Raw genomic sequence first — 72,089 nt, 5'->3', positions numbered from 1 at the left:
GTAGCTGGGAAATCCTTTATGTTGCGGAGGAAGTTCGGAGATCCACGGTATGCCCCTCTGGATCAGCTGTGGAGTTCGGAGGATGTGTATATGGATTTGGCAGCGAGCGTTGCCGATGCGGTCAAGTACTTCCAGGGTCAGACGGACCGTGAAGTGGACCAGCTATTTTGGACACAATTCCGTTCTCCCGAGCATCCGCTTTCATTGACTGACCAATTAGCCGAATGGGCCGAACTGAATAGGTTGTCCGGACGCGCCATGAGGTCTGTTGTGGATCAGCTATGGCCGGAAAGGCCAAAACCGAACAGCTATTTCAGCTTGGTGCAGCAGTTCCTTGACGTGGTGCCGTGCATTAATGCGATGAAGAGGTCGGCGTGCATAGAGGGCTCATGGATGGCCTTTGCCCGTGTTAAAGCATACTGGGCGGAGATGGATGCTACCACTATTGCAGCGCGGGATTCGGCCATAGGCCGAATGGCTGTTGAGCACTACTTTGAAGAAGTTCTTGAGGGTACTCATTTGATAGAGACCCAGTGCTCAAAAAATATTATGTTTGAGTGATATGTAATCTCATTGTAAGCGAAATGCTTTTATAGATTTTTATAAGGCTATTTTTATACTTTTGCCTAAAAGTAATATGATGCCTCCTAGGCGGCCGTTTATGTATACATGTGTATAACCTAAAAGATTGCAGCCGTCGGCTTCAACCCCCACGCATATAATGCGGAGGTGCTCGCAAAAACACGCGTTCACACTTAACCCAACGTCTTGGTCCTATTAAGGAGGTGATAGCGGAGCGAGCGAGGCAACCAGACTATAATGCTTTAGCACTTTCACTTAGCCATAGGAGTTTTACAGTGGGGCTACTAGATAGCCCCTGGTGGCTCCACACACTCTCGATTCCGAGGTGCGTACATGCCTGGCCGGAAAACGGCCCTTCGTTAAGGCAGAGGAATTCTAACATTCCAACAGGTCATCAAGTGGTTGACCAGTCTCACGCTATATCATGACAGTCAGTTTTCGGCTTTCTCTACTGAGGTGCTCATCCGGATGAACCAGGGCACAATCGCTGTAGTTCTCCTGGTGCTACCTTAGCCGGTAAAGCGAAACGTAAGGCACCAAAACACAGGAGCCGGGCAAACCCAACATTTGACCAAAGACAATGATTCGGAGTTGATGCATATAGGGCCAAACTCGTGACGCCGAACACTCCCTAAGGTATTCGATCTTTGTGGTATAAACCGGGCCTAAATAATGGTCTTTGTAAGAAGCCCCTTGTGTCCAGGTATGTGCATCGTTGTCACATCCCTAGTTCTGGCCTGACCTATGCTAGCTAGTCATGTGTGCATCATGTTTAAATTCCATTTAAATTTGAAATGGGGATTTGTGAAACCCTCAGAATCATTTTTGGAAATGACCCAAATAAAAATTGCTCCAAAAAGGTCCAAGAAAATGCTCATGTTGCTCTCTGAAAATATTGGACAGAGATAAAAATCAAACCAATATTTTTAGGAGCCCATAAGTATTTATTTTGGGCATTTGGAATTAATGCATAAATACTTTCATTGGAAATATATTAGTTATATATATTAATATATGTCCAAAAATTATGCCACTTGTTGGGGAGCTCTGGAATAATGTCATTAGTTCCTACAAAAATTGGCATAAGGTAACAAATTGATTTAGTATTAAAACTAAATCAAAACAAACTACAGAAAATAGAAAACAATAAAAATAAGAGAGAGAGAGAGAGAGAGAAGTAAGTTACCTGGCGCCTACCAAGCCCACCTGGGCCTCACCTGGCCGGCCCAGCTAGCAGCCCGGCCACCTGGCCAGCCCACCTCCCCCTGTCGTCTTCCTCCCCTCGCCCCGAAGCAGCTCGGTGGCGAGCGCTGGCGACGCCGTGGCCTCCTCCCTGCCTGCCTCACGCCCTCGAGGCCCTTCCAGCGCCACGGAGACGGCCACGCAACCCCTCGGACCCCTCTCATTCTTTCCCCGAGCTCCTCTCCTCCTCTGGCTCCCTCGCGCGCAACCACCGAATGCAGCCGTCGCCGCCGACTAGAACCACCGCGGCCACAGGCCCTCCCCCGCCTCGCCGACGTGTCCATGGCCTCCGTTTCGACCTCCTCGTCCTCCCCGTCGACTCACTCGACGCCGGATGCCTCAAAACACCGTCACCGGCCTCTTCTTCATCGCCGGCCGCCGCGGATCCCCATCATCGACTCGTCGCCGTCCGGCCTTCCCCGAGCCTGCTTCGACGTCCGCTGCAACCGCCGTGAGCCACCGAACCTTTTCCCCCTCTCCGTTCCCTCTCTGGCACGCCGTAGCCGCCTCGCCCCTTTCGCCCGACTGCGTCGCCGCCTGCACTCACCGCCGACACGACTCCGGCGACCATTTGGTCCGGGCGTCGTGTCCAACATGCTCGCTGCCTCGCGTAGCTACTGTAGGTGCCACGAACGCGATACCACGGCCGCAGCAGCCCCGTAGCCAGAAACAACCGAACGCCGGCGCCGCCTCGAGCTCGTTTCCGGCGAGCTCCGGCCGTCCCCGCTGCTGCCGCAAGCCTCCCTGGATGCGGGCGAGCCCCAGCTCCCCGCGCGTGCACTCGGCCGGCCGTTTGGTCGCCGGAGACGCAAACCCGAGGCTCGCCACCGCGGCTGGTCTCGCCGGCGTCAAGCCGCCGGTGGGTTTGACCCACTTTGACCACGGCGGGACCCCCCCCCTGTGTCCATGACATGTGGGGCCGGCCTGTTAATTAGGCTAGGATTAGTGTTAACTAAATATTAGTTAGTTTAATAGACACTGACAATGGGCCCCAGGCCGCTAACTAAATTAGATTAGTTAGGTTAGTCACTGACGGATGGGACCCACAGGTCAGGATTGACCTGGACCAGCCCGTTGACCTGCTGACGTCATCATGACGTCAATGCTGACGCAATAAGTATTTTCTGGATTTATTATAATTCAGGAAATTCCAGAAAATAGCTAAAACTTCAATAAATCATAGAAATTCAACCGTAACTCCAAATTAAATAATTTATATATGAAAAATTATCAGAAAAATTCAAGGAATCCATCTGTACCATTTTCATGCATGTTAGAACAACTTATAGCTGCTGTTTAGCACAAATCAATTAAATGGCATTTGAATAATCACATATGGAGTTTGAATTTGAATCTTGTATTCAAACCAACTTCATTTAATCTGTTGCTAGTTGCATTAGCCCAAAACACATTCATTTTGCCATGTCATGATCATGCATCATATTGTGCATTGCATTGATTGTGTTCCCTTCTGTGTTGCCGGTATTTGTCCCCTCTCGATAGACGTGATACCGATGATGTGATCGTTGACACTGATGAAGACTCAATGTTATCTTCAGAAGTGCCAGGCAAGCAAAACCCCCTTGTTCATTCCGATAAAATCCCACTCTCTCGCTCCTGCTCTCTTTTACTGCATTAGGACAACATCGATTCATCTGTTACTTGCTGCGGTAGCTGAACCTCTTTATCCTTTGCATGACCTGTCATTGCCACAGTAAATAGATGAAACCCACTAGCATGAGTAGGAGTTGTTTGAGCCCTGTTGTGCCTACTCATTCATGTTTGTTTGTCATGCCTGCTACTGCTTAGAGTTGAGTCAGGTCTGATTCATCGGGGATGAATCAGAGGCGTGTGAACATGTCCTACTGTGTGTGAGCTAAGTGTGTGAACACGATTTGGTAAAGGTAGCGGTGAGAGGCCATGTAGGAGTACATGGTGGGTTGTCTCATTGAAGCCGTCCTCAGGAACTGAGTTCTGTGTTTGTGATCCATGATTCAGTTACTACCATACATTGGGCCCTGAAATATGACCCCGCTCGACTTCTTATTCACCCTAGTCCTCTGTCCAGGAGTTGCAAGTAGTTTCTGGTGTTTGTAGCTTACTGGAGGCCGTGGACAGCGCTGACCGTAGGGGTGGGCTGTGATGCGGTAGGTACGTGGCACGGTGTACCGGATGCCCGTTTGGTATCTCGGGAACCCTGTTCACATCGTTTGGGGCTGTGAGCGAAACTCCGGCCGGATCTCCTCATGGATGGAACCCGAATAGGCGATAAACCTGGACTAGAGACTTGAGTGTTTAGGTAGGTCGTGGTCTACACCCACGTCGGCTTTCGCTTGAAGTCTGCCGAGCACATGTCGTGTGCAGACGCTAAGTGGTGGAAACATGTATGAAGAAGTACACCCCTGCAGGGTTAACATCATCTATTCGAATAGCCGTGTCCGCGGAAAAGGACTTCTGGGTTGCTTATATCAGTTCATAGACAAGTGAAAGTGGATACTCTAAAATACGCAAGATAAGTGTGAGTGCTATGGATGGCGTTCTCGTAGGGAGACGGGAGCGGATCCATAGTGGTGTATTGATATGGTGAATATGTGGACTCGTGTGCGCCACCTCAAAAGAGTTACTTGCAGTCGTAGTTTAGGATAGCCACCGAGTCAAAGCTGGCTTGCTGCAGTTAAACCCCACCATCCCCTTTGTTGATAATGATGCATATGTAGTTAGTTCTGATGTAAGTCTTGCTGGGTACATTTGTACTCACGTTTGCCTATTTTATGTTTTTGCAGAGAGACTTCAGTCTCACTAGTAGTTCCGCGTGGACTTCGACGTTTAGCTTGATACCTCAGCTACGATCTTGTGCCCTCGGCAGGATCTGATAGATAGTCAGGCTTCTCAGCCTTTTTCATTTATAGATGTCTGTACTCAGACATGATAGCTTCCGCTTGTGCTTTGACTTGTATGCTCTGAGTGTTGGGTCATGAGACCCATGTTTGTAATATCTCGCTCCTCGGAGCCTATTGAATAAACTACTTGAGTCGTAGAGTCATTTTGTGATGCCATGTTGTATTGCACATATCGAGCATATTGTGTGTATGTTATTGAAATGCTTGGTATGTGTGGGATCTGACTATCTAGTTGTTTATCTTTAGTAGCCTCTCTTACCGGGAAATGTCTCCTAGTGTTTCCACCGAGCCATGGTAGCTTGCTACTGCTCCGGAACACTTAGGCTGGCCGGCATGTGTCCTTCTTCGTTCCTGTGTCTGTCCCTTCGGGGAAATGTCACGCGATGAATACCGGAGTCCTGTTAGCCCGCTACAGCCCGGTTCACCGGAGTCCTGCTAGCCCAGTGCTACAGCCTGGATTCACTCGCTGATGACCGACACGTTCGATGCTGGGTCATGGATGCCTGTCCCTGTAAGTTTGTGCCACTTTGGGTTTACGACTAGCCATGTCAGCCCGGGCTCCTTATCATATGGATGCTAGCGACACTGTCATATACGTGTGCCAAAAGGCGCAAACGGTCCCGGGCAAAGGTAAGGCGACACCCGTGGGAATACCGTGCGTGAGGCCGCAAAGTAATATGAAGTGTTACATGCTAGATCTATGTGGCATTGAGTCGGGGTCCTGACAGCGTTGGTATCAGAGCTTGACTGCCTGTAGGATTACCAAGCCAAACTGGTCGAAGTTGAGTCTAGAAATTCTTTAGTTATATAAGGGAATTGATTGTGGGATGGAACGTAAGGCTCTTTTTACTCCTTATACCTCATGGCCTTCTGATCTGAGTCATCATCTTCTCTTCTACGGGGATTAAGAACTAGGCTATCTCTTCTTTCCATCAGGATCACGTGTTACTAATCCGTAGACTTATAAGATTGTTGGATTAAGCTTCAGTTCAGTTTCTACCTCTGTATGTTAACTGTTGATCTCGAAACCTTGATATTGTGCTTCTGAGTGGTTATGCCACCATTTTTGTGAATGTCTCAAATCTTTTTGAGCATTTATAGCCGTTATGCTGTCCGAGTCACCCCAGGTTTCTGAATAGTCTGAAGCATTTGCAAAATCCCTTCCTCCCGTTCCGATGTTCCTTGGGACAGATTAACCACACTAATCGGTGAGTTGAGGTAAATTACTGCCTTGACATATATGTTGGAGCTATTATTAGGACCCTAGGTGTTTTAGGGAGTCACCTAGTAACCTAGCAATGTTTTGTGTTCCCAGTGTGAAGATTCTGGCCATCATTCTCGAAAGCATCCCGTGGTGCTACTTAGTAGTAGGCATTCTACTCCTGGGTTCTGAACCCGAGATTCACTCTAATTACTTCATGTTGATAGGGTTTGCTAGTTCCTTTAGGATATTAGTAACTTTTGCATTAGTCCTCGAGGTCCATGGTATTTTTCCTTCTTCCAAATACTATGAACCGTTTATGGCAGAAGTTCTTTGAACCAAAAGATCACAACCAGAGCTCTTGATGAGTTCTCGATTCTATGTTATGACTCTGCCAGTTCTACCTTTCCGCATGGATTATCCGGAAGAAACCTGTTGAACCTGATTCGACATACTAATCTATGCATCCACAACTCAGAAAGTTATATGTTCCTTTGAGTTGTCCCGCTTTAGTTGTCTACTGACCTTCGTCGAGTATGCGTGCATTCGTGTATCGAGGCCTATTACTCTTGTGGTCCGTCAAGCCATTCTGTCCTGAATGACTTGGAGAAACAAACTCCAGTACCTCATCCATATCTAGGATTGGGTCAAAGTAGTTGTACTCTGCAGATCAAGTTGCTAACCCAACTTTTGTTCTGTTCTACCTTGGAGTATTACCATCTTTACATCAAGAATTTCATGAGAACTGCACCACCTTTTGTGAATTCTTGACATAGTGATACTTCTCGCCATCCTTTTTCATTCCTCGGTTCCGTGTTGTTGCAGCCGGAGTGCCGACCAGTGAATCATGATGTGTGAACTCAATACTCCTAGCAACCCCATTGCTTGGTAGTTAATGGACAACAATCTTATTCTTAGTATGTTGGTTATTGAATCACCATTCTAAGATTGATCGTGCTACCTAGTCCTTATTTTGGTGCACCCTTCGATTGATGAGTTAGGATCTTGTCAAGTCCTCACTCATTTGATCATATCGTCTTGCCCTGAAAGGCAAGATTGTTCTCGAGCTTAGTAACATACCGGTGGTTCGTGATTTTCCGAATATCTTCTCGGAAGTATTACCAGGTTGTTCCCTGACTGTTATGTTGAGCTCGTGATCAATTTGGTTTCTTGTGAACCACCCTTTCTCCAAAAATCTGTGTTGAATATCCCGGAGCTAGTTGGTTAAGCTAGACAACAACTTGGAGAGTTGGAGGATAAAAGCTTGCCTGACTTAGTTCGTTCCAAAGGGATAATCTTGTGTAGTGTGTGTTGAAGAAAGATGATATCTTCATCGATTGGTCCCTGTGATCAGTTGCGGGACCTATTGTCTTATCAATCCTTTGATTTGAGTGTGGGCTATCGTCAAATCAAATTAGTACCAATGATGCTCGTAATGTTGTCTTATTCGTGGTTGATCCCTCGAGCATACCCCATTACATCTTTGGCCTGACCAATGCTATTACTTGTTCACTTAACTATGGAATTCCTTTTAAAAGGAAACCTAGATGAATTGTTGTTGAGCCCATTGACAACATCCTTATCTCCTCCATGGTCTTGTTGGACAACAAGTTAGTGTTGGAAACTTTTGAAGCATTTTCCTCATGCTAGCTCATGAAGTATTTGTTTGACGAAAGGAGTGACTTCCTCTTATACACGTGCATTTGGTGAAAGTTGCCGCCGTGAATTTGAGAAAGTTAGTTTTGCTTCCTCTGGAATCATCCCAAGTCAGTCATGCATATGCGCGAAGTATTCTATGGTTTGGAGACTTGCAACCTTCATTCCATATGTGTTCCGAGCACACCAAGCCACTGATTGATTTGTTCAAGGAGAAGAAGTTTCTTCTTAAGAGCATGCCTTATGCAAGGACCACAATATCCTCGATTATGGTTCCCCACCTGAACTAGGTAGTGTTTTGTTGTAAGACTACCATGTGATAATGCTTTGTCTAGGACAACATGTTCACGTGTTTGTAGCAGAACCAACTCATGTTTTGGAGCTTGCTATCGTAGTTCATCTCCCGAGAATCCCGCAACGTCATCTCGTCGATTTGTGTTGCAAACTTTCATTTTTCTTCCTAGACTCGATGAGTCTGGAATATCCTGACACCAACCAGATCTGAATCTTAGGCAGATATGATGGTTGGAACATTTCCCAAGAACTATAATATTGGTCCCTCGATAACCGGTAAGGTGGATGTCGTGGCCAACACACCCAGCCGAAAGACCTATTATTGTAGTATCTTGATTGAAGAAGTTGGCCACCTCCCCATAAGGATTTCATAGGAATTACCTCCGTAACTGTTCCTTATGGATTCTATTGCTCCCGAAGTCCGACCTTTTACTTGATGTCTAGTTACCAAACCATTTCAATGATTGGATTACACTAGCACATCAAGGAGAACATTAGAAGCGGAGTGCTAAATGTCTCTCGGTCGATCATCCAGATTTTATTTCCTTGGCCTCGCTAAGATGAAATCTGAGAAGTGTTATCTTCCTTTGCATCTGCATTATCCATCATCATTCATCATGGTAGCAAGTTGTGTTGCCAGGATCCTTGACACGGATGTTGGTAAAACCTTGATGAATATGGAAATGCTCAAGTTCTTGAGAGCACGCACAAGCGTTACGTGTTATCATCGGCTCTAACTGGGATTACTCTCAGTTTCCTCGGCAATGTTATGACCTCTTCAAACAGTGAATTCACTCTCTATTGTTGGGTTCTTCCCCAGTTACCAGAATCATTCCCAGCATTTGCATTTTGTTCCCAGCTTGCACTGCCAATGTGTCATTCTACCATGGGTCTCTTCCATTTCCGGTGATAAGCAAACTCATCCATTACGTAGTCTTCAACAAGGTAATCCACATCATCCAAGCTTGAGTATGCCATTCTACCGAACCCCTCTAAATGATCGATTATGATTGCCTTAAGCTGGTATAAAGAGTCTCAGTGATCTCTATATCAAAGGTAATTCTTTTTGCCACTTAAGATATTTCTACGAGTCACCATTCCTAAGATGTCTCGATGTGGTTTCATGGCAACTCAACTCCTCGCTACGTTGACAATCGTTTACCACCTTTTTAAGTGTGGAATTGTTCTCCACCTAGTGAACCTTTGTCATCCGTTTCTTTCCACCCCTCTTGATGTGTATCTCGTGTCTCAACCCGAGAGATGGTTCTATGTCTCATTCCGTGAGTTATCCTGAGTTGTTCGATCTTCGAAAGATCAGTCCTTCTAGAGTCCCCTTCCCCTCTCGTTGTCATGTTAGTTGGAGTTCTCAGAGGAAGACGTCGAGACAAAGATGGTGATCGAAACAACATTCCTATGAAGTGCAATCTGGATCGTGAAGATTGTGCTAGTTTGCGTTCCCCCTTCACCTTACCCCTAAGCTTGAATCTCGGGACGAGATTTTTGTTTAGTGGGGGTGAGCTGTCACATCCCTAGTTCTGGCCTGACCTATGCTAGCTAGTCATGTGTGCATCATGTTTAAATTCCATTTAAATTTGAAATGGGGATTTGTGAAACCCTCAGAATCATTTTTGGAAATGACCCAAATAAAAATTGCTCCAAAAAGGTCCAAGAAAATGCTCATGTTGCTCTCTGAAAATATTGGACAGAGATAGAAATCAAACCAATATTTTTAGGAGCCCATAAGTATTTATTTTGGGCATTTGGAATTAATGCATAAATACTTGCATTGGAAATATATTAGTTATATATATTAATATATGTCCAAAAATTATGCCACTTGTTGGGGAGCTCTGGAATAATGTCATTAGTTCCTACAAAAATTGGCATAAGGTAACAAATTGATTTAGTATTAAAACTAAATCAAAACAAACTACAGAAAATAGAAAACAATAAAAATAAGAGAGAGAGAGAGAGAGAAGTAAGTTACCTGGCGCCTACCAAGCCCACCTGGGCCTCACCTGGCCGGCCCAGCTAGCAGCCCGGCCACCTGGCCAGCCCACCTCCCCCTGTCGTCTTCCTCCCCTCGCCCCGAAGCAGCTCGGTGGCGAGCGCTGGCGACGCCGTGGCCTCCTCCCTGCCTGCCTCACGCCCTCGAGGCCCTTCCAGCGCCACGGAGACGGCCACGCAACCCCTCGGACCCCTCTCATTCTTTCCCCGAGCTCCTCTCCTCCTCTGGCTCCCTCGCGCGCAACCACCGAATGCAGCCGTCGCCACCGACTAGAACCACCGCGGCCACAGGCCCTCCCCCGCCTCGCCGACGTGTCCATGGCCTCCGTTTCGACCTCCTCGTCCTCCCCGTCGACTCACTCGACGCCGGATGCCTCAAAACACCGTCACCGGCCTCTTCTTCATCGCCGGCCGCCGCGGATCCCCATCATCGACTCGTCGCCGTCCGGCCTTCCCCGAGCCTGCTTCGACGTCCGCTGCAACCGCCGTGAGCCACCGAACCTTTTCCCCCTCTCCGTTCCCTCTCTGGCACGCCGTAGCCGCCTCGCCCCTTTCGCCCGACTGCGTCGCCGCCTGCACTCACCGCCGACACGACTCCGGCGACCATTTGGTCCGGGCGTCGTGTCCAACATGCTCGCTGCCTCGCGTAGCTGCTGTAGGTGCCACGAACGCGATACCACGGCCGCAGCAGCCCCGTAGCCAGAAACAACCGAACGCCGGCGCCGCCTCGAGCTCGTTTCCGGCGAGCTCCGGCCGTCCCCGCTGCTGCCGCAAGCCTCCCTGGATGCGGGCGAGCCCCAGCTCCCCGCGCGTGCACTCGGCCGGCCGTTTGGTCGCAGGAGACGCAAACCCGAGGCTCGCCACCGCGGCTGGCCTCGCCGGTGTCAAGCCGCCGGTGGGTTTGACCCACTTTGACCACGGCGGGACCCCCCCTGTGTCCATGACATGTGGGGCCGGCCTGTTAATTAGGCTAGGATTAGTGTTAACTAAATATTAGTTAGTTTAAAAGACACTGACAATGGGCCCCAGGCCGCTAACTAAATTAGATTAGTTAGGTTAGTCACTGACGGATGGGACCCACAGGTCAGGATTGACCTGGACCAGCCCGTTGACCCACTGACGTCATAGTGACGCAATGCTGACGCAATAAGTATTTTCTGGATTTATTATAATTCAGGAAATTCCAGAAAATAGCTAAAACTTCAATAAATCATAGAAATTCAACCGTAACTCCAAATTAAATAATTTATATATGAAAAATTATCAGAAAAATTCAAGGAATCCATCTGTACCATTTTCATGCATGTTAGAACAACTTATAGCTGCTGTTTAGCACAAATCAATTAAATGGCATTTGAATAATCACATATGGAGTTTGAATTTGAATCTTGTATTCAAACCAACTTCATTTAATCTGTTGCTAGTTGCATTAGCCCAAAACACATTCATTTTGCCATGTCATGATCATGCATCATATTGTGCATTGCATTGATTGTGTTCCCTTCTGTGTTGCCGGTATTTGTCCCCTCTCGATAGACGTGATACCGATGATGCGATCGTTGACACCGATGAAGACTCAATGCTATCTTCAGAAGTGCCAGGCAAGCAAAACCCCCTTGTTCATTCCGATAAAATCCCACTCTCTCGCTCCTGCTCTCTTTTACTGCATTAGGACAACATCGATTCATCTGTTACTTGCTGCGGTAGCTGAACCTCTTATCCTTTGCATGACCTGTCATTGCCACAGTAAATAGATGAAACCCACTAGCATGAGTAGGAGTTGTTTGAGCCCTGTTGTGCCTACTCATTCATGTTTGTTTGTCATGCCTGCTACTGCTTAGAGTTGAGTCAGGTCTGATTCATCTGGGATGAATCAGAGGCGTGTGAACATGTCCTACTGTGTGTGAGCTAAGTGTGTGAACACGATTTGGTAAAGGTAGCGGTGAGAGGCCATGTAGGAGTACATGGTGGGTTGTCTCATTGAAGCCGTCCTCAGGAACTGAGTTCTGTGTTTGTGATCCATGATTCAGTTACTACCATACATTGGGCCCTGAAATATGACCCCGCTCGACTTCTTATTCACCCTAGTCCTCTGTCCAGGAGTTGCAAGTAGTTTCTGGTGTTTGTAGCTTACTGGAGGCCGTGGACAGCGCTGACCGTAGGGGTGGGCTGTGATGCGGTAGGTACGTGGCACGGTGTACCGGATGCCCGTTTGGTATCTCGGGAACCCTGTTCACATCGTTTGGGGCTGTGAGCGAAACTCCGGCCGGATCTCCTCATGGATGGAAGGCGATAAACCTGGACTAGAGACTTGAGTGTTTAGGTAGGTCGTGGTCTACACCCACGTCGGCTTTCGCTTGAAGTCTGCCGAGCACATGTCGTGTGCAGACGCTAAGTGGTGGAAACATGTATGAAGAAGTACACCCCTGCAGGGTTAACATCATCTATTCGAATAGCCGTGTCCGCGGAAAAGGACTTCTGGGTTGCTTATATCAGTTCATAGACAAGTGAAAGTGGATACTCTAAAATACGCAAGATAAGCGTGAGTGCTATGGATGGCGTTCTCGTAGGGAGACGGGAGCGGATCCATAGTGGTGTATTGATATGGTGAATATGTGGACTCGTGTGCGCCACCTCAAAAGAGTCGCTTGCAGTCGTAGTTTAGGATAGCCACCGAGTCAAAGCTGGCTTGCTGCAGTTAAACCCCACCACCCTTTTGTTGATAATGATGCATATGTAGTTAGTTCTGATGTAAGTCTTGCTGGGTACATTTGTACTCACGTTTGCCTATTTTATGTTTTGCAGAGAGACTTCGGTCTCACTAGTAGTTCCGCGTGGACTTCGACGTTTAGCTTGATACCTCAGCTACGATCTTGTGCCCTCGGCAGGATCTGATAGATAGTCAGGCTTCTCAGCCTTTTTCATTTATAGATGTCTATACTCAGACATGATAGCTTCCGCTTGTGCTTTGACTTGTATGCTCTGAGTGTTGGGTCATGAGACCCATGTTTGTAATATCTCGCTCCTCAGAGCCTATTGATAAACTACTTGAGTCGTAGAGTCATTTTTGTGATGCCATGTTGTACTTGCACATATCGAGCATATTGTGTGTATGTTATTGAAATGCTTGGTATGTGTGGGATCTGACCATCTAGTTGTTTATCTTTAGTAGCCTCTCTTACCGGGAAATGTCTCCTAGTGTTTCCATTGAGCCTTGGTAGCTTGCTACTGCTCCGGAACACTTAGGCTGGCCGGCATGTGTCCTTCTTCGTTCCTGTGTCTGTCCCTTCGGGGAAATGTCACGCGATGAATACCAGAGTCCTGTTAGCCCGCTACAGCCGGTTCACCGGAGTCCTGCTAGCCCAGTGCTACAGCCTGGATTCACTCGCTGATGACCGACACGTTCGATGCTGGGTCATGGATGCCTGTCCCTGTAAGTCTATGCCACTTTGGGTTTACGACTAGTCATGTCAGCCCGGGCTCCTTATCATATGGATGCTAGCGACACTATCATATATGTGAGCCAAAAGGCGCAAACGGTCCCGGGCAAAGGTAAGGCGACACCCGTGGGGATACCGTGCGTGAGGCCGCAAAGTGATATGAGGTGCTACAGGCTAGATCGATGTGACATCGAGTCGGGGTCCTGACAATTGTTCTGGCGTGGCCACATGCCAAGACGTCAGCATCCTTCTCAACGGTGGATATGTATCAACAAGAGACAGTAAAAAAGGTTTACGCAGGGTCTTAATCTAAAAAGAATCCTTGGAGCGGGTCCCTGCTACACGTCTGCGCCTGTGTCTCCGTTGTGCCATATCCTAGACGGGTGTATCACGATGATCGTCTGTAAAAGAGAGGAATTTAGGTGATAAAGTTGTCGTACAAAAAGATAGTTTTTAAAGAAACCTTGTATAATTCAAGATGAGAAGAAATTGCCACTTGTCTGCACGCGTTGAGCCCCTTGTATTGACAAATAGGGGTGTGACCATTTATTCGGTATAGATAGCGGCGCCGGACTTGATTAGTTTTGTCTGAGGTCTTGACGACCTATTGGATGCTTTTGCTGGTCCGAGCGCCTTTAGTGTGCGGCTGCCAAGGCGTTCGCACTCTCTTCGGCGCGCAGAGATTGCTTGATATTTCCGTTCACTGAAATGATGCCATGTGGACCGGGCATCTTGATTGTGAGGGAGGCGTAGTGTGGTATTGCGTTGAAGCGAGCGAAAGCTTCGCGTCCGAGCAGTGCTTGATAGCCACTTTGGAACAGAGCGATGTGGAAGGTTAAATGCTCGCGACGGAAGTTATCGGGGGAGCCGCCCGTACAACGAGCCCCTGGGCCTGGCGTTACTCCTTTAAAGGTAGTATTGCTATGGCGAATTATTGTTGGGTCTAACCCCATCTCGCGGATTGTATCCTGATATATTAGGTTTAGATTCCTGCCACCGTCCATCAAGACTTGTGTGAAGTGATATCCGCCAATTACTGGGTCTAATACCAGGGCAGCCCATCCTACGCGTTGGATACTTCCTGAGTAATCACGATGGTCGAAGGTGATCGGTTGAGACGACCAGTGGCAGGACTTTGCGGTGACAGGCACTTGGGTATATTTTCCTGGGAGTGCCGCGTTGTTTTTTCCCTTGATTACGTGTAACGCGTTTACTGTTTTGACTTCTTGTGGAAATTTCTTTTGTTCCCCAGTGTCTTGCTTGGGAGGCTCGTCCTCGTCTTCACTTGGTGAATCCTCCCCCTTGTGTACGGCATTGAGCTTGCCGGACTGCTTGAAGACCCAACATTCTCTATGGGTATGATTAGCAGGTTTACCAGGGGTACTATGGATCTGACATACTTGGTCCAGAATTTTGTTAAGGCTGGACAGTTCATCCCTGGTGCCTTTAGAGGGCGGCTTTTGCTGACCTGGCCGAGAGCTTTTGAATCCGGCGTTTACTACCATGCCCTTCGTGTTGTCTTCTTTATTCCGGCATTTGTTATTGCTGTTGCGTCGTGATTTCCCGTTTCCATTTCTAGCTTCAGATGTACTAGGGTCGCTGGTGCTGCATCTGGCTAGCCACCTGTCCTCACCCGCGCAAAAGCGGGTCATGAGGCTTGTTAATGCGGCCATCATTCTCGGCTTATTTTGGCCGAGGTGTCTGGCGAGCCATTCGTCACGGACGCTATGCTTAAAAGCTGCCAAGGCTTCGGTGTCCGGACAGTCGACAATCTGGTTCTTTTTAGTAAGAAACCTGTTCCAAAGCTTTCGGGCTGACTCTCCGGGCTGTTGAGTTATATGACTCAAATCGTCCGCATCCGGAGGTCGGACATAAGTCCCTTGAAAATTTGCCCGAAAGGCGTCTTCGAGCTCTTCCCAACTTCCAATGGAGCTTTCGTGGAGGCCTTTAAGCCAGTGACGAGCTGGCCCTTTGAGCTTGAGGGGTAAGTACTTGATGGCGTGGAGATCATCTCCTCGAGCCATATGGATATGAAGGATGTAGTCCTCAATCCAGACCCCAGGGTCTGTTGTTCCGTCGTATGCCTTTATGTGTACGGGTTTGATCCCTCTAGAAATTCATGGTCCAGCACCTCATCGGTGAAAGATAGGGGGTGTGCGGCACCCCTGTAGCTGGGTGTACCGCGTTGTTCGGATGTTTGTTGTGTTGCATTGTATGCTGGGGCGTGCTTGCGCGGTCCATATATAGATGGATCTTGTTGCGCCGTCCTTTGGGTGCGAGCCCTCGCCTGGGTCGCGTGTTGTATTATGAGTGGCGTTGTATGCTGCTCTGTGTTGGCAGAGGAGTCGTCTATCCGGCCAGGTGGCTGCTTTGATATTTGGTTGTGGGGGGTCTGAAGCCTCCTCATCGAATTCAGGTAGCAGCTTCCGCTTTGGGTAGCTCTTGGAGGGGCGATTGTCGCTGTACCTCGTTGTTGTGTTGAGTATTTTACTCCATCTGACTTGGAGTGTGTCTTGTGCAGCCTTGAGCCTTTGCTTCTGCTTTTTAAGACTCCTCGCGGTGGCAACAAGCCTTTTATGGGCATTCTGCTGCTCGGGGTGCCTGTCCGGCGTTATGTCGTCCGGACTATTATCCTTGATAGAATTTGTTTGTTCGGTTTGATTATCCGGATTGCCGTTGTCCGGCAGCGGTTCGCCCTGCTCCAGCGCTGGGTATGTGTGATCGTTATTTCTGTTGAGGCAGGATTTGGGGCGGCGCTTGCATCGCTGCTTTGACTGCTTCTCGAGGGAACAAGCCTTCGGTGCGTCCTTCCGCTCCTCGTCGTCATCTTTTGGTGCGTCCACCATGTATACGTCATATGATGAGGTGGGCGTCCAGCGCCCTGTGGGTGGTGGTTCTTCTTCGCCTCTCGCATCATCGTCCATACCATCGATGCTTTCAGAGTCGAAGTCGAGCATGTCGGTTAAATCGTCGACAGTGGCTACAAAGTGGGTGGTGGGTGGGCTTTGAATTGCTTCATCGTCTGTATCCCAACCTTGCTGACCATAGTCCGGCCAGGGCTCTCCTGATAAAGAGAGAGACTTTAGTGTCTTCAGAATATCGTCGAAAGGCGAGTGCTAAAAGATGTCCGCGGTAGTAAACTCCATGATCGGCGCCCAATCAGATTCGATCGGCAGGGGTGCAGAGGGTTCGGAGTCCGACTCCTTGGAGTCACGAGTCTCGCGGAGTGCGGGGCTAGTGTTCGGCTCGATCACCGTTGGGATCGCAGCCCCCGAGGCAGCGTCCAACCACCCATCCTCGATCAGCGCAGTTGGCTCCGAATTAAGGGTCGAAGCCGATGCGGGTGCGGCCTCTAGGTCACTGTTCGACGGCAGAGCTAGATCATGCTCGTCGTGACAGTGCGACGCGCTCGGCAGTGGCTCGAATCCGTCGAAGATCAAGTCCCCGTGGATGTCAGCCGTGTAGTTTAAACTTCCAAATCTGACCTGGCGGCCAGGGGCATAGCTTTTGATCTGCTCCAGATGGCCAAGTGAATTGGCCCGCAGTGCGAAGCCGCCGAAGACGAAGATCTGTCTGGGGAGGAAGGTCTCACCCTGGACTGCATAGCTATCGATGATAGTAGGAGCCATCAAGCCTGACGGCGATGACACAGAGGAACTCTCAATGAAAGCACCAATGTCGGTGTCAAAACCGGCGGATCTCAGGTAGGGGGTCCCGAACTGTGCGTCTAGGCCGGATGGTAACAGGAGGCAAGGGACACGAAGTTTTACCCAGGTTCAGGCCCTCTTTATGGAGGTAAAACCCTACGTCCTGCTTGATTAATATTGATGATATGGGTAGTACAAGAGTAGATCTACCACAATATCGGAGAGGCTAAACCCTAGAAGCTAGCCTATGGTATGATTGTTGTTCTGTATGTTGTCCTACGGACTAAAACCCTCCGGTTTATACAGACACCGGAGAGGGTTAGGGTTACATAGAGTCGGTTACAATGGTAGGAGATATGTATATCCGTATCACCAAGCTTTCCTTCCACGCCAAGGAAAGTCCCTTCCGGACACGGGACGAAGTCTTCAATCTTGTATCTTCATAGTCTAGGAGTCCAGCCGAAGGTATAGTCCGGCCATCCGGACACCCCCTAATCCAGGACTCTCTCAGTCATGGAGGAGTAGCCACCCAAATACCTTGAGCTTCATTGTACACTTAGATCACCAAATCAGGTTGAAGGTGGGGTGGGCTCTAGCGTCTCGAAAGCAAAATTTGTAGTAGTCAGACGCCTTGAAGTCCATCTTGCCCCAGAGATATAACTAGATGTCAGAGGTCGAGGTGGTCGGGTTGGTTTGCAAGGAGAGAGTTTGGAGGTCCCACAATTCATCAAGGGCTTGGGGCGTGAGTGGTAGATGGAAGTTCTCAAGCAGTGTCGTGCTCTCCAAGAAACGTTTGACAGAGATGTCCTCATGCAGCGCAAACGAGAAAGCCCGAGGGTGAGAATCTTGTATGATGTTGTCCAGCCAAAGATCTTTCCAAAAAAGTGTTGTCGATCCATCAACCACCAAAACTTTGGAAACCCCATGAAATTTTGGCGTGAGTTTGAGAATGTCACGCCACTAGAAAGAGCCTACGGGGTCAGAGCCGTGGGGAATTTTACCAGAGTAGTACGTGTTCTAGATCAAGCTGACCCATGGGATATCCTTCTTGTTATAGAATTTGTGTAAGAATTTCAGGAGGAGAGCCTCATTTTGAATTTTCAGGTTGATCATTTTGAATGTGTGTCGGAAGTGATTCCAAGGTTGATAAGATCACCATCGCACACTCCCTCTACCTTCGGGATTAATGTTGGACCTAAATAAATGTTATTTGGTGTTTGTGTTGAACATGAATATGATTAGATCATGTTTATTTTAATACGTTAATTCATTTAAGTCAGAGAATAATTGTTGTTTTGTCTATATGAATAAAACCTTCTATGGTCATACACCCAATGTGAATGGTTTACTAAATCTCGATCATAATGATAGACATATTCATAATATTGATGCCAAAAGATGCAAAGTTAATAATGATAGTGCAACATACTTGTGGCACTATTGTTTAGATCATATTGGTGTAAAGCGCATGAAGAAACTCCATGCAGATGGAATTTTGGAATCACTTGATACTTGCGAACCATGCCTCATGGGCGACATGACTAAAACTCCGTTCTCCAGAACAATGGAGCGAGCTAATGACTTATTGGAAATAATACATACCGATGTATGCGGTCCGATGAGTATTAAAGCACGAGGCGGGTATCATTATTTTCTGACCTTCATAGATGATTTAAGAATATGTGGGTATATCTACTTAATGAAATACATGTTCGAAACATTTGAAAAGTTCAAATAATTTCAAAGTGAAGTGGAGAATCATCGTAACAAGAAAATAAAGTTTCTACAATCTCATCACGGAGGCGAATATTTGAGTTACGAGTTTGGCCTTCATTTAAAACAATGTGGAATAGTTTCACAACTCACGCCACCTAGAACACCACAGCGTAATGGTGTGTACGAACATCGTAACCATACTCTATTGGATATGGTGCGTTCTATGATGTCTCTTACCGATTTGCCTTTATCATTTTGGGGTTATGCATTAGAGACAACTGCATTCACGTTAAATAGGGTTCTACCTCTTGAGCTTGCGTTGGTTTTTCCCTTGAAGAGGAGAGGGTGATGCAGCAAAGTAGAGTAAGTATTTCCCTCAACTTTTGAGAACCGAGGTATCAATCCAGTAGGAGACAACGCACAAGCCACCGAATACCTACACAAAAAAACACCAACTTCCACCCAACGCGATAAAGGGGTTGTCAATACATTCATGGTTATTTGCAAAGTGAGATCTGATATAGATGGATAAACAGTAAAGTAATATTTTTGGTATTTTTGGTTTATGGAATGGAGAGTAAAAGATTGCAAAGAAAGTAAATAGGAAACTAAAATTGTTGATCGAAAACTTATATGATGGAAAATAGACCCGTGGGCCATAGGTTTCACTAGAGGCTTCTCTCAAGATAGAAAATATTATGGTGGGGGAACAAATTACTGACGACCAATTGATAGAAAAGCGCAAAGTTATGACGATATCTAAAGCAATGATCATGAATATAGGCATCACGTCCGTATCAAGTAGACCGACTCCTGCCTGCATCTACTACTATTACTCCATACATCGACCAACTCCTGCCAGCATCTAGAGTATTAAGTTCATGAAGAATAGAGTAACACATTAAGTAAGATGACATGATGTATCGGGATAAACTTGTTGGGGAACACAGTATTCAAAAAAATTCCTACGATCACGCAAGATCTATCTAGGAGATGCATAACAACAAGAGGGGAAGAGTATGTCTACGTACCCTCGTAGATCGAAAGCGGAAGCGTTATGAAACCCGGTTGATGTAGTCGAACGTCTTCACGATCCAACCGATCAAGTACCGAATGCACGGCACCTCCATGATCTGCACACGTTTAGCTCAGTGACGTCCCTCGTACTCTTGATCTAGTTGAGGCCGAGGGAGAGTTTCGTTAGCATGACGGCATGATGACGGTGATGATGAGGTTACCGACGCAGGGCTTCGCCTAAGCACTACAATGATATGACCGAGGTGGAATTCCGTGGAGGGGAGCACCGCACACGGCTAAACAATCAACTTGTGTGTCTATGGGGTGCCCCTCCCCCGTATATAAAGGAGGAGAGGAGGGGGCCGGCTGGCCCTTCATGGTGCGCCCCAAGGGGGATTCCTACTCCTACTAGGGTAGGTTTCCCACCTTTCCTAGTCCTAATAGGAGGGGGAAGGAAGGGGACGAGGAGAGGAAGGAAAGGGGGGCCGCCCCCCTCCCAATTCGGATTGGGCTTGGGGGGCGCGCACCCACCTCTTGGCCGCCTCCCCTCTCTCCCACTAAAGCCCATGTAGGTCCATATAGCCCCCGGGGGGTTTCGGTAACCCCCCGGTACTCCGGTATATGCCCGAACTCATCTGAAACCTTTCCGGTGTCCAAACATAACCTTCCAATATATCAATATTCATGTCTCGACCATTCCGAGACTCCTCGTCATGTACGTGATCATATCTGGGACCCCGAACTACCTTTGGTTCATCAAAAACCATAAACTCATGATACCGATAGTCATCGAACGTTAAGCATGCGGACCCTACGGGTTTGAGAACTATGTAGACATGACCGAGACTCACTTCCGGTCAATAACCAATAGCGGAACCTGGATGCTCATATTGGTTCCCACATATTCTACGAAGATCTTTATCGGTCAAACCGCATAACAACATACGTTGTTCCCTTTGTCATCGGTATGTTACTTGCCCGAGATTCGATTGTCGGTATCTCAATACCTAGTTCAATCTCGTTACCATCAAGTCTCTTTACTCGTTTCGTAATGCATCATCCCGCAACTAACTCATTAGTCATATTGCTTGCAAGGCTTATAGTGATGTGCATTACCGAGAGGGCCCAGTGATACCTCCCTGACACATGGAGTGACAAATCCTAATCTTGATCTATGCCAACCCAACAAACACCATCAGAGACACTTGTAGAGCATCTTTATAATCACCCAGTTACGTTGTGACGTTTGATAGCACACAAGGTGTTCCTCGGGTATTCGGGAGTTGCATAATCTCATAGTCTGAGGAACATGTATAAGTCATGAAGAAAGCAATAGCAATAAACTAAACGATCATAGTGCTAAGCTACCGGATGGGTCTTGTCCATCACATCATTCTATAATGATGTGATCCCGTTCATCAAATGACAACACATGTATATGGCTAGGAAACTTAACCATCTTTGATTAACGAGCTAGTCAAGTAGAGGCATACTGGGGATACTTTGTTTGTCTATGTATTAACACATGTACTAAGTTTCCGGTTAATACAATTCTAGCATGAATAATAAACATTCATCATGATATAAGGAAATATAAACAACAACTTTATTATTGCCTCTAGGGCATATTTCCTTCAGTCTCCCACTTGCACTAGAGTCAATAATCTAGTTCACATCGTCATGTGATTTCACACCAATAGTTCACATCTTTATGTGATTAGTTGACATCTTCATGTGACTAATACCCAAAGGGTTTACTAGAGTCAATAATCTAGTTCACATCGCTATGTGATTAACACCCAAAGAGTGATCATGTTTTGCTTGTGAGAGAAGTTTAGTCTATGAGTCTGCAACATTCAGATCCGTATGTATTTTGCAAATTTCTATGTCTACAATACTCTGCACTGAGCTACTCTAGCTAATTGCTCCCACTTTCAATATGTATCTAAATCGAGACATAGAGTCATCTAGATCGGTATCAAAAGCTTGCATTGACGTAACTCTTTACGACGAACTCTTTTATCACCTCCACAACCGAGAAATATTTCCTTAGTCTTCTAAGGATAATTTTGACTGTTGTCAAGTGATCCACTCCTGGATCAATATCGTACCCCCTTGCCAAACTCATGGCAAGGTACACAATAGGTTTCGTACACAGCATAGCATACTTTATAGAACCTATGGCTGAGGCATATGGAATGACTTTTCATTCTCTTTCTATTTTATGCCGTGGTCGGGTTTTGAGTCTTTACTCAACTTCACACCTTGCAACACAGGCAAGAACTCCTTCTTTGACTATTCCATTTTGAACTACTTCAAAAACTTGTCAAGGTATATACTCATTGAAAAAATTTATCAAGCATCTTGTTCTATCTCTATAGATCTTGATGCTCAATATGTAAGCAGCTTCACCAAGGTCTTTCTTTGAAAAACTCCTTTTAAACACTCCTTTATTGTTGTGGAATTGTCACGACAGATGTCCTAGTGTGAGGACTTAGTCGTGAGGCCAATGCATCTACACGGTAACTTGAAGGGGTTGGTTGGAATCGAGAGACGTGAGGCGGATCAACACACAAGACAAAGATTTAGACAACTTCGGGCTCCGGGAAACATCATCCGGTAACAACCCTACATGCTGTTTGTGGCTAGGTCTCATTATCATCACGGTGGAGTCGCCGCATAAGCTGACTCTCCTTATTGTGTCTAGCCCTAGAGATTATTTTCTTCTCTCTCTTGGGGTGCCCTGCCCCTCCTTATATATGTTGAAAGGGCGGTTTACATGACTAGTCCTAGTAGGATTAGGATTAATCTATTACAAGTGGATTCCTGATCTTGCTTCCTTTATAGGAGAATATTCATTATGCCTTTCCTCTTAAGCCGACCCACCATCATACGAACCGGCCTACTGGGCCTTGGGCCTTGTCGTCCATCTGATCCGCCCGTCGGGTTACTAATGAGCCGCCAAGATCGGGCGGGTTACCCGTGAATCGCCAAGCTCCGGGCGGGTCACCAGTGAGTCGCCACGCTCCAGTCGGGTCATAAATCCGGCAGGTTATGCCGCGGGGTATATCCCCGACATTAGACCCCAGTTTAATTTGGATTTATCCATGTTAAACTGATCCTGCAAAATAACTCAAGAACAAATTTGATAGGTTGTGCTCCGGGTTAAATATTCTCTTGAGTCAGGACCTGATCATCCTTAAGTCCAATTGTCATTTCCTTCTTCTAAAAAATCCGGGTCAATAAGCCAGCTTCATACTCAATTTGCTGACGTTGGTTTCTCACAGAGAAATATTGTGAAGAATAATCCACTTGAGTAGGCTTCCAAAGCACCGGTTTAAGAAATATTGGTCTTGAAATACTCATCTGATATTCAACCGGTTTGAAGATGTAGAACTTGCCGGTTTAATATTACCAAAATTTCTGGTTTTAAAATATTGATGGCACCGAGTCATAATTGTTGCCGACGCCTGGTCATAATTATTGATGACACCGGGTTATGATTATTAAAGACACCGGTTCATAATGATTGGTGACGCCGGGTCAACCTAGTTTGCTCAAAACTGAGAATTCGAAAATATTTCTCCTTATATTCGTGTTACCTGTAGCCCCCAAGTCTTGAGCAGAGCAAAGTGATGACTTAAGACTTGCTACAATATAAATGTTGCAACCTTGAAGAAATCCAGGTTATTCATCTCAATCACTAGTCAAAATTGAATATTCCACATATGTAGCCCCCAAGTGCCGGGTTGTCATGCTTGCATCAACCTGGGACTTGTAATTGCCTTATGCTCATAAAACTTCAACCAGTGTAGCCCCCAGGGCCAGGTCATTATGCAATAATGAGCAGGGACTTTGTAGATATGATCATGCAGACTTGAACAACAACGTGTAGCCCCCAAGGTCCGGCTCAGTAAGATAATACTGAGCTAGGACTTGATATATACTTCAATGAAAATAACATCTTATAATGTAGCCTTCATCGCAGGGCTTGAACCCACGTCCACAAGGTTAAGAGCTTTGTGCTTTACCAACTGAGTAATGGACCCTTCAATATAATGGATTTAACTTATGTGCCTTGAATTTTTTAAAGGAGCAATTGGTAGCCCCCAAGGGCCGGCTCATTATGATGTGATGAGTCGGGTCTTCAATAAGGATAGTAAAAATGACTTTACATTAGCTCCCAAGTGTCATGGTGAATGCTTGTAGCGACATGAGACTTGCATATTTGATGTAATCTCAACTTGAATAATGTAGGCCCCAAGTGCCGGGTCGTAAGCCTGCAGCGACTCGGGACTATTCCTTCCATTGTAAAATAAATTGTATCCATTAATAAAATAATATCCATTGCGCTGAAGCGACTTTGAAAACCTCAATCATAATATTGGTTATTGATAACCATAAGAAAAATCCAGCCATGTTGGCTATTAAAGATTTGAATAATATAACCCAATGATTTATAAGCGCATGATTCCAATGGCGCAATCCAAATATATACTGGCGACTTAACGTCCAAAGCCAGACCGGGCTAATAAACACTGGATAATTTCTCATCATACACTGGTAATGATGTCTACTACACAACCTTCTTCTTGTAGATGTTGTTGGGCTCCAAGTGCAGAGGTTTGTAGGACAGTAGCAAATTTCCCTCAAGTGGATGACCTAAGGTTTATCAATCCATGGGAGGAGTAGGATGAAGATGGTCTCTCTCAAACAACCCTGCAACCAAATAGCAAAGAGTCTCTTGTGTCCCCAACACGCCCAATACAATGGTAAATTGTATAGGTGCACTAGTTCGGCGAAGAGATGGTGATACAAGTGCAAGATGGATGGTAGATATAGGTTTTTGTAATCTGAAAATATAAAAACAGCAAGGTAACTAATGATAAAAGTGAGCGAAAACGGTATTGCAATGCGTTGAAACAAGGCCTAGGGTTCATACTTTCACTAGTGCAAGTTCTCTCAACAATAATAACATAATTGGATCATATAACTATCCCTCAACATGCAAAGTCACTAATAGCGGAGAACAAACGAAGGGATTATTTTAGGGCACGAAACCGCCTCAAAGTTATTCTTTCGGATCGATCTATTCAAGAGTTCGTACTAGAATAACACCTTAAGACACAAATCAAAAAAAACCCTAATGTCACCTAGATACTCCAATGTCACCTCAAGTATCCGTGGGTATGATTATACGATATGCATCACACAATCTCAGATTCATCTATTCAACCAACACAAAGAAATTCAAAGAGTGCCCCAAAGTTTCTACCGGAGAGTCAACACGAAAACGTGTGCCAACCCCTATGTGTAAGTTCACGAGGTCACGGAACTCGGAAGTTGATCACCAAAACATACATCAAGTGGATCACGTGATATCCCATTGTCACCACAGATAAGCACATGCAAGACACACATCAAGTGTTCTCAAATCCTTAAAGACTCAATCCGATAAGATAACTTCAAAGGGAAAACTCAATCCATTACAAGAGAGTAGAGGGGGAGAAACATCATAAGATCCAACTATAATAGCAAAGCTCGCGATACATCAAGATCGTACCACCTCAAGAACACGAGAGAGAGAGAGAGAGATCAAACACATAGCTATTGGTACATACCCTCAGCCCCGAGGGTGAACTACTCCCTCCTCGCCATGGAGAGCGCCGGGATGATGAATATGGCCACCGGAGAGGGATTCCCCCCTCCAACAGGGTGCCGGAATGGGTCTAGATTGGTTTTCGGTGGCTACGGAGGCTTCTGGCGGCGAAACTCCCGATCTATTCTGCTCCTCAATGTTTTTAGGGTTTATGGACATATATAGGCGAAAGAAGTCGGTCAGGGGAGCCACGAGGGGCCCACGAGGGTGGGGACGCACCCAGGGGGGCAGGCGCGCCTCCCTACCTCGTGGCCACCTCGAAGCTTCCCTGACATCTACTCCAAGTCTCCTGGATTGCTTCCGTTCCAAGAATAACTCTCCCGAAGGTTTCTCTCCATTTGGACTCCGTTTGATATTCTTTTTCTTCGAAACACTAAAATAGGCAAGAAAACAACAATTTGGGCTGGCCTCCGGTTAATAGGTTAGTCCCAAAAGTAATATAAAAGTGTATAATAAAGCCCATAAACATCCAAAACAGATAATATATTAGCATGGAACAATCAAAAATTATAGATACATTGGAGACGTATCAGCATCCCCAAGCTTAATTCCAGCTGGTCCTCGAGTAGGTAAATGATTAAAACAGAATTTTTGATGTGGAATGCTTCCTAACATATTTCTCAATGTAATTTTCTTTATTGTGCCATGAATATTCAGATCCAAAAGATTCAAGATAAATGTTTAATATTGACATAAAAATAATAATACTTCAAGCATACTAACTAAGCAATCATGTCTTCTAAAAATAACATGGCCAAAGAAAGTTCATCCCTACAAAATCATATAGTTCGGTCATGTTCCATTTTCGTCACACAAGAATGCTCTCATCATGCACAACCCTGATGACAAGCCAAGCAATTGTTTCATACTTTAGTAATCTCTAGCTTTTTTAACTTTCACGCAATACATGAGTGTGAGCCATGGATATAGCACTATGGGTGGAATAGAATATAATGGAAGGGGTTATGTGGAGAAGACAAAAAGGAGAAAGTCTCACATTGACGCGGCTAATCAATGGGCTAGGGAGATGCCCATCAATTGATGTCAATGCAGGGAGTAGGGATTGCCATGAACGGATGCTCTAGAGCTATAAATGTATGAAAGCTCAACAAAAGAAACTAAGTGGGTGTGCATCCAACTTGCTTGCTCACGAAGACCTAGGGAATTTGAGGATGCCCATTGTTGGAATATGCAAGCCAAGTTCTATAATGAAAAATTCCCACTAGTATAAGAAAGTGACAAAACAAGAGACTCTCTATCATAAAGATCATGGTGCTACTTTGAAGAACAAGTGTGGAAAAAAGGATAGTAGCATTGCCTTTTTTCTTTTTTTGGGCCTTTCTCTTTTTTCATCTTTTTTCTCTTTTTTATGGGACAATGCTCTATTAATGATGATCATCACACTTCTATTTATTTACAACTCAATGATTACAACTTGATACTAGAACAAGATATGACTCTATATGAATGCCTCCGGCGGTGTACCGGGAAACGACTCATGAGTGACATGTATGAAAGAATTATGAATGGTGGCTTTGCCACAAATACGATGTCAACTACATGATCATGCAAGGCAATATGACAATGATGATGCGTGTCGTAATAAATGGAATGGTGGAAAGTTGCATGGCAATATATCTCGGAATGGCTATGGAAATGCCATATTAGGTAGGTATGGTGGCTGTTTTGAGGAAGATATAAGTAGGTTTATGTGTGATAGAGTGTATCGTATCACGGGGTTTGGATGCACTGGTGAAGTTTGCACCAACTCTCAAGGTGAGAAAGGGCAATGCATGGTACCGAAGAGGCTAGCAATGATGAAAGGGTGAGAGTGGGTATAATCCATGGACTCAACATTAGTCATAAAGAACTCACATACTTATTGCAAAAATCTACAAGTCATCAAAAACCAAGTACTATGCGCATGCTCCTAGGGGGATAGATTGGTAGGAAAAGACCATCGCTCGTCCCCGACCGCCACTCATAAGGAAGACAATCAAATAACACCTCATTTTTCAAATTTGTTACACAATGTTTACCATGCGTGCATGCTACGGGACTTGCAAACTTTAACACAAGTATTTCTCAAATTCACAACTACTCAACTAGCATAACTTTAATATCACTATCTCCATATCTCAAAACAATCATCAAGTATCAAACTTCTCATATTATTCAATGCACTTTATATGAAAGTTTTTATTATACCCCTCTTGGATGCCCATCATATTAGGACTAGTTTAATAACCAAAGAAAATTACCATGCTGTTTAGGACTCTCAAAATAATATAAGTGAAGCATGAGAGTTCATCTATTTCTTCAAAATAAAACCACCGCTGTGCTCTAAAAAGATATAGGTGAAGCACTAGAGCAAATGACAAACTATTTCAAAAGATATAAGTGAAGATCAATGAGTAGTTGAATAATTATGCAACTATGTGAAGACTATCTAACATTTAATAATTTCAGATCTTGGTATTTTATTCAAACAGCAAGCAAAACAAAAGAAAATAAAATGGTGCTCCAAGTAAAGTTACCGATGAACGAAGACGAAATAGGGGATGCCTTCCGGGGAATCCCCAAGCTTAGGATCTTGGTTGTCCTTGAATATTACCTTGGGGTGCCTTGGGCATCCCCAAGCTTAGGCTCTTGCCACTCCTTATTCCACAGTCCATCGAATCTTTACCCAAAACTTCAAAACTTCACAACACAAAACTTAACAGAAAACTCGTAAGCTCCGTTAGTATAAGAGAATAAATCACCACTTAGGTACTGTTGTGAACTCATTCTAAATTCATATTGGTGTAATATCTACTGTATTCCAACTTCTCTATGGTTCATACCCTCTGATACTACTCATAGATTCATCAAAATAAGAAAACAACACATACAAAACAGAATCTGTCAAAAACAGAACAGTCTGTAGTAATCTGGATCAAACGTATACTTATGGAACCCCACAAATTCTAAAATAAATTTCTGGACATGAGGAATTTATCTATTAATTATCTGCAAAAATAATTAACTAAATAGCACTCTCCAGTAAAAAAATGGCAGCTAATCTCATGAGCGCTAAAGTTTCTGTTTTTTACAGCAAGATCGCAAAGACCTTCCCCAAGTCTTCCCAAAGGTTATACTTGGTACAAACACTAATTAAAATATAAAACCACATCTAAACAGAAGCTATATGAATTGTTTATTACTAAATAGGAGCAAAAAGCAAAGAACAAGAATAAAATTGGGTTGCCTCGCAACAAGCGCTATCGTTTAGCACCCCTAGCTAGGCATGATGATTTCAATGATGCTCCCATAAAAGATAAGAATTGAAACATAAAGAGAGCATCATGAAGAATATTACTAGCACATTTAAATCTAACCCACTTCCTATGCATAGGGATTTTGTGAGCAAACAATTTATGGGAACAAGAATCAACTAGCATAGGAAGGCAAAGCAAGCATAGCTTCAAGATTTTCAAGACATAAAGAGGAAACTTGATATTATTGCAATTTCTACAAGCATATGTTCCTCCCTCATAATAATTTTCAGTAGAATCATGAATGAATTCAATAATATAACCATCACATAAAGCATTCTTTTCATGATCTACAATCATAGAATTTTTATTACTCTCCACATAAGCAATCATAAGAGACTTGAATACTATAAATTGTTTCCACATTAAAAGAGTAATGTTCAGAAAATGGGTAATCATAATCATGACAAGTTCTATAAATATAATCATCACTACCCTTTATAGCATAAGTATCATCACAATAATCATCATAGGTAGCAACTTTGTTCTCATCATAATTGATTGAAACCTCTTCCAAGATAGTGGAATCATTACTAAATAAAGTCATGACCTCTCCAAATCCACTTTCATAATTGTCACAATAAGATTTAACATCCTCCAAAATAGTGGGATCATTACTTCCTAAAGTTGACACTCTTCCAAACCCACTTTCATCAATATAGTCATCATAAGTAGGAGGCATGCTATCATCATAACAAATTTGCATATCAAAACTTGGGAGGCTAGAAATATCATATTCATTAAACATAGCCTCCCCAAGCTTGGGACAGACATTAATTGCAGCAAATATATTCTCAAACATGTCATTCTCATCAAAGATAGCATCCCCAAGCTTGGGCCTTTTCATATCATAAGCATAATCACTCTCAAAATTAATAGTATGGATAGCACCAATAGTATTGCAATTATCATCATCACAGTGAGTAATAGGAGCAACATCATTTGGGAGGGATACCTTTTCACCTTCACTTCTCTATCTTTTCTTTTTCTTCTTCACATCATGTGTGGGTTTAACCCTCTTTTTTGAGCTCCTTATTAATGAGATTGGTTGAATAGAAGGCTCCTCCTTGTTACCTGATTCATCATAAGAAATAATAGGAGGATATTGGGAAGCCTCTCTTCCCCTTCATTAGTATTCTCTTCATCCTCTATTTGTTTTATTTTCTTTATGTAATTGGCAATATAAGGATTTTCAATGCAATTCACCGCACAATACATAAAAATTTCTTCTAGATCAATATCTACGAATTTCTCAAGGTTATATTCTGGAATATGCTTAGTTATACGTTTCATTTCTTCATAACCCAAAAGCAAACTAAGTTCATTATGATGTGCAAGGGAAATCAAACCATCACAATTTTTGGACACGATTCGATCATGAAACAATTTGCATCGGAGATTTAAATGACCATGTTCATTGCAAAGTTCACAAGTATGGCGAAGAATTTTAAATTTTCAGCACAAACATCTAGCCTCTCTTGCAACCATTTAGTTTCTAAATACTTATGCCTCTTGCAAAATCTATCTTCCCTATTTGGTGTGTACTTGCAAACTCTATGCACTCCACAAAAGTTTACATGCTTATAAGAGACATTTTCATCATGACTAGTGCAATCATCATTAGTACTATGGATATTCAAAGAGTTCATACTAACAACATTGCAATCATGCTCATCATTCAGAGATTTAGTGCCAAACATTCTAATGCATTCTTCGTCTAGCAATTGAGCACAATTATCAGAATCCTTATTCTCATGAAAGATATTAAAAAGATGAAGCATATGAGGTACTCTCAATTCCATTTTTTGTTGTTTTCTTTTATAGACTAAACTTGTGATAAAAGAAGAAAGTAAAAGATTTGATTGCAAGATCTAAAGATATACCTCCAAGCACTCACCTCCCCGGCAACGGTGCCAGAAAAGAGCTTGATGTCTACTACACAACCTTCTTCTTGTAGACGTTGTTGGGCCTCCAAGTGCAGAGGTTTGTAGGACAGTAGCAAATTTCCCTCAAGTGGATGACCTAAGAATTATCAATCCGTGGGAGGCGTAGCATGAATATGGTCTCTCTCAAACAACCCTACAACCAAATAGCAAAGAGTCTCTTGTGTCCCCAACACACCCAATACAACGGTAAATTGTATAGGTGCACTAGTTCGGCGAAGAGATGGTGATACAAGTGCAATATGGATGGTAGATATAGGTTTTTGTAATCTGAAAATATAAAGACAGCAAGGTAACTAATGATAAAAGTGAGCGAAAACGGTATTGCAATGCGTTGAAACAAGGCCTAGGGTTCATACTTTCACTAGTGCAAGTTCTCTCAACAATAATAACATAATTGGATCATATAACTATCCCTCAACATGCAACAAAGAGTCACTCCAAAGTCACTAATAGCGGAGAACAAACGAAGAGATTATTGTAGGGTACGAAACCACGTCAAAGTTATTCTTTCGGATCGATCTATTCAAGAGTTCGTACTAGAATAACACCTTAAGACACAAATCAACCAAAACCCTAATGTCTCCTAGATACTCCAATGTCACCTCAAGTATCCGTGGGTATGATTATACGATATGCATCACACAACCTCATATTCATCTATTAAACCAACACAAAGAATTTCAAAGAGTGCCCCAAAGTTTCTACCGGAGAGTCAAGGCGAAAATGTGTGCCAACCCCTATGCATAAGTTCACGAGGTCACTAAACTCGCAAGTTGATCACCAAAACATACATCAAGTGGATCACATGATATCCCATTGTCAGCACAGATAAGCACATGCAAGACATACATCAAGTGTTCTCAAATCCTTAAAGACTCAATCCAATAAGATAACTTCAAAGGGAAAACTCAATCCATTACAAGAGAGTAGAGGGGGAGAAACATCATAAGATCCAACTATAATAGCAAAGCTCGCGATACATCAAGATCGTACCACCTCAAGAACACGAGAGAGAGACATCAAACACATAACTACTGGTACATACCCTCAGCCCCGAGGGTGAACTACTCCCTCCTCGTCATGGGGAGTGCCGGGATGATGAAGATGGCCATCGAAGAGGGGTTCCCCCTCCGGCACGGTGCCAGAACAGGTCTAGATTGGTTTTCGGTGGCTACGGAGGCTTCTGGCAGCGGAACTCCTGATATATTCTGCTCCTTGATGTTTTTAGGGTATATGGACAAATATAGGCGAAAGAAGTCGGTCAGGAGAGCCACGAGGGGCCCATGAGGGTGGGGCCGCGCCTAGGGGGCAGGCGCGCCTCCCTCCCTCGTGTCCACCTCGAAGCTTCCCTAACGTCTACTCCAAGTCTCCTGGATTGCTTCCGTTCCAAAAATAACTCTCCCGAAGGTTTCATTCTGTTTGGACTCCGTTTGATATTCCTTTTCTTTGAAACACTGAAATAGGCAAGAAAACAACAATTTGGGCTGGGCCTCCGGTTAATAGGTTAGTCCCAAAAGTAATATAAAAGTGTATAATAAGGCCCATAAACATCCAAAACAGATAATATAATAGCATGGAATAATCAAAAATTATAGATATGTTGGAGACGTATCAGGCAACTGATAGTCAAAAGCCAGGCCGGGTTAATAAACACCGGATATTATCTCATACTGCCGAGTTATAGTCAAGAGCCAGGCTGGGTTAATAAACACCGGTGAATTATAATCATAAAAACTTTATAAGCCTTATCAAATAAACCTCAAAAATAAAGAAACTATCGAATAAAAAACCAACAAAAAATGAGGCTTTTCATGGGCTGCCAGGCCGAAAAACGAGGCTTTTCATGGGCTGCCAGGCCACCGAGTTAAACCGTTTTACAAACCTTATATGATGGGCCTCACGTTAACCAATCCCCGTTTTAACTTTGACAAGTTCAGGGTCTGCATAAGATTGACTTGTCAAACATTCGGTGGGTCATTCTAGGATTACCTGGGCGGAATGGCTTACTTAAAAAGGCAGGATAACCTGGGGTTTTAGGTGAATACACCTGGCTTCCAAGCCTGGCTTTTATAGCCTATTAAAAGGGTTATAAAAACTCTTTGTTCTTTAGAACAAGGAGCCCCAAGCAATATTTTTGAGCTGTGCTCAATGGGCGCCTATGTTTGTGTTGTGCTTTTGCAACAGACTCTCTTTGGTCCCTGTTACCTGGGTAGCAAGCCCCCAAACGTTTTTGTAAGCATGGCGTATAAGCCGGATCAAAGGATAATCATAGCTTAGCTCAATAAGCAAGAAGCCCTCATGTGACCATAATAAGATAAGCCATAAGGCAGGATACCCATGTTTGAACTGCGCATCATGGCAACAAGTTCTCTTTGACAACCTTTAATTTTTCTAAGAACCCGAACTTGCGAGAGATGAATTATTTTTGAACCAGAATTTTAAACTGGATATTGAAAGTGTCAAAGCTTTGTGAAAGACAGATTTACCTTGAGCCGGATTTTAAAACGAAATCTTTCATTTTGAGCCGGAAATTTTCTAACGGCCTATAAATTTTCATCAATATGGCAGCAGCCTCCGGGACTGGGTTATTTTCCCCTTCAACATCCTGGGGTTCTTGAATTTGCTGATACCGGCCAATTCTGCCAAGACATGTCATTGTAGCCCCCAAGTCATAAGACGACTCGAGGAGTTGTCTTGAGATTCTCCATATTTGACTGTGATATAAACCGGTATGAGTCATTCAACAGCTCAGTGATATAAAAATCCCTTTTGCATTAGACAACTTGTCCTGCATTGAAACACTTGCAAGCCAGAAAAATTGCTCTTCTAAAGAAAACAATATAAAATATACTGGATGGATTTCACCTGATATGTTAGGCCGGAAACTATTCACCATGGAGTTGATGATCACTGAAATCAATCACGGGTGAATTGACCGCAGGAGAAGACAAATGAGTCAGTCGCGATGTTGTAAAGATGGGCGAGTCAATCGCAGGTGCGGTATGCCGCACGGACGGCGAGTCAATCGCGGGCGTGATCCAAGCGAGTTGAGGTGGATCGAGCTGCATGGGCGGTGGCTTGCACACAGCCGTTCAATAGCAAGTAGGTGCGGATGCCAGTGCATGATGATGCTAACGCCTACTCCATAAGCACAACATGGCACCACCTTTATAATAAATCATAGTTCTGCAAAATATATTATGAACCAGAATAATTGTTCTCAGAAAGACAATGTGTCAATAAAATAAACTTAGATGAATATCACCTAATTTGTTCGAACGACCGATGGTCCATTCATCGCGGCAGAGGTGGCTTAGGCAGACCGGCGACTCAATATAGTCCTGGCGTTTCAGGCAAACCGGTGACTCCCGGCGGCTCAACGCAGCAGAGGCGACTCAACATGGCCCCGACGACTCTCGCCCTTCTGAATCAGTAGGTCCACACACTTCATGGCTGTTTTTTTGCGAGCTCTTTCTTGTTTCTTTCTCCCTCATATGAAAATTTTAGTCTTGGACCCAGTTTTATCCTTTCTACTCGAAGTAACACTCTGGCTACAAACGTGCTGCATCGAAGTCCATCTTGATAGTGTGCATGTACACTAAAGGACAACCTTTGACTCTTAGTCCAACTCCCTACAAGTATCCCGTGCCTGTTTCTTGGCTTCCATCGGGCACCCAGGACCCGTAAAGGCAATACGCAGCGCGACAGGTGGCCTGTGAAGCCTGCACGCCGAGTCAACAAAGCAGAGACGAGGCCTTGTTGCATGGTGCAATGCGGGAGGTGGCCGCAAGCAGCGACCCGGCCGGGCGCGCGGGTGCTTTGAAAATGGAAACAAGGGCCGCGACGGCGGCTCAGTAGCATTGGTGATTTGAAGCAGAGACAGCACGAGGGCGGGTTACCCAGCCAGCTCAAAAGCGGCAGTAGCCGCAAGGCGGCTCAAGGCGAGGCACTCTGAAGCGACGACGGTGACTTAGGCCATAGCGGCCCGCCGCGGTGCACTGGAACAACAGTAGCCACAACCGGCAGCTCGTCGTTGGTGGTTCAGTGATTTTAACATGGAGAGGCTCCAAGGCAGGAGATTGACCCAGTGGTGGCTCAGCAGTGGAACGAGTCGACTCGAGGCCGCGGAAAAACAGTAGCAGTCAGGCGGCGCAGGGGGGAACCGCCACCGCGGGCTGAACAGAGCATAGAGATCGCAGAGACTCGGGGAGGCCACGGGCGACTCGCGGCTCGACGTCACAGCAGTGTATCAGCAAGAGCGGCGGCCTACCGCCGAGGTAACTCCCGAAGGGACGAGCCGGCAAGGGCCTTTGGATAGAGGCGGCTCACATAGCGAGGCAGGGGCGGAGCAGAGCGGGTACGACCAACGCGAGGTCGAAAATGGCTCGGTGGCACTGTGTGCCCATGACCCAATCCTCCTCCGAGTCATCGTTCATTTGACTTTTCCTTCCATGACTTCTGAATTGTTCTGCTGGTAGTTTTCTTACGCGCATACACCAAGTGGAGTTGATAAAATGGAAAGCTGACTTTGGCTTCAGATAACATAGCCGAAGATGCACTAGTACTTGACACTACAAAAAAGACACATCCGTGACATTTTTGGCCGAACGATTTTTTTCTGTCATACTTATGACACTTCTATGACAATAATTGTAACAAAACACGGTATCGTCATAAATGTGGTGGGATCCTACTTCTATGACAAAAAATCATGACAGAAAATGGGCTTTTCGTCCTGGGCGGGCCGGAGACGCAGCTGCATGACATTCTTTGGGCCGTCCATGACAGAAAAAACTGTGGTAGCAGCGAGGGCGAGGAAAATATCGGGGCGTTCCCCGTTATGGTGGGTGGTCGGGGCCGAGCGATGCGCATTTCTCTCGTACACGCACGCGCGTAGGTGCGAGGCATTGGGCTCTAACTGAACCCGAGTGATTGCACTGCAGGCTACGCGTTACTAAACCCGGGCGATCGATCAATGGTTGTTAACTGAACTCGATCGAGCGATTCCTTCGCTACTGCTGCTAAGTGAAGCCGATCGATGCTGCCTCTGTATGAACAGTGAGCGTTGCTGGGGGGGTTTGGATGAACAGTTCCCGGTGGGGGTGGATGAATAGGACCCCATGGTGTTGCCTGTGGATCAACATGACCCCTATCGATCGAGCCGGTTGGGGCTGGATGAACAGGACCACCCCATGGAGGGCAGGATGAATAGTAGATGGTGGAGGGCTGGATGAACAGTAGCCCATGGAGGGGTGGTTGAATAGGAGCCCGTGGAGAGTGATACGTCCATTTTGCATCATGCTTTTATATCGATATTTATTGCATTATGGGCTGATATTATGCATTATGTCACATTACTTATGGCTATTCTCTCTTATTTTACAAGGTTTACATAAGGAAGGAGAATCCCGACAGCTGGAATTCGGGGCTGGAAAAGGGGCAAATATTAGAGACCTATTCTGCACAACTCCAAAAGTCCTGAAACTCCACGGAACATCTAGTTAAAAATAATGAAAAATCCTTGCCAAAGATGGAGACCAGGGGGCCCACACTCTGTCCACGAGGGTGGGCGCGCACCCTCCCTAGGGCGCGCCCCCCTACCTCGTGGGCCCCCTGTTGGCTCTCCGATGCCCATCTTCTGCTATATGAGGTCTTTCGTCGAGAAAAAATAATAAGAAACCTTTCGGGACGAGACTCTGCCGCCACGAGGCAGAACCTTGGCGGAACCAATCTAGGGCTCCGGCAGAGCTGTTCTGCCGGGGCACTTCCCTCCGAGAGGGGGAAATCATCGCCATCGTCATCACCAACGCTCCTCTCATCGGGAAAGGGCAATCTCCATCAACATCTTCACCAGCACCATCTTATCTCAAACCCCTAGTTCATCTCTTGTATCCAATTCTTGTCTCCGAGTCCGGGATTGGTGCTAGTAGGTTGCTAGTAGTGTTGATTACTCCTTGTAGTTGATGCTAGTTGGTTTATTTGGTGGAAGATCATATGTTCAGATCCTTTATGCATATTATTACCCCTCTGATTATGAACATGAATATGCTTTGTGAGTAGTTACGTTTGTTCCTGAGGACATGGGAGAAGTCTTGCTATTAGTAGTCATGTGAATTTGGTATTCGTTCGATATTTTGATGAGATGTATGTTGTCTAGCCTCTAGTGGTGTTATGTGAACGTCGACTACATAACACTTCACCATTATTTGGGCCTAGAGGAAGGCATTGGGAAGTAATAAGTAGATGATGGGTTGCTAGAGTGACAGAAGATTAAACCCTAGTTTATGTGTTGCTTCATAAGGGGCTGATTTGGATCCATATGTTTCATGCTATGGTTAGGTTTACCTTAATACTTTTGTTGTAGTTGCCGATGCTTGCAGTAGAGGTTAATCATAAGTGGGATGCTTGTTCAAGTAAGAGCAGCACCCAAGCACCGGTCCACCCACATATCAAATTATCAAAGTACCGAACGCGAATCATATGAACGTGATGAAATCTAGCTTGACGATATTCCCATGTGTCCTCGGGAGCGCTTTTACTTATATAAGAGTTTGTCCAGGCTTCTCCTTTGCTACAAAAAGGATTCGGCCATCTTGCTGCACTTTATTTACTTTTATTACTTGTTGCTCGTTACAAATTATCTTATCACCAAACTATCTGTTACCACTTATTTCAGTACTTGCAGAGAATACCTTGCCGAAAACCGCTTATCATTTCCTTCTGCTCCTCGTTGGGTTCGACACTCTTACTTATCGAAAGGACTACGATAGATCCCCTATACTTGTGGGTCATCAAGACTCTTTTCTGGCGCTGTTGCCGGGGAGTGAAACGCCTTTGGTAGGTGGAATTTGGTAAGGAAAAATTTATATAGTGTGCTGAAATTTACTGTCACTTGTTACTATGGAAAGTAATCCTATGAGGGGCTTGTTCAGGGTATCTTCACCCAGACCAGTAGAGCAAAGAGCTGCTCCTCAACCTACTGAACCTACTGAAAATAAAAATGTTCCCTTTGAATTTCCTTTGGGTATGATAGAAAAACTGCTAGCTAATCCTTTTATAGGAGATGGAACAAAGCATCCTGATGAGCACCTAATATATGTGGATGAAGTTTGTGGATTATTTAAGCTTGCAGGTATACCCGATGATGTTGCTCAGAAGAAGGTCTTCCCTTTATCTTTGAAGGGAGATGCATTGACATGGTATAGGCTATGGGATGATACGAGATCATGGAACTATAGAAGATTGAAATTGGAATTTCATCAAAAGTATTATCCTATGCATCTTGTTCATCGTGATCGTAATTATATATATAATTTTTGGCCTCGCGAAGGAGAAAGCATCGCTCAAGCTTGGGGGAGGCTTAAATCAATGTTATATTCATGCCCTAATCTTGAGCTCCCAAGAGAAACAATTATTCAAAATCTGGATGCTCGGCTTTCTGAAAACAATCGCACCATGCTCGATACTTCTTGTGTTGGCTCTTTTATGATGAAGACTATTGAATTTAAATGGGATTTATTGGATAGAATTGAACGCAACTCTGAAGATTGGGATCTCGACGAAGGTAAGGAGTCATGTATGACACCTAAGTTTGATTGTGTTAAATCTTTTATGGATACCGATATTTTCTGTAAGTTTAGCACTAAATATGGACTTGACTCTAAGATAGTAGCTTCTTTCTGTGAATCTTTTGCTACTTATGTTGACCTCCCTAAGGAGAAGTGGTTTAAATATCATCCTCCCATAGAAGTAAAAGTAGCAGCACCTATTAAAGTAGAAGAAAAGACTGTCACTTATAATGGTCCTATTGTTCCTACTTCTTATGTTGAGAAACCACCTTTCCCTGTTAGAATAAAGGATCATGCTAAAGCTTCAACTGTGGTTCGTAAAAGCAATATTAGAACTTACACACCTCCTGAGCAAGTTAAAGTAGAACATAATATTGCTATTGTTAAAGATCTCTTGTCTGATAATATTGATGGGCATGTCATTCAGTTCTGCGGTGAGACTGCTAGAATTGCTAAACCTTGTGCTAAAGATAAACATAGACATGTGGTAGGTGTGCCTGTTATTTCTGTTAAAATAGGAGATCATTGTTATCATGGCTTATGTGATATGGGTGCTAGTGCTAGTGTTATACCTTATGACTTGTATAAAGAAATTAAGCATAAAATTGCACCTGCTGAGTTAGAAGATATTGATGTCACAATTAAACTTGCCAATAGAGATACTATTTCAGCAGTGGGAATTGTTAGAGATGTTGAAGTCTAGTGTGGGAAAACTAAATATCCTGCTGATTTTCTTGTTCTCAGTTCCCCACAAGATAGGTTTTGTCCCATTATATTTGGTAGACCCTTCTTGAACAAAGTTAATGCTAAGATAGACTGTCAAAATAATGTTGTTACTATTGGCTTGGATGATATGATTCATGAGTTTAATTTCTCTAAATTTAGTAAACAACATCGTGAAGAAGAATTTCCTAGTAAGGATGAAATTATTGGTCTTGCTTCTATTGTCGTACCTCCTAGTGATCCTTTAGAACATTATTTGCTAGACCATGAAAATGATATGTTTATGAATGAAAGAAGGGGAATAGATGAAGTATTCTTTAAATAGGAACCTATTCTGAAACACAATTTGCCTGTTGAAATCCTAGGGGATCCTCCTCCACCCAAGGGTGATCCCGTGTTTGAACTTAAACCGTTGCCTGATAATCTTAAATATGCTTATCTTGATGAAAAGAAGATATATCCTATTATTATTAGTGCTAACCTCTCAGAGCATGAAGAAGAAAGATTATTGAAAACTCTGAAAAAGCACCGTGCTGCTATTGGATATACTCTTTATGATCTTAAGGGCATCAGTCCCACTCTATGTCAACATAAAATAAATTTGGAAGCAGATGCCAAACCAGTTTGTGATCCTCAACATCGTCTGAATCCTAAAATGAAAGAAGTGGTAAGAAAAGAAATATTAAAGCTTCTGGAGGCAGGTATAATTTATCCCGTTGCTGATAGTCAGTGGGTAAGTCCTGTCCATTGTGTCCCTAAGAAGGGTAGTATTACTATTGTTCCTAATGATAAAGATGAATTGATTCCACAAAGAATTATTAGAGGATATAGGATGGTAATTGATTTCCGCAAATTAAATAAGGCTATTAAAAAAGATCATTACCCCTTACCTTTTATTAATCAAATGCTAGAAAGATTATGCAAACATACACATTACTGCTTTCTAGATGGTTATTCTGGTTTCTCTCAAATACCTATGTCGGCTAAAGATCAATCAAAGACTACTTTTACCTGCCCTTTTGGTACTTTTGCTTATAGACGTATGCCTTTTGGTTTATGTAATGCACCTGCTACCTTTCAAAGATGCATGATGGCTATATTCTCTGACTTTTGTGAAAAGATTTGTGAGGTTTTCATGGACGACTTTTCCGTCTATGGATCTTCTTTTGATGATTGCTTAAGCAATCTTGATCGAGTTTTGCAAAGATGTGAAGAAACTAATCTTGTCTTGAATTGGGAAAAGTGCTACTTTATGGCTAATGAAGGTATTGTCTTGGGGCATAAAGTTTCTGACAGAGGTATTGAAGTTGATAAAGCCAAGGTTGATGCTATTGAAAAAATGCCATGTCCCAAGGACATCAAAGGTATAAGAAGTTTCCTTGGTCACGCCGGATTTTATAGAAGGTTCATTAAGGACTTCTCAAAAATTTCTCGTCCTCTAACTAATTTATTACAAGAAGATATACCATTTCTCTTTGATGATGATTGTGTAGAAGCATTTGAAATACTTAAGAAAGCATTGATCTCTGCACCTATTGTTCAGCCACCTGATTGGAATTTACCCTTTGAAATTATGTGTGATGCTAGTGATTATGCTGTAGGTGTTGTTCTAGGGCAAAGAGTCGATAAGAAATTAAATGTTATCCATTATGCTAGTAAAACTTTAGACAATGCTCAAACAAATTATGCTACCACTGAAAAAGAATTCTTAGCAGTTGTATTTGCTTGTGATAAGTTCAGACCTTATATTGTTGATTCTAAAGTAACTATTCACACTGATCATGCTGCTATTAAATATCTTATGGAAAAGAAAGATGCTAAACCTAGACTTATTAGATAGGTTCTCTTGCTACAAGAATTTGATTTGCATATTGTTGATAGAAAGGGAGCTGAGAACCCCGTTGCAGACAACTTGTCTAGGTTAGAAAATGTTCTTGATGACCCACTACCTATTGATAATAGCTTTCCTGATGAACAATTAAATGTCATAAATACTTCTTGTAGTACTCCATGGTATGCTGATTATGCTAATTACATTGTTGCTAAATACATACCACCTAGTTTCACATACCAGCAAAAGAACAAGTTTTTCTATGATTTGAGACATTACTTTTGGGATGACCCACATCTTTATAAAGAAGGAGTAGATGGTGTTATTAGACGTTGTGTACCTGAGCATGAACAGGAACAGATCCTACGCAAGTGTCACTCCGAAGCTTATGGAGGACACCATGATGGAGACAGAACTGCACATAAGGTGTTGCAATCCGGTTTTTATTGGCCTACTCTCTTCAAGGATGCCCGTAAGTTTGTCTTGTCTTGTGATGAATGCCAAAGAATTGGAAATATTAGTAGACGTCAAGAAATGCCTATGAATTATTCACTTGTTATCGAACCATTTGATGTTTGGGGCTTTGATTATATGGGACCTTTTCCTGCCTCTAATGGATATACACATATTCTAGTTGCCGTTGATTACGTTACTAAGTGGGTAGAAGCTATTCCAACTAGTAGTGCTGATCATAACACTTCTATTAAAATGCTTAAGGAAGTTATTTTTCCGAGGTTTGGAGTCCCTAGATATTTAATGACTGATGGTGGTTCACATTTTATTCATGGTGCTTTCTGTAAAATGCTTGCTAAATATGATGTTAATCATAGAATTGCATCTCCTTATCACCCACAGTCTAGTGGTCAAGTAGAATTGAGTAATAGAGAACTCAAATTAATTTTGCAAAAGACTGTCAATAGGTCTAGAAAGAATTGGTCTAAGAAACTTGATGATGCATTATGGGCCTATAGAACTGCTTATAAAAATCCTATGGGTATGTCTCCATATAAAATGGTTTATGGAAAAGCATGTCACTTACCTCTCGAACTAGAACATAAGACATATTGGGCTATTAAAGAGCTCAATTATGATTTCAAACTTGCCGGTGAGAAGAGGTTATTTGATATTAGCTCACTTGATGAATGGAGAACCCAAGCTTATGAAAATACCAAGTTGTTTAAAGAAAAAGTTAAAAGATGGCATGATAAAAGGATACAAAAGCGTGAGTTTAACGTAGGTGATTATGTATTGCTATACAACTCTTGTTTAAGATTTTTTGCAAGAAAACTTCTCTCTAAATGGGAAGGCCCCTACGTTATCGAGGACGTTTATCGTTCCGGTGCCATAAAAATCAACAACTTCGAAGGCACAAATCTGAAGGTGGTGAATGGTCAAAGAATTAAAAATTATATCTCAGGTAATCCCATAAATGTTGAAACCAATATTATTGAAACCGTAACCCCGGAGGAATAATTAAGGGACACTTTCCAGAACATTTCAGACTCCGAAAAGGAATAGGTATGTGGTACGGTAAGTAAACCGACTCCAAAACAATTTTTAAGGCAATATTTCTCCGTTTTGGAATATTTAGAAAAATAGAAAAATAAGTAGCAGTCCGGGAGAGACACGAGGTCTCCACGAGGGTGCAGGGCGCGCCCTACCCCCTGGGCGCGCCCCTACCTTGTGAGCACCTCGTGTGCCTTCCGGACTCCGTTTTCTTGCACGATACGTATTTTGGTCGGTAAAAATTCAATATATATTCTCCCGAAGGTTTTGACTCCTGTATCACGCAAATATCCTCTGTTCTTGTTTCGAGCTGTCCCACTGCAGATTAGATCAACATGTCGTCCCAGGATTCGGAAGCAGAAAGCTATGTGAATGATTACTTAGCAAATCCCAAGGTCTATGGAGATGTGGAACACAATGGTTGGACCACGGTGGAGGAAGAGGACTATGAACCCAAGGGGAAGAAGGAGACAAGCTCAGATGAAGATGAAGCCCCATTACCTCAACCTGGGGACATGCATGTGGAATTCAAAAAGTCAAGTCTCCCTGATAGGGTAAAGAAACCCAAGTTCGAGCTTATCCCTTTTCGTCTCTTGCAGGAAAATAAGCAGGACCTATGCAAAAAGATATTAACCCTGGAGTGGGAGATTGATGATCCGAGGGATCAAAATGCCGTCCTCAAGCGTAAATTAAGGGAGAAGTCTATACCATCAACAAAGTCAACAACACCTCCACCCTCTTCACCAACAACAAAGAAGGATACATAATCACGGGCACCCTCAAGCTTGGCCACCGCCAAGCTTGGGGGAGGTGCCCCGGTGTAACACCCCGGATGTAATTTACCTTATATGTATCCCAACTCTTGCTGTTTCTGGCACTAAGTTATTTTATTTCCTCGGGTTCGGGTTTTTGTCTCCGTGTGTTGTTTTCGTTGTCATGCATCTCATATCATGTCATCATGTGCATTGCATTTTCACACGTGTTCGTCTCATGCATCCGAACATTTTCCCCGTTGTCCGTTTTGCATTCCGGCGCTCCTATCTCCTCCGATGGTCCTTTCTACCTCTTTTCGTGTGTGGGGGTTAAAAATTTCCGGATTGGACCGAGACTTGTCATGTGGCCTTGGTTTACTACCGGTAGACCGCCTGTCAAGTTTCGTGCCATTTGGACTTCGTTTGATACTCCAACGGTTAACCGAGGGACCGAGAAGGCCTCGTGTGTGTTGCAGCCCAACACCCTTCCAATTTGGCCCAAAACCCCACCAAAACTCTCTCCATCATCTAGAGCATTCGATCATGATCGCATGGTCGCAAACCGCACCTCATTTGGACTCTCCTAGCTCCTCCTATGCCTATATATAGACCCTCTCCCGAAATTTTCGGTTCTTCTTCCCCCAAACCCTAATAGATCTCCTCCTCGCGCCGCCGGACAAAAACCCGGCCGGCCGGACACGTCCGCCCACTCCGCCGGACGAACCAGCACTCGACACGTGTCCCCGCGGGCGCCCACTTCGCCGCCGACCGCGCGGGCCCGCCAGGCCCGGAGCCGGCCCCCGCGGCCCAACCAGGCCGCGCCGCCGCCTGTCGCCTCCCTCGCCCGAGCCGGGAGCTCTAGCCGCCGCGCCTCCGCCCGCCGCCCTGTTCCAGCTCGCCGCCAGCCACCTCCGTCGCCACCTCCCCGCCGCGGGCTGCGCGCCACCGATGCCGGCCTCCTCCGCCCCCATCTAGCATCGTGTGCCGCCCGGAGCCGCCGTGCTCCTCCGCGCCTCCTCTCCGACGCCGGCGACCTCGCCCCCGCCAGCCGCTTCAACTCCGGCGAGCTCCCCGGCCATCCTCGAACCGCGTGCCTCACCAGATCCAGATCCGAGCTACAGTAAACCCTAGCGAGGGTTGACTTTCTCTCCACTCCCCTGAAATTTTGGCATTTTTCATCATGCTATAACTCCGCATCCGTAGCTCCGTTTTGCGCATGTAGCATATCAAAATGTTCGCCTCAGAGAGTACATCATTTCATCTCATTGCATCATTTTCATTTGAGCTCATCTTGATGCCCGAAATGCTGTTGGAAGAGAGCAATTTGAGATAATTGTCAGATCTGCTGCACCAAATAGCTATTTGTCATTTTTGCCATGATTAATGTGTGCATGATATGCTCCTGAGTTCTACATGTGTTTTGTTATATGCCATGCCATATTTATAGAGGTGCTTACCATGTATTTTTGTAACGTGTGTGGTGACTAGCACAAGCTTGCAAAGTAGTGCATTCGTTAATGATGATTTCAGGGACTTAGAATTTCACTAAGTCCTTGATCTGATTTTATCAATATGCCATATGTTCATGTTGTTTCCTAGTGATCCGTGCCACTTTTGAGGATGATCAGTAAGGATGTTTTATTAATCTTGTGGTGCTCTATCCACCCATGTCTTTGTTTGCAATTATGGATCACCCTAGCTTGAGTCAATCGAGCTCTACTTTTGCTATTTCGTGAATCCTGGCAGATTGTTGACTCGTTAGCGATTTTGCCGAGGATGTTGCCAGTGATCCGTGCATGCTATGTTGTTGTTCTTGCCATGTATAGCTTCTATGTTATGTATTCTTGATGGGTGTATGCTTAGTTTGTCATGCATTGCTCTGTAGTGAGTGCATCAAGCTCGTAAACATGCCTACTCGTTAACATATTTGCATGCTCCAGTTTTTCACTAAGTCTGTAATCTGATTATGTTTTTGCCATGTTCACATGCTTGCAATTGTATTTTCTGATCCCTTTTGGCTCAAGGTCACTAACGGACTTTTGTTAAGTGCTTTGAGTAGCTTCATGTCATGCCTTGCTTTGCCATGTTAAGTTCCTGTAGCATATAGTTTTCATGCTCCAAAGTGTGCTACCTGATGTGAAATTCCAGACTTGTGTTAATTTCACTAAGTCTGAAACCTGTTTACCATTTGCATTTTTGCCATGCTTGTTGGAACCTGTTAATGGATGAATTGGCCATAGCTCAGTGTTCATCTTTTGTCAAGCTTCATGAGTGGATCCCTGCCATGTATTCTGTTGCCATGTTTGAGTGTTGTAGCATATTTAACTTGATGCATTTAGATGGCTACTTGCTGTTTATCGCAGACCGGTGCCATATTTGTTTTGCTTGCCATTTCCAAACAGTGCATTCGATTCCGGTGATTTTTATATCGATTTCAACCGAAATCACCTCACCTTTCCAATGGCACTCTTGGATTTCCAAGTTGAGGCCAGGTTCAATCATTCCTTGTGAAATCTTGCATATACATCATATATTGCATCCTGCATAGCATACTATGTTTGCATCATGTTGTTCGAGCTTTGCACGTGGTTGTTTGTGTTCCTTTTGCTTGTTTGTCTTGTTTGGGTAGAGCCGGGAGACAAGTTTGCTAACGAGGAGCCCGTTGAGTTTGCTTACGAGGATCCAGTCAACTCTGACAACTTTGCAGGCAAGATGATCATACCCTTGAAATCACTTCTATCTTTGCATGCTCCAGTTTTTCACTAAGTCGTAATCTGATTATGTTTTTTACTGAAATCACCTCACCTTTTGCTTGTTTTTCTTGTTTGGGTAGAGCCCGGAGACAAGTTCGCTAACGAGGAGCCTGTTGAGTTTGCTTATGAGGATCCAGTCAACTCTGACAACTTTGCAGGTAAGATGATCATACCCTTGAAATCACTTCTATCTTTGCTTTCTAGATGCTCACTATTTTGCGATGCATATGCTATGATGCCTACCACTTGCTTATCATGCCTCCCAAATTGCCATGTCAAACCTCTAACCCACCATGTCCTAGCAAACCGTTGATTGGGTATGTTACCGCTTTGCTCAGCCCCTCTTATAGCGTTGCTAGTTGCGGGTGAAGATTGGAGATCGTTCCTTGTTGGAACATTGTTTATTGTTGGGATATCACTATATTATCTTGTTATCTTAATGCATCTATATACTTGGTAAAGGGGTGGAAGGCTCGGCCTTTTGCCTAGTGTTTTGTTCCACTCTTGCCACCCTAGTTTCTGTCATATCGGTGTTATGTTCCCGGATTTTGCGTTCCTTACGTGGTTGGGTGATAATGGGAACCCCTTGACAGTTCGCCTTGAATAAAACTCTTCCAGCAATGCCCAACATTGGTTTTACCATTTGCCACCTAGCCTTTTTCCCTTGGGTTTCGCGGACTCAAGGGTCATCTTTATTTTAACCCCCCCCCCCCCCGGGCCAGTGCTTCTCTAAGTGTTGGTCCAACCGAGTGATGTCCGGGGCTACCAGGGGCAACTCTGGGCTAGCCTACCCGACATCTTGCTCATCCGGTGTGCCCTGAAAACGAGATATGTGCAGCTCCTATTGGGATTTGTCAGCACATCTGGGTGGTGTTGCTGGTTTAGTTTTACCCTTGTCGAGGATGTCTTGTAGAACCGGGATACTGAGTCTGATCGGAATGTCTCGGGAGAAGGTTTATCCTTCGTTGACCATGAGATCTTGTGATGGGCTAAGTTGGGACTCCCCTGTATGGATTCAAACTTTCGAAAGCCGTGCCTGCGGTTATGGGCAGATGGGAATTTGTTAATGTCCGATTGTAGATAACATGAACCTTAACTTAATTAAAATGAATCAACCGCGTGTGTTACCGTGATGGTCTCTTCTCGGTGGAGTACGGGAAGTGAACACGGTGTTGGAGTAATGTTTGCCGTAGGTTGTTCTATAGTTCTTCGTTCATGCTTTGCCTTCTCTTCTCGCTCTCTTTTGCGAACAGGTTAGCCACCAAATATGCTAGTCGCTTGCTGCAGCTCCACATATTACCTTGCCTTACCTATAAGCTTAAATAGTCTTGATCGCGAGGGTGTGAGATTGCTGAGTCCCCGTGACTCACAGATTACTTCCAAACCAGATGCAGGGACCGATGACTCTGTTCCAGATGATGCGCTTGAGCTCAAGTGGGAGTTCGATGAAGCCTCCCGTCGTTACTATGTGTCTTTCCCAGATGATCAGTAGTGGTGCCCAGTTGGGGCGATCGGGACCATGTCGCTTGTTGGGGTTGATCTTTTATTTTGGTACCGTAGTCGGACCATGAGTGTATTGGATGATTGTAATGTTATTCATGTACTTTGTGTGATGTGGCGAGTGTAAGCCAACTATGTACCTTTTCCCCTATTATCTTTTTACATGGGTTGTTGTGATGATTACCTTACTTGCGACATTGCTTTCAATGCGGTTATGCCTCTAAGTCGTGCTTCGACACGTAGGAGATATAGCCGCATCGAGGGCGTTACAAGTTGATAATCAGAGCCTTCCCCGACCTTAGGAGCCCCCACTTCTTGATCGAATTAGCTGACGAGTTGAGTCTAGAAAAATGTTTTGAGTCATTGGGAATTATATATCGGAGAGTTTAGGAGTTCTTTTTACTTCCCAGTCCCTTCATCGCTCTGGTAAGGCATCCTGACGTAGAGTTTTGTCTCTTCTCTTCTCAAATTTCACTAAAAAAAATTTATGATCACGCGGGTATCTTGGAATCGTTCCGATAGATTTGTGACGAGAACATTATTCTTGGTGCCTCCTGTCATTTAGGGGTTGTGGCAGTGTCCCGGGGAGTTGAGCTCCGAGGTGTTGTCGTCACAATTTTATTGTTGCAGTTCTGGAATACCTGAGTTTAGTTCGCCGACATCGAAAATCTCTTTTATGCAGTTGTTGGTGAGATAACCTCGACGCCACCCAGTACTGGGGCGGGAGTTCGGGAGTATTGCCATAACTTGTATAATGGATGCTTTTCAAAGGTTGAGGTAGACGATTTCCGAAGTTTTTCTCGGTTATGTGTTGAAGGATGGATACAGCTGGATGTAGGATTTGCTAGATTTGGGTGAGATATTATGCTTCCCTTGTATCCCCAACACCTGATTGCATAACCGGAAAGGTTCGGGAGTTTCATAGGTGGGAATTCTTGTAGCTCTAGTTATTCTTCCACGGATATTTGGTTTGAGATTGGTTGATCCTTACCGAGTATTCGCTCTTGTTCCGTACCTTGTTGTTTTATTCTTCTACATCAATTCTAAGTGGCTTCTCAATTTATGGATATGTGACCATTTCAATTGTAATGCATTCGTTCATTTTGTTCGGATGTGACGACTATATGTTGCAATTTCAAACCGTTGGTTTCAGCTTCAATATTTGTCTATCAATGTGCTAATGGATGTCAACCCCTTCAGGATGGCTCCTCCAATGCGCACAACTCCGAATCCTGATCCGCCACCACCACCTCCACCTCCAGAGGCATGGCAAGCTGTGATGGCCGCTACCAATGCAAACACGCAACTGATCATGCAACTTCTTCAAGAGCGCAACCAAGCGAACCAAGGCAACCAGGGCAACAATCAGAATCACTTTGCTACACTCAACCAGTTCCTTGCTAACCAGCCAAAGACCTTCAGTAATTGCATTGAGGCAACTGACGCTGATGATTGGCTCGTGGACTTATGCAAGGATTTCGAGTGCAGTAATGTCAGGCCTGAGGACTTTGTCAAGTTCGCTTCCTTTCAACTCAAAGACCAAGCTGCAGAATGGTTTCAGCAGTACAAAGATTCCAAAGGAGGCCGTGTGATTACCTGGGATGAATTCCGTCAAGACTTCAAATCTCATCATATTCCTCAGAGCGTGGTTGAAAGCAAGCGTGAGGAATTCCGCAACCTGAAGCAAGGCTCTATGTCTGTCTATGAGTACAACCAGATGTTTCAGAAGCTCACCCGTTTTGCTAAGAAGGATGTCCCTGACGAGAAGAGCATGATATACCAGTTTAGGGGTGGTTTCAGAGAAGAAATCCAGCTAGCTCTTGTTCTCTTTGAGCCCATGAGATACGATGAGTTTTACAACATGGCATTGAAGCAAGAGGTTGCTCAACTGAAGTGCGATGCTTCCAAGAAGCGAGTCAGAGATGCTACTCCTCCTTCCTCAACTCAAGTGGCTAAGCAGCACAAGTATTGGCTTCCTCCTCCTCCGTTTCGTCAGCCGTATTAGCAGAAGAGCAAAGGTGGCAGTGGATCTTCCCACCCACCCAACCCTGGCTTTCAGAACAAGACTTCGTCTCAAGCTCCAAGATCGAGTGCTCCGTATCACCGTCCGCTTTCAGAGGTCATGTGCAACAAGTGCCAACAGAAGGGTCACTATGCCAACAAATGCTTCAATCAGAGGCGTCTCCCTCCTCCTCCTCCTGTGAGATCGGCAAGTACAGCTATGGTCAAGCATAACCCCAAGTCTGCTAAGGTCAACTTGTTGAATGGAGCTCAGGCAGAGGACTCGCTAGATGTGATTATGGGTAACCTTCCTATTAATGACATTCCCGCAAGAGTTCTTTTTGATACTGGTGCATCTTTGTCATTTTTATCGAAGCCTTTTGCATCCATGCATGATGTGCATACTATTGATTTGCCTAAGCCGATAGCGGTTTCTTCTCCGGGTTTATTCATGGACACCAAAATGTTGGCTCCGGATGTTACTATCATGTTGGTGATTACAAGTTTCTTTCTTCTCCAATGGTCCTTGGTAACTCGGATATTGATCTTATTCTCGGAATGGATTGGCTTTCTAAGCACAAGGCGGATCTTGATTATGCTGCCAGGCAGATTCGATTGACTCATTCGTCTGAGGATGTAATTGTCTTTGCCGCTCGTGATGATACAATCCGTCTGTTTTCTCTCAATGAGAAGGGTGAACTAGATGCCATCTCTCAAATTCCAGTCGTTTGCGAATATCAAGATGTCTTTCCAGAAGAGCTTCCAGGAATGCCTCCACACCAGCCAGTTGAATTCATCATCGATCTTGAGCCTGGCACGGAACCGGTTTGCAAACGTCCCTACAAGCTTGGACCTGAAGAGTTGAAGGAGCTGAAGAAGCAACTCAATATTCAAGAGAGAATGGGTCTCATCTAACCTAGTTCTTCTCCGTGGGGTTGTGGAGTACTTTTTGTGAAGAAGAAGGATGGAACGGACCGACTTTGTGTTGACTACCATCCATTGAACAAGAAGACTATCAAGAACAAGTACCCCACTTCCCAACATCAATGAGCTGTTCGAACAACTCAAAGGTGCTCAAGTATTCTCCAAGCTTGATCTTCGTATGGGCTATCACCAGATTCGAATCTGTGAGCAAGATATTCCCAAGACGGCTTTCGGAACAAGCTATGGTTCATATGAATACACTGTCATGTCTTTTGGCCTCCACAACGCTCCTCCGACTTTCTCTCGCATGATAAACTTCATCTTCAACGCCTACACAAATGACTTTGTCTTGGTCTATCTCGACGACATTCTGGTATTTTTAAAGAACAAGGAAGATCATGCAAAGCACTTGCGTTTGGTGCTCGATAAGCTCAGGGAACATCAGTTCTACGCCAAGTTCTCAAAGTGTGAGTTTTGGCTCGATGAGGTTCTCTACCTTGGGCATATCATCTCTGCCAAGGGCATAGCGGTGAATCCTGAGAAGGTGTCTGCAATTGTGAATTGGGAACCACCTCAGAACGTGAAGCAACTCCGCAGCTTCCTTGGTCTCGCAAGCTACTGCCAAAGGTTCATGGAGAACTTTTCAAAGATCGGGAAGCCTCTTTCAAACCTTCTCCAGAAGCACGTCAAGTACGTTTGGTCTCCGTAATGTGACATCACTTTCAACACTTTGAAAGAGAAGTTGGTCACTGCTCCAGTTCTGACTCCTCCTGATGAATCCAAACCGTTCGAGGTCTTCTGCGATGCCTCTCTTCAAGGTCTTGGTGCAGTGTTGATGCAAGAGAAGAAAGTTGTGGCTTATACCTCTCGCCAGTTGAAGCCCAATGAGAAGAACTACCCCACTCATGACCTCGAGTTGGCGGCAGTTGTGCATGCTCTTTTGACTTGGAGACATCTCTTATTGGGAAGAAAAGTGGATATCTTTACTGACCACAAGAGTCTCAAGTACATCTTCACTCAGCCTAATCTCAACCTCAGGCAGACTCGTTGGGTCGAAATGATTCAAGAGTATAATCCGAGTATCGAGTATACTCCAGGCAAGGCCAATGTGATTGCTGACGCTTTGAGCAGAAAGGCTTACTGCAACAGTCTGTTTCTCAAGCATTACCAACCCGAGCTTGCTGAAGCTTTCCGCAAACTCAATTTGCAAGTTGTTCCTCAAGGTTTCCTCGCCAACCTTCAAGTCTCTCCTACTTTGGAAGATCAGATTCGCGAGGCTCAACTTGTAGATGCTATGGTGAAGAAGGTGAAGATTGGGATTGCCAAGAGTCAACTCAAGTACAAGTGCTATCGCCTTGATGACAAGGATACTCTCTTCTTCGAGGATCGTATTGTTGTGCCCAAAGGTGACATTCGTAAAGTTATTATGAATGAGGCGCACAATTCACTCCTCTCCATCCACCCTAGGAGTACGAAGATGTATCAGGACCTCAAGCAGGCTTATTGGTGGACTCGAATGAAGCGCGAGATTGCTCAGTTCATCAATGAATGTGATGTCTGCAGACGAGTGAAGGCAGAACACCAAAGACCAGCTGGTCTCCTCCAACCTCTTGCTATTCCAGAATGGAAGTTTGACCACATTGAGATGGACTTCGTGACTGGGTTTCCAAAGTCCAAGTGTGGCAATGATGCTATATTAGTTGCCATCGACAAACTCACTAAAGTGGCCCACTTTCTGCCTATCAAAGAGTCTATAACTGCAGCTCAATTGGCAGAGCTTTATACCTCTCGGATTGTCTCTTTGCATGGCATTCCACAGGTGATCTCTTCAGACCGTGGCAGCATCTTTACCTCCAAGTTTTGGGATTCTTTTCAGAAGGCCATGGGCACCAACATCCGCTTCAGCACAGCTTTCCATCCTCAAACTAGCGGTCAAGTCGAGGTTGTCAATCAGATTCTCGAAGATATGCTCAGGGCTTGTATGATCTCCTTCAGTATGAAGTGGAAAGATTGTCTTCCATATGCCGAATTCTCCTACAACAACAGTTTTCAAGCAGCGGGAAGTGTCGTATTCCTCTTAACAGGTCAGAGACCGGTGAACATCAACTTCTTGGAAATGACTTGATCACAGAGGCAGAGGAAATGTGCAAGGTCATTCGTGATAACCTCAAAGCAGCGCAATCACGTCAGAAGAGCTACTATGATAGTAAGCATCGTGATTTGGCTTTCGAGATCAGAGATCATGTTTACCTCCGAGTCTCCCCAATGAAAGGTATTCGTCGCTTCGGTATCAAAGGGAAGCTTGCCCCTAGATACGTGGGTCCTTTCAAGATCGTCAGCAAGAGAGGAGATCTCGCCTATCAACTCGAGCTTCCTTCAAATTTTGCAAATGTGCACGACGTGTTCCATGTCTCTCAGCTCTGCAAGTGCTTCAAGACTCCAGACCGCACCGTCAACTTCGAAGACATTGATCTCCAAGAAGACCTTTCTTACCGTGAGCACCCAGTTGCTATTCTTGAAGAGACTGAACGCAAGACTCGCAATAAGTCAATCAAATTCCTCAAAGTCAAGTGGTCACACCATTCCGACCGTGAAGCCACCTAGGAACGCGAGGATCATCTCCGTTCTGAGTACCCGGCGTTCTTCCAGTCCTAGATCACGGGACAAGATCCTTTCATAGTGGTGGAGTGTTGTGACACCCGGATGTAATTTACCTTATATGTATCCCAACTCTTGCCGTTTCTGGCACTAAGTTATTTTATTTCCTCGGGTTCGGGTTTTTGTCTCCGTGTGTTGTTGTCGTTGTCATGCATCTCATATCATGTCATCATGTGCATTGCATTTGCATACGTGTTCGTCTCATGCATCCGAGCTTTTTCCCCGTTGTCCGTTTTGCATTCCGGCGCTCCTATCTCCTCCGGTGGTCCTTTCTACCTCTTTTCATGTGTGGGGGTTAAACATTTCCGGATTGGACCGAGACTTGTCTTGTGGCCTTGGTTTACTACCGGTAGACCGCCTCTCAAGTTTCGTGCCATTTGGACTTCGTTTGATACTCCAACGGTTAACCGAGGGACCGAGAAGGCCTCGTGTGTGTTGCAGCCCAACACCCTTCCAATTTGCCCAAAACCCCACCAAAACTCTCTCCATCATCTAGAGCGTTCGATCACGATTGCGTGGCTGCAAACTGCACCTCATTTGGACTCTCCTAGCTCCTCCTATGCCTATATATAGATCCTCTCCCGAAATTTTCTGTTCTTCTTCCCCCAAACCCTAATAGATCTCCTCCTCACGCCGCCGGACGAAAACCCGGCCGGCCGGACATGTCCGCCCGCTCCACCGGACGAACCGGCGCTTGACACATGTCCCCGCGGGCGCCCACTTCGCCGCTGACCGCGCGGGCCCGCCAGGCCCGGAGCCGGCCCCCGCGGCCCAACCAGGGCGCGCCGCCGCATGTCGCCTCCCTCGCCCGAGCCGGGAGCTCCAGCCGCCGCGCCTCCGCCCGCTGCCCTGTTCCAGCTCGCCGCTGGCCACCTCCGTCGCAACCTCGCCGCCCGGAGCCGCCGTGCTCCTCCGTGCCTCCTTTCCGACGCCGGCGACCTCGCCCCCGCCGGCCGCTTCAACTCCGGCGAGCTCCCCGGCCATCCTCGAACCGCGTGCCTCGCCAGATCCAGATCCGAGCTACAGTAAACCCTAGCGAGGGTTGACTTTCTCTCCACTCCCCTGAAATTTTGGCATTTTTCATCGTGCTATAACTCCGCATCCGTAGCTCCGTTTTGCGCGTGTAGCATATCAAAATGTTCGTCTCAGAGAGTACATCATTTCATCTCATTGCATCATTTTCATTTGAGCTCATCTTGATGCCCGAAATGCTGTTGGAAGAGAGCTATTTGAGATAATTGTCAGATCTGCTGCACCAAATAGCTATTTGTCATTTTTGCCATGATTAATGTGTGCATGATATGCTCCTGAGTTCTATATGTGTTTTGTTATATGCCATGCCATATTTATAGAGCTGCTTACAATGTATCTTTGTGACGTGTGTGGTGACTAGCACAAGCTTGCAAAGTAGTGCATTCGTTTAATGCTGATTTCAGGGACTTAGAATTTCACTAAGTCCTTGATCTGATTTTATCAATATGCCATATGTTCATGTTGTTTCCTAGTGATCCATGCCACTTTTGAGGATGATCAGTAAGGATGTTTTGTTAATCTTGTGGTGCTCTATCCATCCATGTCTTTGTTTGAAATTATGGATCACCCTAGCTTAAGGCCCTGTTTGGTTCAGCTTTTATCGACGGATTCCGCTGCCGCGCAGCAGAATCTGAACCAAAGGGCGAATCCAGCAGAATCCGATTCAAGAAATCCGCTGCCAAAATCTGAACCAAAAGCGGAAGCAGCTCAAGATGTGCTTTCCAAAATCTGATTTTGCTGCAGGCCAAAATCTGAAAAAGCTGTATCAGCTGGTTTGCCAAATGACCTACATCTTTTTCACATCATATTTTCCACAGCTATTTTTCCACAACAGATTTTTCACAGCTGCTTTTAGAAATCCACAGCCGAACCAAACAGGGTCTGAGTCAATCGAGCTCTACTTTTGCTATTTCGTGAATCCTGGCAGATTGTTGACTCGTTAGTGATATTGCCGAGGATGTTGCTAGTGATCCGTGCATGCTATGTTGTTGTTGTTGCCATGTATAGCTTCTATGTTATGTATTATTGATGGGTATATGCTTAGTTTGTCATGCCTTGCTCTGTAGTGAGTGCATCGAGCTTGTAAACATGCCTACTTGATATCTGATTTGCATGCTCCAGTTTTTCACTAAGTCTAAGATCTGATTATGTTTTTGCCATGTTCACATGCTTGCAATTGTATTTTCTGATCCCTTTTGGCTCAAGGTCACTAAGGGACTTTTGTTAAGCTCTTTGAGTAGCTCCATGCCATGTCTTTCTTTGCCATGTTAAGTTCCTGTAGCATCTAGTTTTCATGCTCCAAAGTGTGCTACCTGATCTGAAATTCCAGACAAGTGTTAATTTCACTAAGTCTGAAACCTGTTTACCAATTGCACTTTTGCCATGCTTGTTTGAACCTGTTAATGGATGAATTGGCCGTAGCTCAGTGTTCATCTTTTGTTAAGAATCATGAATGGATCCCTGCCATGTATTTTGTTTCCATGTTTGGGTGCTGTAGCATGTTTAACTTGTTGCATTTAGATGGCTACTTGCTGTTTATCGCAGACTGTTGCCATATTTGATTTGCTTGCCATTTCCAAACCGTGTCTCCGATTCCGGTGTTCTTTATATCGATTTAAACTGAAATCACCTCACCTTTCTAGTGGCACTCTTGGATTTCCATGTTGAGGCCAGGTTCATTCATTCCTTTGTCAAATCTTGCATATGCATCACATATCGCATCCCGCATAGCATACCATGTTTGCATCATGTTGTTTGAGCTTTGCACGTGGTTGATTGTGTCCTTTTTGCTTGTTTGTCTTGTTTGGGTAGAGCCGGGAGACGAGTTCGCTAACGAGGAGCCCGTTGAGTTTGCTTTCGAGGATCCAGTCAGCTCTGACAACTTTGCAGGCAAGATGATCATACCCTAGAAATCACTTCTATCTTTGCTTTGCTAGATGCTCCCTCTTTTGCTATGCCTATGCTATGATGCCTACCACTTTCTTATCATGCCTCCCAAATTGCCATGTCAAACCTCTAACCCATCATGTCCTAGTGATCCGTGCATGCTATGTTGTTGTTCTTGCCATGTATAGCTTCTATGTTATGTATTATTGATGGGTATATGCTTAGTTTGTCATGCATTGCTCTGTAGTGAGTGCATCGAGCTCGTAAACATGCCTACTCGTTAACATATTTGCATGCTCCAGTTTTTCACTAAGTCTGTAATCTGATTATGTTTTTGCCATGTTCACATGCTTGCAATTGTATTTTCTGATCCCTTTTTGCTCAAGGTCACTAAGGGACTTTTGTTAAGTGCTTTGAGTAGCTTCATGTCATGCCTTGCTTTGCCATGTTAAGTTCCTGTAGCATATAGTTTTCATGCTCCAAAGTGTGCTACCTGATGTGAAATTGCAGACTTGAGTTAATTTCACTAAGTCTGAAACCTGTTTACCACTTGCATTTTTGCCATGCTTGTTGGAACCTGTTAATGGATGAATTGGCCGTAGCTTAGTGTTCATCTTTTGTCAAGATTCATGAGTGGATCCCTGCCATGTATTTTGTTGCCATGTTTGAGTGATTTAGCATATTTAACTTGATGCATTTATATGGCTACTTGGTGTTTATCGCAGACCGGTGTCATATTTGTTTTGATTGCCATTTCCAAACCGTGCATCCGATTCCAGTGATCTTTATATCGATTTCAACCGAAATCACCTCACCTTTCCAGTGGCACTCTTGGATTTCTAAGTTGAGGCCAGGTTCAATCATTCCTTGTCAAATCTTGCATATGCATCATATATCGCATCCCGCATAGCATACCATGTTTGCATCATGTTGTTTGAGCTTTACACGTGGTTGTTTGTGTTCCTTTTGCTTGTTTGTCTTGTTTGGGTAGAGCCGGGAGACGAGTTCGCTAACGAGGAGCCCGTTGAGTTTGCTTACGAGGATCCAGTCAACTCTGACAACTTTGCAGGCAAGATGATCATACCCTTGAAATCACTTCTATCTTTGCTTGCTAGATGCTTGCTCTTTTGCTATGCCTATGCTACGATGCCTACCACTTGCTTATCATGCCTCCCAAATTTCCATGTCAAACCTCTAACCCACCATGTCCTAGCAAACCGTTGATTGGCTATGTTACCGCTTTGCTTAGCCCCTCTTATAGCGTTGCTAGTTGCAGCTGAAGATTGGAGATCGTTCCTTGTTGGAACATTGTTTATTGTTGGGATATCACTATATTATCTTGTTATCTTAATGCATCTATATACTTGGTAAAGGGGTGGAAGGCTCGGCCTTTTTCCTAGTGTTTTGTTCCACTCTTGCCGCCCTAGTTACCGTCATATCGGTGTTATGTTCCCGAATTTTGCGTTCCTTACGCGGTTGGTTGATAATGGGAACCCCTTGACAATTCGCCTTGAATAAAACTCTTCCAGGAATGCCCAACATTGGTTTTACCATTTGCCACCTAGCCTTTTTCCCTTGGGTTTCGCGGACTCAAGGGTCATCTTTATTTTAACCCCCCCCCCCGGCCAGTGCTTCTCTAAGTGTTGGTCCAACCGAGCGATGTCCGGGGCTACCAGGGGCAACTCTGGGCTCGCCTACCCGACGTCTTGCTCATCTGGTGTGCCCTGAGAATGAGATATGTGTAGCTCCTATCGGGATTTGTCGGCACATCTGGGTGGTGTTGCTGGTTTAGTTTTACCCTTGTCGAGGATGTCTTGTAGAACCGGGATACCGAGTCTGATCGGAATGTCTCGGGAGAAGGTTTATCCTTCGTTGACCGTGAGAGCTTGTGATGGGCTAAGTTGGGACTCCCCTGTAGAGATTTGAACTTTCGAAAGCCGTGCCCGCGGTTATGGGCAGATGGGAATTTGTTAATGTCCGATTGTAGATAACATGAACCTTAACTTAATTAAAATGAATCAACCGCGTGTGTTACCGTGATGGTCTCTTCTCGGCGGAGTATGGGAAGTGAACACGGTGTTGGAGTAATGTTTGCCGTAGGTTGTTCTATAGTTCTTTGTTCGTGCTTTGCCTTCTCTTCTCGCTCTCTTTTGCGAACAGGTTAGCCACCAAATATGCTAGTCGCTTGTTGCAGCTCCACATATTACCTTGCCTTACCTATAAGCTTAAATAGTCTTGATCGCGAGGGTGCGAGATTGCTAAGTCCCCGTGACTCACAGATTACTTCCAAACCAGATGCAGGGACCAGTGACTCTGTTCCAGATGATGCGCTTGAGCTCAAGTGGGAGTTCGATGAAGCCTCCCATCGTTACTATGTGTCTTTCCTAGATGATCAGTAGTGGTGCCCAGTTGGGGCGATCGGGACCATGTCGCTTGTTGGGGTTGATCTTTTATTTTGGTACCGTAGTCGGACCATGAGTGTATTGGATGATTGTAATGTTATTCATGTACTTTGTGTGACGTGGCGAGTGTAAGCCAACTATGTACCTTTTCCCCTATTATCTTTTTACATGGGTTGTTGTGAAGATTACCTTACTTGTGAAATTGCTTTCAATGCAGTTATGCCTCTAAGTCGTGCTTCGACACATAGGAGATATAGCCGCATCGAGGGCGTTACACCCGGTATCGTATCACCATCACACTCCTATCTTTACCGTTTTTCTTAGTTCGATCATATTATTAGTATCTTGATCTAGTAGAATAAAGTTTATGGCATGATCTAGTTTTGAGTTTTGCTTTATGATCTCTCTATGTAATCGAGTTTGAGAGCTATATATAATAAAGATTAGTGTTGAGTCAAGGGCTTGATTATTTTGCCATGATCTTGAGTGAATAAAAGAAAAAGAAAAAGAATAAAAAGAAACAAAGAGTTCATATTGATCTTGTTGAGAGTAATGACTTCACATAGAAAGAGTATGATGGTTAAAAGTTGTTGGGAGTTGGCAGACATAGCTTTGGTCATTGTTGCAATTAATAGGAAGTGATAAGGAAAGAGAGGTTTCACATATAGATATACTATTATTGACATCTTTTATGATTGGGAGCACTCATTAAAATATGACATGCTAAAGAGTTGATGTTGCACAAGGAAGACAACGTAATGAATTATGTTTTCTTATATCTGAGATAAAGTATGTTGTCATGGATCCTCCAACATGTTGAGCTTGCCTTTCCCCCTAATGTTAACCAAATTCTCAGCACCAAGTAGAGATACTACTTGTGCTTCCAAATACCCTTAAACCAGTTTTGCCATGAGAGTCCACCATATCTACCTATGGATTGAGTAAGATCCTTCAAGTAAGTTGTCATCGGTGCAAAGCAATAAAAATTGCTCTAAATATGTATGATTGATTGGTGTGGGAGAAATAAGCTTTATACGATCTTGTGATGTGGAAGTAATAAAAGCGACGGACTGCATAATAAAGGTTCATATCACAAGTGGCAATATAAAGTGACGTTCTTTCGCATTGAGATTTTATGCATCCAACCATAAAAGCGCATGGCAACCTTTGCTTCCCTCAGCGAAGGGCCTATCTTTTATTATTATCTTTTACCTTATGCAAGAGTCATGGTGATCTTCACCTTTCCTTTTTCTTTTTATCCTTTGGCAAGCACAGTATGTTGGAAAGATCCTGATATATGTATATAATTGGATGTAGGGGAGCATGAGTTACTATTGTTGACATTACCCTTGAGGTAAAAGGTTGTGGGGCAAACTATAAGCCCCTATCTTTCTCTGTGTCCAATTAAAACTTCATAACCACAAGTATTGTGTGAGTGTTAGCAATTATGAAGGACTAAATGATAGTTGAGTATGTGGACTTACTTTTAAGCTCTGACATAGACTCTTTCTGATGTTATGATAAATTGCAATTCCTTTAATGGCTGAGATTATAGTTTGTTGGTTCTCAATAAAGTTTATGATTCGTACTCTGCATTGCAAGAGGCACACGATTCACCGTATTCGATTCACCCAGGAAATACAAGATGTATTTGGATTTGAAGGATATTTTCTGGTGGACCAGAATGAAGAAGGATATTGCGGAGTATGTAGCAGTTTGTGATGTATGCCAGAGAGTAAAGGCAGAGCATTAGAAGCCAGCAGGACTGTTACAACCATTGCTGATACCCGAATGGAAATGGGATAAGTTAGGCATCTATTTTATCATGGGATTTCCCAGGACTGGTTCAGGCTATGACTCGATTTGGGTTGTAGTTGATCAATTGACAAAAGTAGCTCATTTCATCCCAGTAAAGACCACTTACACCAGTGCTAAGTTGGCAAAGATATACATGACCAGAATAGTATGTCTGCATGGAGTTCCGAGGAGTATGGTGTCAGATAGAGGAACCCAGTTTACCTCAAAATTCTCGAAGAAGTTGCACGAAACTTTGGGTACCAGACTAGAATTCAGTACAGCTTTTCATCCACAGACAGATGGACAGACCGAGAGAGTCAATCAGATATTGGAGGATATGCTGAGAGCTTGTGCACTAGATTATGGATCTAGTTGGGACGATAATTTGCCATATGCAGAGTTCTCTTACAACAATAGTTATCAAACCAGTTTAAAGATGGCCCCTTTCGAAGCTTTGTACGGAAGGAGGTGCAGGACACCGTTGTCATGGGACGAAGTTGGAGACCGCTAGTTGTTTGGACCTGACTTGATTAAAGAGTCTGATCAGAAGGTGAAGTTGCTTCGCAATAGGCTCAAGGTAGCCCAGTCCAGACAGAAAAGTTATGCAGATTCTAAACGCAAGGAGACAATTTACAAAGTCGGAGATAGAGCTTATCTTCGAGTATCTCCACTTCAGGGAACAAAGCGTTTTGGAGTTAAAGGGAAGTTAGCACCACGATTTGTAGGACCATATCGAGTTTTGGAACGTATGGGAGAAGTGGCCTACAAGTTGGAATTGCCCGAAGGATTGTCAGGAGTACATGATGTGTTCCACGTTTCCCAGTTAAAGAAATGTCACGCGGAGATGGCTGACATACCATTGAGAGATACACTGCCCTTGGAAACTATATAGTTGGATAACGATTTGACCTATGAGGAGAAGCCAGTCAAGATTCTCGAGTTTGCCAACCGAGTTACTCGCAGCAAGGTTATCAAGTTTTGCAAAGTTCAGTGGGGCCACCACTCAGAGGATGAAGCCACCTGGGAGCGAGAGGAAGATTTGTTCAAAGACCACCCTCACCTATTTTCTAGCCAACCCGAATCTCGAGGGCGAGATTCATCTTAAGGGGGGTAGGTTTGTAACATCCCAAATTTTTAATTTGGAATGTTATACATTAGATCATCAATGCATATCATATTTTATTTTTGCATTTTGGTTGATCCTAGAAATTCTACGCAACTCAATGACCAACGGAGAGAGTTGGGGATTTCGTTATTTTCATATTTGAGTTTTCTCAAATTTTGAGAATAGGATCATTTGATTTTAATTATTTTATCATCAATTATTTCTATTACAAAAAAATATGAGAGAGGGAATAAAATGACTTTCCCAAAATAAAGAAATATTGAGGATTTAATAATAAAATCAAATAAGATTTTATTCCAGAGTTTTTTTGGTGTTTTATTTGAATTTAGGAAAAAATGAGTTTTTCAAAATTGCATTTAGGGCCCAAATAAATGTTCACTTTGTTGGGCTTTATTTTAGAAGCCCGGGAAAATTTATTTCGGGATTTTTGGAGTCCGTTTAGTATTTCTTTTTATTTTTCTTCCGAGCGTAATTATTTAAAAAAAGGGGGGAACCGACCTACGGGCCGTGTCCGACTAGGACTCCCGGCCCGTAGGGGCTTTATAAGTCGGCCCACCCAGGGGGAACCCTAGCCCGCCCCAACCCCGCATCCGCCCACGCCGCCGCCGCCGCCCGCGCCCCGCCCCAGCCCCGCACCCGCCCGCGCCGCCGCCGCCGCCGCCCCGCCGCGCTGCTCGCCGCCCGCCGGAGCCGCCGCCCCGCCCGCACGCTCGCCGAGGTTCGCTGCCCCCTTGTAATCCGTGCCGCCCGTTTTTTTAGAAAACCGATCGGTTTTCCATCAGTTTTTTTTCGGTTTTTTTTTGTTTTCGTTTTTTATTAGGTCGGATTTTTTTCGGTTTAGGTTAAATAGTGAGCGTTCACTCGTTTGTTCGTTTAAACAAACACGTTCATCATTTAGATCTGGATAAAGAACGTTCGTTCGTTAATCCGTTCGTCGCTTTTCTTTTTCTTGGATTTTTCCGCGTTATTTTCTGATCGCAATTCCTGATCCGATTTTTGTTTTAGTATAACTTTTCGCTCGTTTATCGGAATCAGGCGATTCAAGCGCCTAGAGTTTCGTCTCGAAACCCTCTATCCATTTAACCAACTTAAACAAGATTTTGCTACTGTAAAATTTTCCCTAGATCCAGATTACTAGAACGAAGTTGTTTTCTTTCGCCGTTTGACCTTTGTTGCTTTGTTCGATTCAATTTTTTTTGCCAACCGGAGTTCTTAAGTTGAACCTTCTGGTTAGATCTCTTATTTGAGTTTTACCTGTGCATTAGATGAGTACTTATTGTATGCTCCTTTGTCGTTTGCGATAGAGTATCCGGAGTGTGTCGCCTGTTACTTTGAATCGCTAGGTTTCCTGGATCATCAGCAAGGCAAGTAACACTTTGATCATACCTTTTCTACTACCCAGTTTTATTGCATTAGATCAAACCTTACACATTGCATGATTAGGATCTAATTAAATTGTGGGATGGGAAGTAGATGAGGTAGTACCTATTACCTGTTTATTATCAAACCTTTGGGAGTTACTTCTACGTTTGCTTATTATGCCATGCTATGCTAGTAGACGTGGATTGGGTGAGTGAAATCCATGACAGATGTGAGATTGTTAATTAATGGTTTATCTAAGCTGGCAACTTAAACACACATCTGGGTGGATTGAGGCACCTGGGTATTCCAGGACTTGCCTGTTTTCTTTTGGACCGCCACCCAGGCTCAAAGGGATCATGAGACTATTCATACTAGAAACTTCCGTGTGCAGCCACAAGCTATTATGGGCTCTAGCATAGTTGACTAAGTTGTGCGAACTCTTACAGTGGTAGACTAGCAGATGTAGGGGACGTAGGTGGTACGGTCTACCCGGTCGTAAGGTGCTAGCGCTTCTGAAAGACTATGTCTCGGTCATCCATCTTCTCAAACACCATGTAGTGTGAGAAACAAACGGAGGCGATCGAGTCTTGTGGGAAAAAGTGTGAAAACCTCTGCAGAGTGTAATAAACTAATCATGGTTAGCTGTGTCCCCGGTTATGGACATCTTGAGTATCTAGTACTTGGATTTTCATGTGAATCTCAACATGTTACTCTAAAGTAATTTTGTTGGGTTATGTTTAATGATGATGCTTAATTGGGATTGAGAATGCTGTCAACCATTCTCAATGTTTAACAACCACCATGATAGTAATTAAATTTATTCCTTTGGAGTAGGGAAAAATTGGCTTTACGCAAAACTGTAACCATAGAGATTTCCACCAGCCAAATATGCATATAGTATAGCTGTTTCATTCCATTTCTCTCTATGTGTTACCTTGCCAGCATATTCCATGTGCTGACCCGTTTCGGGCTGCAACGTTAAATGTTGCAGACTTTTCAGACGACGATTAAGGAGTTTTTAGGTCGTGGTTCTATACTCAGTGATGCCGTTGGAGTTGATGGACTCACTTATCTTCCAAGCCTTCCGCTGTTATCGTTATTAGATGGCCTTAAGCCATATTTATTGTAATAAGTTCTCTTTTGAGACACTCGATGTAATAAGTGTGTGATTGCTACTCTGCTATAAATCCTCCGAGTACTGTGTGGTGTCAGCATTACTGATCCAGGGATGACACCGAAGCACAGAGATCAAACTGTTTGAGGTCTGGTCGCTACACTCCTCCTTTGTTTCTTGACGTAGGGTTCAAGTCTCCTGGATCATGTTCGTTCCGAAAATCACGTTCCCGAAGGTTTCATTCCGTTTGGACTCCATTTGATATTCCTTTTCTGTGAAACTCTGAAATGGGCAAAAAACAGCAATTCTAGGCTGGGCCTCTGGTTAGTAGGTTAGTCCCAAAAATAATATAAAAGTGGATAGTAAAGCCCAATAATGTCCAAAACAGTAGATAATATAGCATGGAGCAATCAAAAATTATAGATACGTTGGAGACGAGAGAAAGTTAGTGGTACAGTTATAAAGAGAAGACCAATGTGTGGGTGTAAAAGACTAGGTGAGGTCATAATCAATGTAAAGTTGAATTCAAATATTTGAATAAGAGATCATGATGTTTGAAACCCATGCATGCATGAATATAACGGAGAGCTATGCGGTGTGGTTCGGAAACGAGCATGTTGTAATGTATACACATTGAACAAGGTCAGACTGGTTTGAATTTGAGATACCGATGGCAGACATCGTTTGGCCACAATGCATCCGTGCATGGACACACTATTCTAATTGGAGATGATGGGTGGCTTTGGCATCACATATCTATATCTATACCCCTATATATATTATATTATATATTTTTTAATAGTGTGCGGATAACTTTAACTTTGAAAGATGGTCGTTGGATGAGGCCAATCCGATGGTGCAGAGCTGGCAAATTTGAGCACTACTGGTCGTTGGATATCATCTAGATTCCACTAGATTTTGCCACATGTACAATCTAGAAGACTCTATGGTTGAACTTAAGCATAATGCACTAACCTCAAAACATAAGCACTTATTCTTTGTTCTAAAATCTTCCATATCAGAATTGCCCAAATGTTTTTCTACATGATTTGTTTTTACTTTATGCCTTACAACGCACAATTCCATGAATCTTAAAATTGATTAGCTTTCTTATAAAAACTAGATGATTTTGAATGAAATGAACTATAAGAATTAAACGAACATCTACATCATGCATATATGACTCAAAGCTTACATGCTATAATGTGGTATTTATTCATAATTTGGTTGCCAAATCTCATGCGTACAATGCACGTGTACCTTACTAGTCTAAATGGTATCTGTGTGTGTGTGTGTGTTGTGCGTGTTAAACACATTGTACGTAGTATATCATACTAGTCTAAATTGTCTTTCTTTCTTTCGGGTACACGTTAAGCTTGTTCTCCCAAAAAATTTAGCCACGCCTTGTTATGCCGAAATTTCAAGCTAGCGTCTCTATTTATCGTGCTGCGAAACTCCCGCCTCTTCAACACGCGCCTTGTTACCCCGAAATATTTAAGATAAATCATTGTCTCGTTGTGCTCCGATAACTCCCTCCATCTCAACCCGCGCCTTGCTATTTCAAAATTACGAAGCACGCAAAAACTCCTACCTCCTATGAAATCCCGACACAAGAAATGCCCGTGATACCCCTGAACCGAAAGAACCTCCTAAAATCGGTGGGGGTACTTTCATAACTTACCCCACATTTCGGACAAGCGCGTCCCTAAGCCATAGTTCCCCACTCCCATCCCATCCGCCCACCCATTCGTACATCGAGACCGGCAAAACCCGCGAAGCTCCACACCCTCCTCCGTCCGCCACCCAGCCGGAGCCTCTTCCCCGACGACGTCGTCCACAGCAACACCTCGACATCCCTCATCCACCGTACCGGATGAGAACCCATCGTCGATCTGGTCGTCCCGCCGATTTAGCCACCCAGTCCTCCACCTCCAAGGAGCTGCCCCGACATTCCCCTCGTCTTTCGCGGCACCTCCATTCCCACACCGCCGTCTTCACATGTACCATCGGAAGAGCATCATCATCACCGTTTCCTCGGATGAAGCTGCAGCCTAATCGGCGCCACCAAAGAGGTTGTACACTAATCGCTGCATTTTCCTCTTGATTCGATCTCATGGTGCTGCCGGCGCTCGGTCCCGAGCCGACACAACGCGGCTCCATCCACGGCGGCATCGCCGGACCCTTCCTCCATGGCGTCGCTCCCTCGGCGGCGACGTCCACATCAGTAGGAGCTACTTCTGCTTTAGCTCTCGCTTGCGCTGCTGCTCTACTCTTGCTCTCGGTCCTCTGCCTGGTCTGCTCCTGCTCGCGCTGCTGCTCTCGCTCTTGCTCTTGCTTGCGATGCTGCTCCGATTTAGCTACACTTTAGTCGACTGAATCGACTTTTGGGTCAGTCGATTTTCAAGGGGTGGGGGGCTCGCCGGAGTTAAGGAAGAACCAGCCGCAGCGGGGAGGGGGGCTAACCGGAGAGGTACCCCACTATCTATCTTAGGGTTCAGGGTGGGGCGGTGGTCGCCAGCGGTGGTGGGGCGGTGGCGTGGGGATCACCGGAGAAAAAGCTCGGCACGGGGGGGCTACAGGGATGGCCGGGGCGGCAGCGGACCGGCGGTGGGGAGTGTTTTTGGGCGGACGGGGCGGCACACCACCGTCCACGGGCGGCGGGGGGGCGGCTGTTTGGCCGGTGGTGGCTGGTGGCTCAGGGGGGTGGAGGTTGAAGATGAACTACAGGCCCTGATTTCGTATCCAATGGCTGCAAAATCGACTGACCAGAGATGAAAAAGTCAGTTGACTGACATGTAGCCTCACCTCTAGTACGTTCAGTTTCGACAGTAAAATTCAGTTTCGACAGCAAAATTCATTTTCGACGGTTAAGTTCAGTTTCGGCAGTTAAATTCAGTTTCGACAGTTAAGGTCAGACATGAGCGGCTGATGTATACATCTAGCACTTTGTGGTTATGTATTTTACGTCATCTATTGGATATGATATTAGAATTCCACTCAGGTTAACGTTGTCTCTCTTGTCCTGCTTCAGCCTCGGCGTCGTACAACTCACCGGAGCTGCTCCAACGATGAAACCCTCCATCACAGCGGAGCAGTACCTCAGGCTCCATCTCCAGACACCTAAGTTCTTCTTCCCCTCCTCCGACAGCCAAGTCAGCCGGAGCATCCTCACCGGCTAACCCAATCACGCTGAGATCGACATGGCTTCGTCAAAGAGGTTGTACACTTCTTATAGTTTGACTTAATCTCACCATGCTTCTTTGCATCATGTGATCTTCCAATTCCTGTGAACAAAACACCCAGATTGGCAGAAATCCCGTGTTTTTAAATTCTCTGTTTTGCACGTGCATTCATATCCTATTCCTGTCTATTTCCTATCCCTGCATTGTTAGAATCCTCAAATTCAAACAAGCCCTTACACAATTACTTCTGTTACAGATATGTGTCAAAGAAAACCTTGTGTGGTTTGTCCTGCTCCTGCAGTGCTGTGTTCCACCCCAGCTCAGCTACTCCAACGACAGAAGGGTTCACCACAGCAGAGATCCGCTCTCCAGACTGTCTTTCGCCGCCTCAGATCTTCTCCCCCGCCGCCGGCAGCCACGACAACTGCATTACCACCATCAACTGAGCAGGCGACCTTGAGGACTACACGGGTCCGCAAGAGAGGTTGCACTCTTCTGTGTCTGCTTATGTTATGCATTGCTTAATATGATGACATGCTACTTTATCGTCGTGTTCACCTATTAGACTCCGACTCAAGTCCAAACTTATGCTGAAACTTGAGTTTTTAAATGGTTGTGGGGTACATATTGGGGCAACAATCGATACTATATGTCTACTATCTGGTAATCTTGGGTGTCTAATGTGAGTTTCATGTTGGGTGCAAACAAACATTAAAGGAGTCATCATCTGTATTTTTTAACTAAAGCTATTATCTGCGTGCTATCATTTGTTTTTGGTCTATCCATAGCTTGCTACCATCACTCTGGATTTGTGCATGTACTCCTTACATAATCTCACTATGTTTTATTCCTATGCATGTCAGTTATTGTACACAATGGAACTGAACATGTAGAGCAAAATAGACAAGCCTTGCGTGGCAATAAAATTTCATGCAGACGTCGCTCCATGGTGGGCGCAAAGGCAACCCCCCCTCCACCCATTTCGGATCGTAATCAAGATGAAGATAATTGTTCTGAGGGGGGTTCAGAAGCAGAAGACCACTCCTATTTACCCCATGAGGTCTTCGCTCTAACTTGGCATGCTGATGTTGGAAAAATCATGCATATGGTGCCTTGCATTGCTTACTGTATACATCAAAGATGTCATCTGCTTAGTTTAGACATGCTTTGTGTCAATGCCATATGTTTAGTTTCTTTATCGTATATGTGAATCATGCGATGCCATCTTGTTTAGCCAGGCATCATATATGTGAATTTTGCAATGCCACCCTGGTTAGCCAGTCATCTTATATGTGAATTATATCATGACATTATTTTTTTATTACGTGTTAAATTTGTCAACAATTTTAGTACATTCAATCACTCTTCCTGTGCATCAGCCATTCAACACGGTCATGGAAAAACCTGGAGTGGAAACAAGGTCTTCAGAGCAGACAATGCTATTTGACAAAGCGCATGTCTTGCTGGTTACAGATAGCTCCTCAGAGGAGGATTCAGAGACAGATGACCAGTCCTATCCCCCCCCCCCCCCCCCCCCCCCCGAGGTGCTGTTGGGTTTCGTAGTAATTTCAAAAAAATTCCTACGCACATGCAAGATCATGGTGATGCATAGCAACGAGAGGGGGAGAGTGTGATCTACGTACCCTTGTAGATCGACAACGGAAGCGTTAACTTGGTTGATGTAGTCGTACGTCTCCACGGCCCGACCGATCAAGCACCGAAACTATGGCACCTCGGAGTTGTAGCACACGTTCAGCTCGATGACGATCCCCGGACTCCGATCCAGCAAAGTGTCGGGGAAGAGTTCCGTCAGCACGATGGCGTGGTGACGATCTTGATGTTCTACCGTCACAGGGCTTCGCCTAAGCACCGCTACAATATTATCAAGGACTATGGTGGAAGGGGGCACCGCACACGGCTAAGAATATGATCACGTGGATCAACTTGTGTCTCTAGGGGTGCCCCTTGCCTCCGTATATAAAGGCTCAAAGGGGGGGGGCTGGCCGGCCAAGAGGAGGCGCGCCAGGAGGAGTCCTACTCCCTCCGGGAGTAGGACTCCCCCCCTTTCCTAGTTGGAATAGGATTCGCGGAGAGGGGGAAAAGAGGAGAGAGAGGAGGAAGGGGGGCCGGCCCCACTCCTTGTCCTATTCAGACCAAGGGGGGAGGGGCGCGCGGCCCATCTATGGCCACCTCTCCTCTCTTCCACTAAGGCCCACTAAGGCCCATATACCTCCCGGGGGGTTCCGGTAACCTCCCGGTACTCCGGTAAAATCCCGATTTCACCTGGAACACTTCCGGTATCCAAACATAGGCTTCCAATATATCAATCTTTATGTCTCGACCATTTCGAGACTCCTCGTCATGTCCGTGATCACATCCGGGACTCCGAACAAACTTTGGTACATCAAAATGTATAAACTCATAATATAACTGTCATCGTAACCTTAAGCGTGCGGACCCTATGGGTTCGGGAACAATGTAGACATGACCGAGACACGTCTCCGGTCAATAACCAATAGCGGAACCTGGATGCTCATATTGGCTCCTACATATTCTACGAAGATCTTTTATCGGTCAGACCGCATAACAACATACGTTGTTCCCTTTGTCACCGGTATGTTACTTGCCCGAGATTCGATCGTCGGTATCCCATACCTAGTTCAATCTCGTTACCGGCAAGTCTCTTTACTCGTTCCGTAATACATCATCCCGCAACTAACTCATTAGTTGCAATGCTTGCAAGGCTTCAGTGATGTGCATTACCGAGAGGGCCCAGAGATACCTCTCCGACAATCGGAGTGACAAATCCTAATCTCGAAATACGCCAACCCAACATGTACCTTTGGAGACACCTGTAGAGCACCTTTATAATCACCCAGTTACGTTGTGACGTTTGGTAGCACACAAAGTGTTCCTCCGGCAAATGGGAGTTGCATAATCTCATAGTCATAGGAACATGTATAAGTCATGAAGAAAGCAATAGCAACATACTAAACGATCGGGTGCTAAGCTAATGGAATGGGTCATGTCAATCAGATCATTCAACTAATGATGTGATCCCGTTAATCAAATGACAACTCTTTGTCCATGGTTAGGAAACATAACCATCTTTGATTAACGAGCTAGTCAAGTAGAGGCATACTAGTGACACTCTGTTTGTCTATGTATTCACACATGTATTATGTTTCCGGTTAATACAATTCTAGCATGAATAATAAACTTTTATCATGATATAAGGAAATAAATAATAACTTTATTATTGCCTCTAGGGCATATTTCCTTCAGTCTCCCACTTGCACTAGAGTCAATAATCTAGATTATACTGTAATGATTCTAACACCCATGGAGCCTTGGTGCTGATCATGTTTTGCTCGTGGAAGAGGCTTAGTCAACGGGTCTGCTACATTCAGATCCGTATGTATCTTGCAAATCTCTATGTCTCCCACCTGGACTAGATCCCGGATGGAATTGAAGCGTCTTTTGATGTGCTTGGTTCTTTTGTGAAATCTGGATTCCTTCGCCAAGGCAATTGCACCAGTATTGTCACAAAAGATTTTCATTGGACCCGATGCACTAGGTATGACACCTAGATCGGATATGAACTCCTTCATCCAGACTCCTTCGTTTGCTGCTTCCGAAGCAGCTATGTACTCCGCTTCACATGTAGATCCCGCCACGACGCTTTGTTTAGAACTGCACCAACTGACAGCTCCACCGTTTAATGTAAACACGTATCCGGTTTGCGATTTAGAATCGTCCGGATCAGTGTCAAAGCTTGCATCAACGTAACCGTTTACGATGAGCTCTTTGTCACCTCCATATACGAGAAACATATCCTTAGTCCTTTTAAGGTACTTCAGGATGTTCTTGACCGCTGTCCAGTGATCCACTCCTGGATTACTTTGGTACCTCCCTGCTAGACTTATAGCAAGGCACACATCAGGTCTGGTACACAGCATTGCATACATGATAGAGCCTATGGCTGAAGCATAGGGAACATCTTTCATTTTCTCTCTATCTTTTGCAGTGGTCGGGCATTGAGTCTGACTCAACTTCACACCTTGTAACACAGGCAAGAACCCTTTCTTTGCTTGATCCATTTTGAACTTCTTCAAAACTTTGTCAAGATATGTGCTTTGTGAAAGTCCAATTAAGCGTCTTGATCTATCTCTATAGATCTTAATGCCTAATATGTAAGCAGCTTCACCGAGGTCTTTCATTGAAAAACTCTTATTCAAGTATCCCTTTATGCTATCCAGAAATTCTATATCATTTCCAATCAGTAATATGTCATCCACATATAATATCAGAAATGCTACAGAGCTCCCACTCACTTTCTTGTAAATACAGGCTTCTCCGAAAGCGTTTATTCCAACTCCGAGAGGCTTGCACCAGTCCAGAAATGGATCGCTGGAGCTTGCACACTTTGTTAGCTCCCTTTGGATCGACAAAACCTTCTGGTTGCATCATATACAACTCTTCTTCCAGAAATCCATTCAGGAATGCAGTTTTGGCATCCATCTGCCAAATTTCATAATCATAAAATGCGGCAATTGCTAACATGATTCAGACAGACTTAAGCATCGCTACAGGTGAGAAGGTCTCATCGTAGTCAATCTCTTGAACTTGCCGAAACCCTTTTGCGACAAATCGAGCTTTGTAGACAGTAATATTACTGTCGGCGTCAGTCTTCTTCTTGAAGATCCATTTATTCTCAATTGCTTGCCGATCATTGGGAAAGTCAACCAAAGTCCACACTTTGTTCTAATACATGGATCCCATCTCAGATTTTATGGCTTCAAGCCATTTTGCGGAATCTGGGCTCACCATCGCTTCTTCATAGTTCGTAGGTTCATCATGATCTAGCAGCATGACTTCCAGAACAGGATTACCGTACCACTCTGGCACGGATCTCACTCTGGTTGATCTACGAGGTTCAGTAGTATCTTGTCCTGAAGTTTCATGATCATTATCATTAGCTTCATCACTAATGGTGTAGGTGTCACAGAAACAGTTTTCTGTGATGCACTACTTTCCAATAAGGGAGCAGGTACAGTTACCTCGTCAAGTTCTACTTTCCTCCCACTCACTTCTTTCGAGAGAAACTCCTTCTCTAGAAAGTTTCCGAACTTAGCAACAAAAGTCTTGCCTTCGGATCTGTGATAGAAGGTGTATCCAATAGTCTCCTTTGGATATCCTATGAAGACACATTTCTCCGATTTGGGTTCGAGCTTATCAGGTTGAAGCTTTTTCACATAAGCATCGCAGCCCCAAACTTTCAGAAATGACAACTTTGGTTTCTTGCCAAACCATAGTTCATAAGGCATCGTCTCAACGGATTTTGATGGTG

Source organism: Triticum aestivum, chromosome 3A, assembly GCF_018294505.1.
Source record: "Triticum aestivum cultivar Chinese Spring chromosome 3A, IWGSC CS RefSeq v2.1, whole genome shotgun sequence".
NCBI lineage: Eukaryota > Viridiplantae > Streptophyta > Magnoliopsida > Poales > Poaceae > Triticum > Triticum aestivum.
This window is presented reverse-complemented; position numbering follows the sequence as displayed.